The following is a 72,089-nucleotide window of genomic DNA, read 5'->3' on the forward strand; positions in this document are numbered from 1 at the left end:
TACAATTTATTTGAACTTTTCATATTTTTGATGTAGTTTCGAAGGCGGTTGTAAGACTTTTACAACTTTGTGTTTGTCTTTTTTTCTATTAATAAAATTACATGTTGTTTCGAATACTACTAGATTTTCATATTTTATTCCTTTCTTCCCTAGATTACTCAACGCAGGTGTTTTTCTTTTTCTTTAATGAAAAATAGAACATGTTATACTTAAAGTACAAATTTTTATATTGTAGTTTATTTGAGAGATTATTATTTTAAAACACATTTGTTAACGCTCGTGCGACTGTGCCAGGCAATCCCATATAAGCTTAAATTCATTAACACATTTTACTCAGAACCATTTTTTTTACTTTAATAAATAAATAAAAAGTAAGTAGTCTATTTCTAAGCAATTTAGTTTTGTATATGATATATCTTTGTTTGCTTTATTTATCAAATCATTTCGATTCACGCCAATCATTTTGAACTATAATAATATTCATATCAAAGAGATTTAAGTTAGACTTAATTTATGAATAGCCCATCGGGATTAATACATGAATCAAAACAGATTATGTCAATCACTTTATGAATAAGCCAAGCTAAGGCCGTGTCAAGGCCAAAACATTTACCAAGATTGATCATAATTAGGTACTTGAAAATCACTTATGGAAAACTAACATGCAATTAAGAAGCGATTAGGTTCAGACTCAATGGCAACCATAAAATAATAAATATATCACAGGCTATTAATAATAAGTGCTAATGGTCAGGCCTACGATTCTGCATTATATATTGATATGGACTAAGTGCATAAACAGAGATAAAATTGAATTATCCGAAGGTAGATGCTGTTACATCGGTTAGAATACGAACTGAAAACTTCCCTAGGGTATTTGACTAAATCTGATAATGTAAATTTGTTTCGTACGTCAGACAGATTTCCAAAGATATTTAATGCGACTTTTCATTTTATCACCTCATTAAAATTAAGGTAGATTAAAAGTGCTTATCTAGAAAGTGAAATGTCAGCTAGTGGGGGCTAGTAACATCATCAGTGAAAGTTTTAACAATCTAGCTATGATGGTTTAGAAGATACTGTCTGGTGACAGACGGACGAAAAAACAGACAGACATCGGGGTTTTAATAATATGGTTCCCTTTATACATGCCAAATGCAGAATCCTAAGCATTATAGTTTCTAAATAGCTATTCCAATTTAGTAATCTCGTAAAAGCAAATTTTATCGATATCTAACGAAATGACCAGACACAATGTTTACATACATAAGTACATGTGAATAGATTTCGAAAAAGCTGAAATCCGTGCAGGTGGATATTTTGCTCAAAACTTGAAATGTGAAGCATAAGTTACGAGTGTCGTCCTGTTTCGGGAACAATTTATTTCGTCAAATAAAGAAAGTATAACTTTGATGTAATATAGGATAAAATAAAATCAAAGCGCCATCTAGCTTCAAGTTTAGTAAAGCTTGTAGTATGAGTATACAAGTGATAAACATAGTTACACCTGCACTTCTAAACACATAAATATTCATCTTTTTTAATAAATTAATTAAATGACGGACTTCCGTTTCATTGTCGTCCAGTTATCTCCTAGTCGCGTCTAAAGAAGTTTTGCTTCAAAAACCAAAGATAATCCAACGTACATCTTCTACAATATAAAATTCCCGTGTCACGATATTAGTTACCGTACTCCACCGAAACGGCTTTACACAATTTTATATGCGTATTCAGTAGGTCTGAGAATCGGCTACTATCTATTTTTCATACCCCTAAGTGTTAGTCTATGGTAAACTAACACTTGTTTGTCCACTATTAATATTTTCTCTCCACTGTGATCATCGACTGTTAGGCGGTACGTTGTTCGCCGGGACAGCTAGTATACCTATATAAACGCCAAGTTAATATAATTCAATAATAAACTAGATTATCAAGCACATATGAACATGCAACACGGAAATGAAGCCGTTAAGAAAGTAGATCGAAAACACTGATTATACGTGTTAAGAACTTGCCACTTTCCTGATAAGATTACGAAACTGAAGTGGTATGGAGGGCCTTCCGCCACGTCTTAACCTAATGTTACTGCAGGTCCGGAAAAGAGAGAGCACTACGCTTTGTATAGCACTGTCACGCTTACAAAATTGCAATAATGTATTTTTTTTTGTAATGAAATATTTTTTTGTCAGTTGGTAATATTGTAAAGATCATCACTAATGAAATCGGCTTCTTGGGAAATTTGAAAAATGTTTGATTTTGTTGATTATTTTATTTTATTTGTTTGTCTCTACTATTAGTTAGTACGATCTTTCCGGTAGATACCCACTTTTAATTTTAATTGTACTGAAACGTCTAAAAATCATTTGGTATATTAATTTGATGTGGTAGGTCTGTCACCTATGTACGGTGATGGACCTACCACATCAAATGCCCATGGCATTGAAGTCCAATATTTTTGCCAGACCTTTTTTTATTACCTACAGGTTAGGTATATATTGTTTATATTTTCTACCTTCTACTACTACATGTTACGTGCATGTTAGGGGAAAATAAATAGATAGGTATTTCTTTATCAAATTTTAAACATGATCATGGATTTAATTTAACTACCTAAGTTAAAAATGTGTAACAAAAGTATGAGTAACCGTATCACTGATGCAATGTACTTCTGTACTTACGTTTAACCAACGATTTTTAACCTGAGTCACCAGCCATGAATCATCCTGTAATCAGTATCACAGAATTTATGATCTTTGACTTTCCGTTAACTAATCGTCACAACGGGGTTTTTCCAATTTTCTTTAGATACGTATATTCATTGTTTTAACTTGGCGTTTGCAATTACAGCTTTCAAAGCAAAATTATAATAGGAAATGATCGATAGTAACATCCTTCTGTTTTTCGCAGTTTTGCTCAGTTGGTGTACAACCTGCAGTCAGGATTTAAACATGTAACTTGTGTATGTGATTTGTATATTTGTAAAACCTCCCGCGACACAAGGATTCAAATTCCTTACTGCGGGAGCCGCTTTTTTTTATTTTAAAAAAAGAAGTGACTCAACCGCTGACCTTTGTCGTGGCTAAGCATCATCAAGCATCGAAAGGAAACCCACACCAGCACCCTTCAAAAGAACTTCAGGGTGCTGGTTTCCTTTCGATTTTTGCTTTTGCTTGTAACAAATCAAAATCACTAAACAATACGCAAGCGCATATGAAAAAAATTGGTGTAAGTTGTAGGCTGGGATTTAAACTTACGACATTTGACTTAGCAGTCCAAAGGTAATACCACTAGGCTATATTGTTGTGGAAGAGAGACGTAACTCTAGTCTCTCAAGTCCGTTATCTGGCTTGCACGCCAGCTAGTCTTTGAGAGTTCGTGGTAGACTCAATGTACCTACAAATGTAGTGTAACCTGTGTAACATATGACAAATTGCGGTAACAGACCGCGTAATACATCCATATCGAAACTTGTCAGTATGTATTTATAGACGGAACAATAGCAGATTAGAATTAATTAATTTCTGTTTAAGTGTGCCTGTTTTTCCCACCTGCACGACGAAAAGTGGGTTTAGTCTAAGTCTTAGGGTAGTGTTAACGAGTTTTTTTGGAGAGACCTATGCTAGGCAGTGGACTGAATTGATTGGAACTCAAACAGTATGTGAAATAAATCGTGGTTTGAAAATTAAACAACCCGTATTTTTCAATTCTGACGAATTTTGAGTACCTAACAGCAAAAGACCCAAAAGGGTATTTCACAGACCGTCAGACAGGTTCTCCAAGAACATTTAATGCGTAGTCTTAATTTTGTCACATCGTTTAAAAAATAGGAAGATTAAAAAGCAGTTAATAGCGTACCGTTTTGAAAAAATACGCATCCAAAATTTTTAAGTAATCCGTCTGACGGACTAAACATATTTTTTGTCAAATAGCTCATTCATACGTGAATGATTGAGTTTTTTTTTAATTTATCGACAAAATACAAATACCAAATCAAAAACTGATAAACTGGGAACAACCCTAAACAGATGTGTTCAGTAGCAAAGAAATTCCGATGCGCACCATCCTATTTGGCGGAATTGGCTAGCTAAAGCAAGTCTAGATACAAAGTCAAACCTACCTACACAGTACACTGGAAAGATCTTACTGAAATTAAAGAGTTGCTTGAACAGGAAGCTTTCTGTAAAGGGAATGTTAGACGGAAAATATTATCTAGATGTACGTTTTTAGCTTTTAGATTAATACGGATATTAGAGTACATTGCATAAAAGAACATGACGTTATAGTATAGTTCATCTGTTTAGATTTTGGGATAATATTTGAGTCTAGAAATTTGGTCCAAAGTGACTTGAAATACTCGTATCAAAAACGAAATATAGGAGGAGTAAATTAATGTTTTGGTTTAGTTTTTGTTAATAACATTTTCTAATTGAAAAAAAAAAACAAAACGTATCACGATTGATATTCTTACATAATAACGCTGCTGCTATTAGCTAAAATTACGCAGTAAGATCAGTAACTAACATATTTATACAGGTAAAATACCTTTACTTCAACCACAAAAGAAGCATAATACATAAAATAAATATCAACATAATAATACCACACAAATAACATTTCTATAATAGTACTAGAAACTTATCTGATGCTCTCAAACGATGTTTAATCTATTTGATTGAGCCCGTCTCCCACGCGGCCTTAGCGGTACTTTCAATGCGTCGCGAGCGCCTTTAGTTTTATTCATAGCAGAATTTTATTTTTACAACACATAATATTTGCTTTCAGAAACCATTCAATGTGGTATTACGAGTTGATTGAAATAAAATCTTGTATAAATGTGTACTAAAAATTTATTGAAACGTTGTGTCTTTGAGAGGTCACAGCCGCAGGCATTTCTTTGGGAGTAAACAGCTCGTACTTCTCTATTTGATGAATTATTTCAATTATTAATTAGTTTAAAGGAATGTTATCCATCAAAATGCTTTAAATTATAGATTTAGGCATAATATTAGATAAACACTAATAAACAGTCATAAGAGCTTACATGTATATACCTACTCAGTTGGAACTTTTCTAAACTTAATAAAAAACGCAACGTATTCAGAAAAGTTGCTAAACTGTTGTTTTTTTTACAAAACTACATTACGAATTCAAAATAAACACTAATCTTTACTACTTATAAATTATAACCCCTAATATAATTTGTTAGCAAAGCCATGACGCATCAAAACAACAAAAATAAACGATCGTTATTTCAAAAATGTTACACAACTTACGCAATATCACATAACTACCTCTACTAAATATTTAATTATTTGTAGGGCGTGACCCGATAGCTTACTACCCTCTTTGGCGGGGGATCCAGGGGACGTGGTGACGTCATCTCGCAACCCCTGCAGGATGACATCATACGCAGCACGGTGACTGCTTGCTACGCAATATCTGGCAGGCGCAAGCCGGCGTAACTGGATTACTCATATTCGCTATGACAAATAGAATTTCCGCTCCAACGACGCTCTTGATTGTAAATTTTGATTCATTAAGGACATTTTCAAGGTTTGTTTATTGCAATGTTGAGGTTTTTATAGAAATAGTTGTGTAAAGATGATTTAATGCTTATTACGCAGTTAATTTAATAGAAGTGTTTTATTGAGAACATTAGGTACATTATATAAGTAAGCTATGATCCATAGTCCAGGGTGATTTAATAATTCTAATATTTTGCCAAGGTTTCCGAGTAATTTTGATCACATTACAGCATTTAACCACTGAATTATTTAACGTTAAATTTACCATCTATTTACATTAAATAATGTATTGAGTTTAGATATTTTTGATTTTAAATCTTATTTTTTCAATTTTTTTAGAATAAAATTTAAATAAACCGTTTCAGAAAACGAATAACGTTACAACGTAACATTTACTCTAAATTAGACAGCGTAATACATAATATCATAACATTTATGATAGAGCAAACATTATCAAACATACACCGCCGCAGACAAGATTATACGCAGCACATTAATTTCGTGTTTTGATCCTCACGCCTTAAGCGAAATCAAAATGATTATTGCAACTGTAAACGGTTACGACAAGCGATTAAAACTAACCACAAAGCGGTTATGAGTAATATGAGAATTACAAACATTATACAATAAAAGCTTTATAGCTGCATCCTTAAAGTGACGTTGATATTAGAATATAACCCTCCGGTCGTAATTGTAATGCTACCTTAGATTTTAGCAGTGATAAACGCCATTCACATAGTATAAAAGCACCCTTTTGGAATGGCCAATGCTCTTGTGCCTATGTACTTGTAGCAGACGTTAGGGCGTGGACTCATGGGTATTAAGCGCGTAGCAACGTCCAGCGTAACGCAATTTTGTCGTATTACATGTTAAGCTGAGTACACAGTGTGTGCTATGCACTACGCTGTGTTCGCTTTGTAGAGTTTAAATTGCGTCTGCACTTCATATACCTAGGATTCTATGTGTTTGCTATTTCACGGTGGCTTTGCTATAATTGAGTTGCATATTCCGGATCGTTTCTTACGTGCTAGGAATATTGGTTTAGTTTGTTTTGTTGAATACTTTGTTTATTTGTGAGATGCAGGTAATTTAAAATTATAGCTAGAGGTCTTTTCCGTCTTTTGATTTGGTTTTTGGGATTTCTTTTTCTTAAGGGTGGGAAGTCAAGTCATTAAGACTGGCAGTTTTATTATAAACAGTTATATTAAATTTATATAAGTTAGTTGTCCCCTAAGGACTGAAAGACTTCTTCTTAACACGTTCACTGCGCCATCACTTTCAAAAAACTTTCAGCTGGTGCTTAGGAGACCTAAAAGGTCTCCAAACTAACCTACCATTTGGTGCGTTTGAGACCTAATCGGTCTCCTAAAGATACCGTAAAGCAAATATATATATTTATCGATAAAGAGAAGCAAATATGTATATTTGTCCTACTCATACCTAAAGAACTTTACATGTTAGATCCTCCCGCAAGGAGTGAAACAACACGATTATGTTCAACGCACAATACAAAAGTCCTGCAAGAGATCTGATAGATCTCATAATGCAACGAACGTGTTAAATCAAAACCCTATCTTACATAAGAAAAAACAAAAACAAAAATGAGGTATTGTGTCGAATCCCTACGATATAAAATGTGTACTTTTCAAATGGATTTTTGAGTACCCGAAACTTTGATGGGCAAATCTAAGTGTCTATTTACTACTCCGAAAGGGGGCAGCTTTAACATTCTTTTTATAGTTACTGCCAATAAATGCCACATTTGAATTTCGCCTTAAAAAAACCATTTTCGCTTTATAAATGAAAATAACGTCTTACAGTAGTTACCGTTCAGACTTTCGCTAACGCGGAGTAAATTGGTTTTGCAAGTACAAAGATTATTAATATTTGATTCAAAATATTCAAATAAGTGTTATTGCGGGATGAAGATGGAGTTCAATATTGGAATTCATTGCATTTGTTTTCGAACATTTAATGTTATTTTTTTTATACTTTTAGTAGTTTAGTCTTCTGGTGGAGGGTAAAGTAAACGTTACTGAAAGTATAAATGGAAGGACGCAGTTTACTTACTGTAGTAAGTAATAATATAAAACATTAGTAGTTTATTACCTACTTATGTACTTATTAACAACAAAATATTTTGGCATACCGATTGGGAAAATGTAGCAGAATACGTCTTGTTATGTTATGTTATGTTACCATATTTGGAAAATAAATGATCTTGATATTGATCTTTATGGGTTAGGTACCCATGGAGAAGAGTTTAAGAAAATTTCAAAGCTCAAACGAGATATAAAGCATTTAAGCATATAAAAACGCGATTGATGATTCTACGAATATGTTAATGTTTATTGCACTTTTTGGTATTCCCAAATCGAATCAACAAGCACATCTTTGACAAACACAAACATTTTGAAACTATGACGTCAATGAGCTTAAACCCACTCCAATTTAACTACCTATTCGGTAGCATCGAGTATCAGAATTAAAGAAAACAGTCAAGTGACGACTCCCACAAAGAAGGTTCCGTAAAAATAGGCTTAAGATAAGCGAATCGATTATTGACAAATAAATTGTAAATATTTTTTGTCACCCATCAACAAATGTTTGACCGTGAAAACCGTTGCTTTACCTCCATTACCTCTATGGGTGGATTTGGCCGCAGGGGAAATAAATCATTTGTAATAATTACAACTGTCTTGTTACAATTACAATTGTTAAAATGGACATGTAGCGGGTCTTCAGTAATAGAGTTCCGATTTACTCTTAGACTAAAATCCTCTGCTACAAGAAATATTATCTAGAAAACTGATATAAACTCGGATAACAAAAGGTGAGCTTGAGAATCATAAATAAAACACTTGTAAGTGCTTTATCTCAGTTCAGACCTTGCTCAGTCAGACGAGCTTACACAAGCCATTTCAAGCTTTCCGTTTATTTCCCTTTAAGCTTCAAACAATCTTCCACTCAAATATTTAAAAGTCAACTCAAGAAAACTGTTTTATTAACTTTCACAAAAACTAATAACGCGAATACAAGTCAAACGCAACCAAATCGCTATCGATACAAAAACATAAAAAAAAAACATTTCTAAGAGCTGATAAAATAAAACTCCCATTCAATACTGTTTTCAATAAAACTTAAATCGAGTACAGAAAGTGGACTTTTAAAATCGATAACTTTCAATATCTGCTTATATATCTTTGGAGCTTTATTCTGACTATAAGATGGGTATCTGTCTGGTGAATCGCTCTACGAAATGGCCTTATTAATTCCCTTTTATGTCTGGAAGCACACACGCTCGTATCAGCGATTTACTTTGCAGTATAGGGCGTTAACTTTCTTTATGCCGCTATAAAGTACGGTGATCTAGGTGAGGACTTTAACGCGATATTTTGTTTTAATTGCACACGACTTGCCACCTGATGCCTCGGTAATTGGGGTGTCTTTGTTTTTACAGTGTTAATTGTGTTTTCTAAATGCAGATGTGGATTATGTTAAGGGATTTGGAATATGTGTGTTGTGAGGTTTTTATTTATTAGGTTATGCGTTGACATTAGCATAAACCTTATGCAGGTATATTATCAATTTATTATACTCGCATTAGTTTATACACTTAAATTTGAAAATTGTCTGGACTTTAAAAGAGACTGCGACCCCTGAGTTTGTTTCGACATTTCTTCTTAGGGTAGTCAGCTAGGAAATGTCGGCTCCATCGTTCTCAAAAAAGACATGTAAAAGTGATAAAATATCCTATTTGCAGAATAAATAATTTCATTTCATTTCATTTTTTGGGGTTTAACGAGATCGAAACGAAACCCTATTACTTTTACTTATTGTATGTATGTCGTTTTGTCATCAAGCTGTAACTCATGAACCGTTATGGCTAGACAGTTAAAATTTTCACAGATAATGTTCTGTTAATGTTTCTGTTGCCGCTATAGTAAAAAATACTAAAAATAAAGATCGAGGGCGAGAATCGATTGCTGGAAGGTGAATAATAAATAGGAAATACGCTCTTCCAACTACTTATTACATTTCCAAAGAAAACCAAGAAGTATTTCAAACTTTGTACCAAGATTTGATCTTTACAAACATACACAGCAAGTTAAACAGAATCTTTCAAAAACACCAGTCTAACGGCTGCCAATCTACTTAGCTAGCAATAAAAATTCTTACAAAACTTCTCAGAACTTGTACGAATACTCAAATCACTTAGCCATGTCTCGAACGAGCGGAACCAGAGGAAATACGAATCATTATTTAACGTCAATATTTAACTAGATTGCCTCCACCAAATGGTCCGGTAATGATTCTCGCCGAACGCCGCCCGCAATGTAATGCTAACAAGTAAATTAACTTCGAGCTGTTTGCTTTTATGGAGTATTTTATGTTGATTTATTTTGTTTTTTATTTATCGTGTTTTTTTGTTAGAATCTTATAGTTGGAGTCCACACAACACATACAAAGAGTACAACAATTATAAGATTGAAAATACAATAGGCACAAAGGTATTGCTTATTTCTTAAGAAATTTCTGCTTTTTTGTGTCGATTATTTGGGATTTACCTCCACGTTTAGATACAGTACTGTTTTAGTTGTATCACTACTATTTATAATCTGTGGTTATATAGCAGTGATAGTCTATTTTTATAACTATTGTACTGACAAGTCAAAGGTCGGTTTAAATCTCGGGCTCACCAATGACTTTTCCGGCATATTTTGCAGGACAAAGGCTTCGATTAGATTTTTCCGCTCTGTCCGGTCTATTGCTTTTTCCTTCCATTTCTAGTGGTTAAGCATCCAGATCGTCGCCGCGCCGTCTCATAAAATTTACAGTATTAAACAGAACGAACCTTTACCCAGCTATTAGAAGCAGCAAACACAGCCAATCAACACACGAAACTTATTAATCCACCATTAAATAGAGTGGGTACATACCCAGTGTATATTTGGCTAACATCCATCAAATAACGAAAGCGTTGATTACTACCAAATTGCAATCCCAATTCCTAATCACGATTTCAACCGCGGTCGCTGTTCAATATCGGTGTTATACGCTGTTATTAGTCGGCTATGTGTGTTTATGTATGTGTCGGGGAACAGATATCAATTGCGGAATGATGAAAAAAATATATTTGTAAACTTTGTTCCCACTTTAAAAAGATGTTTTTAAAGTAAAAGGTGCTACTAGGAGGTGCTACTCCTCTTTAGGCGCTACTAGGAGGTAACGCGACGAGAATGCAACGGAAGTACGTTTCGGCAATATGGCGTCACATTTCTGTTCGTCGTTCTTAACAGTTTTGATTTTTTATCTTTTCACTATAAAGTTTATTAACAAATAATACAAAAATGCCATCTTACACGCACTTTTTTATTAAAAAAAAATAACGGGTCCCAAATCTTTACTCCTTGTACCGTGGGGGTTTCACAAACATCCAAGTCACATGCGTAAAGGTAAAGACAACCAAACTCAGAACAAGCATTCGTGGATCACACAAAATGGCATTTGGCAATGGTTTGATACATAAAATCGTGTGATATCGGATTCTTGTATTGCATCGCGTACAAATACCCTTACAGATAAATCGCTTACTACACAATAAGGTGCGTTAACTATTTAAGGTATAACCTTTAAACTAAGTTTAATATTAAATTGACTTTAGATTAATTAATCTTGAGCGGCCGACAAAGGAATCTAAATTAAAATCTTTGGTCTGTAATATGTATTTCAGTTAAATTGAGTTATCTAGATGTAATTAATTATTTGTAATTGTAATCTATTATATATACTAATACTAATATATAAAGCTGAAGAGTTTGTTTGTTTCAACGCGTTAATCTCAGAAACTACTGGTCCAAATTGAAAAAATCTTTTTGTGTTGAATAGACCATTCATCGAGGAAGGCTTTAGGCTATAAACCATCACGCTGCGACTAATAGGAGCGAAGATACAATGAAAAATGTGAAAAAACAGGGCAGGTATAAATCATAACTTATATCTTCTACCCACGGGGACAAAGTCGCGGGCAAAAGCTAGTTTAATTATAATTTAGTGTAATGGATTTCTAAAGTAGTAATTTTATTGCAACATAATTGTGGGCTTTTAATCATCCTAACTTTATTTATTATTATATTTATTTTTTTAAACGAGTAATTCTTGGAGATCGTCCGGCTAGTTTCGGACCAAAGTCAATAATGACGCGCTGATTGTAGGGACGGAAGACAAAATGAAGACTCAGAACTATGTCAAAGGACTTCGGTTTGGTCACCGCTAAGTTACCTGTCTGTATATCCACCAATCTATAACAATGAACGTATATATCTCATCAACCGTGATAGCAATGCAGATGAGGTTGAATGCTCAATTTTTTTTTGGACTGTCTTATTTATACACATCCCTCACTGTCACGAATCGGACTCGTACTGACAGGTTTTGATAATATAATCACGAGTCGTTTCTTTCTACCTATTTTTATAGGCTGAGATGCATTATCATTCTTGCATAAACTGGGTATTACCAAAGTATGTTTTCCGTAAACGACCCCCGACCCTCGACTTGTCTTCTTATCAGTCGAAACAATATTTCTGCCAACTAGTATTAATGCTCTGAAAACAATAGATTCAATCAAGATTTTTAAAGGAACTATTAAAAATTACTATTACTTGTAATACACTAAGCCCTTTTATTTCAAATCAAATCAAATATATATTTATTGTTTCAAAATAATTGATACAATGTTTTCCACCTTAAAACTAACTTACTATTTATGTGCAATACAAGAGTACATTTTAATAGTGGAAAAGATCTCCTGTGCTCTGTACTAATTCGAGAACTGTATCACAGAACACAGGGCCTTCCATTTAAATGAACATCAAAAACAATGTATTGACTGACCGAAACTGTATTGGAGGGATAAAGTGAAATATAAAAAGTATAACTAGTTACTAAATAGGTAATAGGATCAATAAAACCAAAACTTTAAAAGTATTAAGTGCAATTTAAAAGTACCTATTGTCAATAAATCAGTAGTGACAGCATTTAAATCCATTCTTATTCCTAAAAGTTACTTTATAGTTTTTAGTTTTGTGATAAAATCCCAAACCGACCCGTAACAGCTAGTCCACCATTAGAGACAATTAGCGATCTATAACAGTCTTTGTTTCGATCGCAGAACATTTATATCGTTGCCCCTCTCGCCCCGTCACACGGACTCCATGAGAATAGCCAACAATCCATCGTTTATTACGCTGGACATCGAACAAACGATGCATCCTATTTCCACTTGATTTATACTCAAACCTCGATGCGTCGACGACTCTCATTTATTTCCATAGAAAAAACCTTTTAACGTAACGTTATACGAAGTTAACGAAATAATAAATGTTTCGATGCAAAACTTCTAATGACAGTTCAGAGTTGAACGCTGATTTAAAAGTTGATGGCGGTTCGAGTTTTGCGGCTTTTCAAGTGTAATGAAATAAAATTGCGATTTTGGTAATTTGAGTTTGGGTTGCAAACTTTTTGGGGGTTTTTTTATCGGTAAATATTGTTAAAAAATGTGTATGACAATATTTTTTCTCGACATATTTTATTAATTTTGGATAGATATGTACTAGGCTTGTAGACGTGTCAGTTGATATAAGACAAATAATGCTAGACATTCAGTTCTGAAATCGGCAAATTAGTCTGAAATAACTTTTCATTTCCATACCAAGCTAAAACAGGGTGCAAGGTAAGCCGACAGTTATACTGATTTGCAAATCCAAAAACTCAAATAAACCCTTCTGAACTTTTGTCTAGCAGACCAAAACTACCAGGGAACTATAAATCACAGGGAGTAAGAGTTTGTTCAAATAACGGAGCGTCAATACTGGCCTCAGACGACTATAAATAATATTTAGGGTGTATCGATAACGTCTCAGTTTGCCCGTTGATTCTGAGGCATGACTACAATCTCTTTGTGTAGGTTTTTTGACATTTTATCAATATTTAAGGAAAACAAAAATGTCTGCCTGGATTTACCAGTGTTTTTAATCATAAGGAAAAAATTACAGTTGGCTAAAGGGTATCTGCATATCTTACTCAAGTAGGTAGTAAGTAGGCACTTAAAAGTGGTCCAGAAAAATGAGTAGTAATGGTGCGAGTTCCATTTTGTAGTTTAATGACTACGTATTTTTATTATATACTGCAAATATAATTTGATCCAATAACATTGAATGAAACTTACGCGTGAAGTCACTCTGTGTATAATTTTATGTACAAAACTTTAAACTGTTTTTTTTTTGTCAATTTTCAAAGTTCAGATCAAGGCAAAATATATGTTCTTTTCATGGAACAAATAACTTTAACGATATTTGTAATGTACTTTATATTGCGCTGCTATATATTGCTTTTTTAAACTTTGCACTGATAATTATTACCACTCAACAGCATGTTAATATCGTAAATTACTAAATCGTCTAACAAAAATACTAACTACAAAATCATTAAATTCCAAACACACACTACCTAAACACACCATTTTGTTTCTCAACAAATATCCCAGCTTACAATTTCAAGTGCGAACCACGATATCGCTAAGTCTGGTCTAGTCTTTGGTATTATTTAGCTAAGCTTTTGAGACACTCGGAGGATCCACTGAATCCACAATCTGCGGACGGCCGATCGACTATTTATCATTGCATCGGCGAACTTCGATTTGTTAATGTTCTTAAAATCTTTACTAATTTATTGACTTTGGAATCTATACTAATATATAAAGCTGATGAGTTTGTTTGTTTGAACGCGCTAATCTCAGGAACTACTGGTTCAAATAGACCATACATCGAGGAAGGTTTTAGGCTATATACCATCACGCTGCGACTAATAGGAGCGAAGATACAATGGCAAATGTGGAAAAAACGGGGCAGATATAAATCATATCTTATATCTTCCACGCGGACGAAGACGCGGGCAACAGCTAGTTTAAACTAAAGTTACTGTGGATGTTGTTTCATCGTTGTAAATGACTATTGTAGTTGGAGTCTAGGAAGAGGCCTAATATGTCAGTAGAAGGAGTAACAGGTCTAGTTTTAATTGCGAAAAATGGTTGAAATGTGTGTTTAGAGGGGAGGTGTTGGAATGGAATGGAAGTTTGGTCAGTTTTCAAGCTTGAAAGATGAACTAAATATGAACGAATATTTTGAAGCACGAGTGTTTTGACTAACTCTGACTAATCCTTCTATTCTATTTCTTTTAGAAGTTGTTTTAGTATGAAATTAAGTCTTAATTGGTGGGATTTGGGAACTTTCCGATAGCAATAAATATAATTAAGTAAAATTGTCTTGAATTTTAAGGCAGACCGGCTTGGTTGTTTTTATAGCAATAAGATGCGGTATTAGAGGATTAACGTCATATAATTTTTATACTTTAATTCTTAGCAGGTGAAGGTTGATGTCAATTTTAACAGGTTTTTACATTTTAGTAACCCAAAGTTGATTAGATTCTCTTAAGACATTGTTGATTGTATTTTGAAGTAGAAATCATTTATCCTGCCTTCAACAAATTTCTGAAATTTAAAAATAAACTACGATTTGTCATTTTGAGTATTATAATGTTATTAAAATATCTTTGTTATACAAATATCACAATTCTCAAAATAAAGAATAAAAATCGCCTAGAAATCTTTGCGAATCTTGAACGAAAAATGATACATTAAACGTATATTTTTTATCGACAGATCAAAAAATATTATAAGTACGTATATTAACTTCCTTATCTATAATCCTTTGAACCTTAAATCATGTTATAAATAAAAGAAAACCTAAGATAAATGCGACCCCTGATTCCCGGATACACTTCGGTCTACCGCGCATCGTTCAATTGAATACGTGCTTTACTTACAATAGTACGACTTGACTCTCAAAGTAGTATTTAAGACATTGTGCAAGCGAGACGGAGCACTACATCTCGTATAGCTGTGTCTCTTTTCCACAATTGCTAAACAATTACTTTGAAGAAGTGGTGATAGGACCTCAGTACTACAACTTGGCTTCTATCTATAATCTACACACATCACATGCATTGCATGTTAATAGATTTTCTCTGTATAAAAGTAGAGTCAGCACCAAAAGTCAAGACATACAACAAGTACAAAATATTTAGTAGGTAAGTATTCGGGTTGGTGAATGAAAGAACTTTAACACCAGATATTGAAAATATGCTGAGCAGATTTTTTTAGAGGTTGCTTAAATCTTATTAAATGGCGGGATGTAAATCTGACTTTGTTAGATGACTTCTGGTGCAGACTGTAGCTTTACTCAGTAAGTGTGATAAACCCTTTTTTGCCAGCCCGGTCAAATCTCATTTCTGGGCAAAGTCCTTTCTCGTCCAGACCTCTCTGTCTTTTACGATTTCGGGCCACGGTCGCCCCGGTGAAATGCTCCTAATAAGAAATTGTGTCCGAGTACAAACATGTACCTATACCTGAATCTGTCTTGTATTAAGTTGCGGGAGGCATGTTCCTATTTTTATACAGTAAATTAATTATAGTAAAAAATACTATAGCCAGTTGTACGTAATTACCATTCATCAAATTCTATATTTATAAGAAACACTTATACTTGTTTTTTAAACAAAACCTCTTTCGTCATTTGTTTTTAAGGCCTACATCATCATTACAACGAAACTGAATAAAAAATGATACAAAAAATGTATCATGAGAGTTCTTTGTACTTGGAAACCAGAAGTCGTAAGGTTTTCCTCACACTTATTATACAAGCAAAATGTTGCGAGTGTGCACCTAATAATAATAATTTTCACACGGGTTAGAAGCGACAGTATTTTTATAGCTTTAACTGAAATTTACGGCCATAAAGCAAGATTAGTCAGGCATTTTGGTTTTCAAATGTTTTGGAATAGAAAAATACTACTTACAAATAATACAATTAAACTCCTCGTTGACCAATACTTGTTATACAAAAACGAAATAGTGACATCTCGAATTTAATTCATCAATTTTCTCATCCATTCATTTCAATTGCAATATCTTAGCAATAGCAACGTATATTTAGTTATAATGAACTATTTCACCGAAGTCAGGCGTATAATCAAATGCCTGCGGAAACAGGGGACCGATACGATTAGCAGACGAGACCAGCAAGTTAATGTTGTTAATCGCTAAGCGAATTGCTAGAAGGAAATTGCGTCCCACTTGCCATGGATTTTGGTTGATTGGGCACTGGGTCTTTGGATGACTTCCGTGTATTTAAACGGATTTTGAAAAAGGGAGCGCTTCCTCATTTAGAAAAAAACTTCTTAAAAGTCACATTAATTTTCGATTTAGAAAACCATTACAGGTCATGGAGCGATTATAAGATTTTTTTACATAATAGTATGTATGCAGATAGTACCGACTAAGGGCAGCGAAGTGTTATTTTTTTTAGTAGCTTTTATTATTGGATTACTGGATTATACGGAAATAACAGTTATGAGTCAGGTGACGAATCGAAACGATATCTATTTTCCTATGTAGGGAAGTATTGACCATTGATCAACACGGGCTAACAACGCGTTTTCGATTTCAGATTCCAATATTAGGAATTGAGGTTTCCTCACGATGTATACACGGTGATTTTTTAGTCGTCTTACAAAAGTAGCCCAGTTCATGTATCCGACATAAAACACACCTAGGCGCGATTATTATTTTTTTATCCTGTTAAAAATTATAAAAACGCCGCCCGCGCCCGCGCCCGCGCCCCTCACCATTGCTACAAGGCTCGGACCGCGCTCGCAACAGAGCTGTGTTTCTAAAACTTCGAATTGCATCATAATATTGAAAAAAAAATGCATTTTAAATTTATTTAAATCTCATAAATACCTATTTTTTTTATCATGAACGTGTTCTAGTCATTGGATACATGAAAAAATCACGGTGTATAAAGGATTGCTACGCATTGCCGTACACCGACACAAAACACGGATGAAAAAGAAAAATAATAATGAAGTAAGTAAAAAATACATTAAATTAAGTTAAATTTAAAAATGGTTAAAGCATAAGGGATCGACCCTGCACCTTCGTGCTTAAAAATTTGTACAGAGTCTCAAGGTCATCATGACTAGATAATTATAATATATGATTAAGCATAAAATAAGGTTATTGACCCGGTGTTGTTAATAGGAACTTCATTTGTAGGAACCACATTGATTAGATATTGGGGTTTGAAGTTGCTTTCAATTCATGGAAATAGACGACTAGGGTCAATCCCTACGTCCAGTAATAATGAGTAATCTGATGAACTATATCCTACGAAGAAACCATCTAATTATTTATTTAAAGTACAGTTGAGGTAGGCGGACTTAATTTATTTTGGCAATAAATAGTCAATTCAATTCAGTATTAATTATAGGATTTTATTCACTTTCACCTATCCCTTTGTCATCTTGCAAGATATATTATGAACTATTTCATTGTTTGCGATTGAGTAGAATTTTTGCTTGAGCATGGCATGGAGCTGATCTGATGCTCATGCTTTAAGGTGGCTTAGAGCTTCACAAGAAAACGACACAGTCTCGACTCATTTAAATTTTTTTATTACTCCTTTTTCTACAAATATGTAAACTACGATGTCTTTTAACTGGGCAAAGGTACAAGATTCAGCCCTTGTGGCAAATATTCAATTTCATTAATTATTTTTCCACTTAATTTAATAATGCGTATGTTCTGGTCATCATGCTAATTAGTATGACTACAGTACGGACTGACCTACAAATACAATATCACAAGGATTTTTCCTTCATCTATTCTTGATAATGACCAATCACAAATTCCGTTGAATGCGTTTGCGCACTGTTTTACGCATGTCTACTAATGATGAACTATAGGAAATAGGAATTGATAGATTTGATATTAAAGGAGTAATTGTGGCTAAGTTATTACTGCATTCGTGGATCGACCGCAGGGTAAGGTAAGCTTGACGCCGTTGGTCCGCAGATGGGTACCGTCTTCATCATAACGAGTCCGTGTTTCGGGAGGCATGTTTTGTTGTGGGTCCCGGCTATTATTCATACATCTTTGACAGTCGCTATAGGTAGTCAGAAGCTTGAAAGTATCGTGTTGCCCAGGTAACTGGGTTGAGGAGGCTCGATAGCTGAATCCGGTTAGACTGGTAGCCGTCCCCAACATACATGGTTGGGAAAAGGCTAGGATGATGATGATGCGATTTAATATTAAATAAACGCTGTATTTCATGTCAGATTGGTAAGATTTCGAGTGCTGTGCATGTAGGCTAAAGATTTTTTTTTATTACTTATTTTTAGAGCGACAGCAATACATTATGTAAAAAAAATCAAACTGACTACGACAGTAATTTTTGCCCTTTGGGTACAAACTCCCATATTTGTTTTTTGTTATAAACATTAAATAATTTAATAGATTTAAAAATACAAAAAAAAAAAAAAACTTTTCATAAGTGTATAATGTACTAAAACATTGTTCTATGGTTCTCCAACTAAAAATCAAATAAGTAAGCGATATGTAAATGATGACGATACATTCGAGACTCGAGTATGGAATTGACATCACGACTTTTCATACATAGGCGCGAAGTAATTGGGTATTTAACAAACAAAATCTGTTTAGTTCGACAGATTGATAAAAAAAAGATTCATAGCGTTGTTTTTTTTCTCGAAAATGAACGGGATAGAGTGAAATAAAAATCTCGTGTGATGTCAATTACTAGTATGCTTTTACTAGCAAGTGATCTTAGTAACATCACGTTACTAGCCCCCACTACCATACATTACATATCTTAACTGCTCGTAAACTTCTATGTGATAAAATGAAAAATACGTATTAAATAATTTCTGGGAAACTTGTCTGACGGGACCACTTCGATTTTTTTAGTCAGATAGGCTGTAGTCATTTTAATATAAAGGCGTTGGGAACAATAACGGACATAGGTATTATTTCAATAACTTCTGGGTAAGAGGTACTTTTATGGCTAATATTGAATGGTTCGGGTAAATCCATGAGTCATGTGATGTTGTCTGACAGACGAACACCAAGATGCCTTCATATGTAACGGCCAAGTAAACAAGTATAGCCAGTTAGCTATATTTATGTACGGCCAGCAAAAAACATGGTAATTACACTAATCACATACTATTTTTGTGTATACAAACTATGTTGTCGGGTTATTTTTGTGTTTTAGGTTTGATGGTCGAAGTATTAAAAAGGACTTTTTTCACTGATTCTCGTTCTCGAAATGATAAGGTTCAAATTAGTTTTCAGTGAAGTTCGGTTTTGGTATATAATTTCTTCCTATGATTATTTTTAAGAAAAAAAAGCCGGTTTTAAAAATATTGTCCATTCTTAACAAATATTAATCAGCTGTGACAGTTGCGTATGGATTTCAAGATATTAAGACTTCAAAAAAGAATGAATGTTTCAATATGGCAGACTTTCTATCGTAATATGTATGTAGTAAGTCCAAATTCGTTTTGTGATAATCGTTCTTAAATCTATTTACATAATTTGCTCTTTATTGTTGTGGTTCTAAGGTTTTAATTGCTTAAGCAAAGATTTTTCTAAGGCGCAATGAAATCGAGAAAATGTACACAGAAATCATAGTCGGTATTTTTCTTACACATTATAATAATATTAGCTATGTTAACAATGTTTTATTAAATTGTGAATGGAATTTTATTTATTTGTGGGTATTTTTTATACCAAGCGTAAAATTATATTTTAACGGAATAAATAACCATAAAATGACTAACCAAACAGTTAAAAATCGGAATCGAAATGACCGGCTTGGTTTGACGGTTTTAAATAATTTTATAGGTCTTTAGAAAAAAAAGCTTTTCTGAAACAACATATTTTTTTTTTATCAGCTCTGAGTATTTAACGCCCTTTGGTCAAAGAAACCCGAAAACCAATACTCACGATGACGTCACAGCTATAATGCAAAAACGTCATCCACTAATAAGGGAATTGACGTCAAGATCGATACGAATATATATAATAAACAATATACTGAGCTGCGAACGCTACAAGGAACAACAAAACTACGTGTTCGCCAGTATTTAATGTACGGAGTTGACCTCCAAGAACCAGTATAGCGAAGCCGACCAATGCGCTCCGGTCGTACATAATATATTAATTCTAAAACAAAAATAATAATATTTATTTAACACATAATTTATTTATACTCACACATAAAGTGATGACAGTGTTTTGTTATCAAAAAGTGATAATCAATTGACAAAATGTGTAAAAGTTTAGTGTTTTTTGTGTCCACTCTTTTTTGGAGTTATGCTCGTAAGTATATGATCATCTGTAATATTTTTCCACGCGATTCTCGACCTTAACGACGTGTTAAGGTTATGACAGAAATTCGGTGAACTGTTACTGGAATTATTGTGCTTGCAACAAGGATCAAAATAACTAATCAAGTCACGTTGCACAGTGATTTTGAAACGTGATCTATTAAAATACGTGGATAGAAAATGGATGAACGAAGATATATTATTGTTAGATGATAATGAAGATTGATTACATTTAATTAAGCATGATTATTAAGTATATAACGGCGGAAAGATTTGATGTTAACAAGCAAGACGCGGGCAGTTTTTAAAATCTCTCAATTCTCGAATGTGATACGTCTTTTGTTTACAAAAACTATTAACTTTAGCTTCGATAACATAGTGCTGGTTATTTTTTACGTTCAACTTGTGTAGCTATTTAAAAATACTAGTTTTCGATCTGGTTTCAGTACTGGTTTTATAGTAATGTTGTTTTGTCTGCTCGCTTGTCAATCTTTGACATTTTAATTAAATATCTTGTTTAGAAAGACGATCCTATATCGTACACATGTCAACTGCTCGTTTATATATAGAATAATTACGAATACCTTAATGTTATTATATGCATACTTTGGCGATATCTGTTGTAAAGTACAAGTTTTCTGTTAATGAATGTTTATATAATTAAAAAAGCGAATTAAAAAAATATCTAGAATAGTCCGAAAAATTTTCTCGTGCAAATGAGCAGATGATATTTTTGAGTGATAAACGCATTTTGGTTTGGTGTGTGTGGTTTTCTCATAACCATGGATTAAATCGGCACTATGAATATAGCCGACTTTTGTTAATACACGTTTTAATATAATCATAACAGCTCAATTATCTTACGAATGTCAAAGCGCCTGGACAATTTCCATTCAATTAAAATAAAAACATCAAAAATTTCGATAAGTGACGTAACTTTGAATATGTATTTGTTAGTCCAAAACATTCGACCGATTCATCAGCGTTAGCGATTCGAAAACAATAACTTACAGGACAAAACGAGCTTCTGTATGAACGGATAGCCAGTCAACACGCCAGACCCATAGTGAACGATGTGTCGCGGATTCTATCCCCAAGCGACACAAAAAATAAATTTCTTAGTTAATAAGTCTTTCTATAATGAGTTCTGTCCTCGTTATAAAAATATATATAGCATTAGAACCTTGTTAGACCCTTCTTTTCGGAGATAGATAACTTTAAACTGATCTAGAAACACGGTAGCGTGTCGAGCCAAGTTCAAGTACCAGCCATGTCAGACTATCAACCTCATTATATCAGCACGTAAAGTGGGTATTATAACAAGACGTAATAACGACAGGAATTAACTTTCCTATTGTTATTTTATTATTTCCCATTTTATCATACAGTTCGGATGAAATAGTTATTAAGCGATACTTTATGTGTATTAGATTTCTAAATTACGTACCTACTTTTTATGTATCAACATGCCCATGATTATGATTACGTCTCGTTAATATAAAAAATGTGTAATTGTGATTAATAAACACATTTTTTTTAAGAATCTTGCAAATCGCCGTCAAAATACATAAAAACATTCATCACAAGAATGACGTCCTGGGCTTCAAGTTTCTATAGTAATATTATTGTAACTATGTGTTAGATCTTCACACCCAAACTACTGGACCGATTTCGAAGAAATTTGGTATGGATGTAGCTGGGGCACCTTGGATTAACGCATATTGCATGGTCTGCTTTTATTCGTCTTCGTTAAAGAAGGGTAGCATTCTTGATTATGAGAAAACATAAAGAACAAATAAGCCAGCTTTTCAACCAACTTAAAAATAGAAGGTCCTCATTTCGTAGGATTATTTGTTATTAATTAGTTTAGAACCTCAGACTGGATGAACCGATTTTAACCGTAAAATATCTGACATTTGGTCGGGAGTAAACATTTAATTATTTGAAGCCGGCTGTACGTTTTTAAGGATCAAAAAATATTATTGTAATACAAAGATTTATTGACAATATCTATCCCTATTAGTATGAAACTCTTTGGTGTAACACGAATACAAATACAATGACCTTAGGGCATACAATACACGTTTTATATTTATTAATAAACAGACTAACGTGTTTAAATTGACGTTGCCCTTAAACAAGCATAAACATACTCATAATCTTATAATTTTGCACCTCTTGGTGAATTTAAAGTCATGAATATTTGAGAAGGAAATATATTAACACAAATCAATCGAATATTTGCTTTCATAATAAACGTTTTTATCCTTGACATTGCTAGAAGGTATTTACTAATGGTGTATTGTGCGGTTCATAGCAGACTGCGAAAGTAACTAACTTTTCTGCCGTCGCAGGGGACCAATGCATAGGGATTGTTGAAATGTTGTATTCTCTCACTGGGGTATTTTTGGCTCAGATTGTCCTGCATTATAACCTTTTAGCCATAAGCTGTCGATTTTCAATCAGTGACCTTAAGATTACTGCAAGTCAAAACTGATTTTTTTTTTACTTCGAGAAATATTCAAGTCTCATCAGTTAATGATAACTGAGATTGGTTTTCAACATGGCCCTGGATCTACCAACACCTCCTTAAGTAAGTCTGTTGTAATTTTGAAAGAGAGATGCCGATATACAGCATGCTGAACTCTGTCTCTCTTTCTCTATAAGCAGTCTCAGAGCTTTCTCTTGAGGATGCAGATCCTGTAGACAAGTTCCATTTTTCCAAATGTTACCGCCAACGAATCACTTCATTGCTTTAAATTTAAAAAACAAAGTAAAGTAAGTGTTTTTATTCTGTGCACCTTATATTGTAATGCGATATTCGATTGGAGATTCACCTGGGTGAATTAACTTTATCTTGTGTCAATTGAGAGTTTGGGACAAACTTTAAAAATAATTCCGATCGAATATTTTTGAAGCAGTCCACCCAACATGTGTATATTAGCTAGCCATTTGGAATAAATAATTATTACTTGAATATGTTATGCATAGTGAAATGAGGAAAATGCATTTAATAATTATTTTGTTATCTATGAACTTAGGTATTCGTTTTATGCCGATATACAACTTGCTTACTTAAATCATTCTAGAAATATTTTAATACTTGCAACCAGTTTCTGTAGCTGAGGTGGAAATGTAAAAAAAAACACTTTTTTATAATATTTTATGTCCGTATCGTTTAGTTTTGCTAAGTCTATTAGTTGGGTTCACGCGGAATTTCCATGATCACACTCGTGTACTGCGGTATCGTAAAACTATACCAATTATAGTAATGTGTAAAATCGATTAACACATCCATGTGTAAGTATATCGAACAAGTAAACATACGATCGTAGATTTTAATAAACATAGCATAACAAACATAGTTGTGAATGGCGGATTTTTTTGTTTCATAGTCCTACTTCTTGGTAAATAGGATCCACTTCTTTTGGCGTTCCCAACTTCATCCAATCGAATTAAGTAACTTAAGTATGGTTTATCTCATGGCCTTTGTTTCCACTTCATTCCATATTTTCCCTAGGTACAACATCCTATCCCCGGGATCTGATTTCAAAATGAAATTATTTTTTACTTTTATTAGCGTAATCTAATTGTTAGGCAATACATCTTTCGGGGAAAACCTTGAAGTATTCAATCAAAATATAAATTCTAATATTTTGATCTTGAACCAATGCATCAATAATAATGTACAAGTTGAACGTGTTTGAATGATAAAACAGTCATAACAAACACATTTCCTCATGTCGTTCTGATCTCAAGGGTTATCGCTTGTTGAACTTGTTATTATAAGTATGACAAATTACAACATTTTGGATGCGAGTCATGGATTTTACTTATTGAAGAAACATTCAAGCGTAGTCTAGTACTTCATTTTCGGAACCTGTCGGTTGAAACTTCACGTGAATGATCAAACCAAAATGTCATTAACATATCATCATCATCGGTGGCCTCTGAAATCTATGAAAGATGATTAAAACAGCAGCCTAGTTAGTTTTTTTGATTTTAGCACTTGCGCTAATGGCTAACTAAGGGGTAAGACATTCTTGCCGGGGCAGTGGGACTGTTCAAAAGGGTTACCGCAGTCCCGGTGCACGAAGGGCAAAGGAAGAAACATGGGTATTAGTCAGTAGGAGTCTGACACTCCCTTCAGCCCAACCCAAAGCGGAAAGAGTCATTGAATGACTTTTTCTGCCATCCGAAGAAAAAGAAAGCGTAAGACATTTAAACTGACAGTGTATCTTATCTACAGTTACAGAAGACTGCACGACCCCTCAAGGCATGCGAAGTAATTGCGTATCTTTATACGATTGCCAGCCATTAGTGAATGCCTTCAACCAGCGCCCTCTACCGTCGAGCGTGGTGAGCTACCTCAGGAAGTCTCAGTGCGGATTCGAGGGCTACGTGCCTAGAGTATGCTGTGGTCCACTACCTTCTAATGATCAGCCACAGCCTAGACCAACGGTAAGGCCTTTGTTTTGTAACATATTCTGTGATTGGGAAGGTCTCCGTTCAGTAGTGGTTGGTGATAGGCTGATATATGATCATGGTGCTGTTCTGTTAATATTCTGAGTACCACTACTGGACATAGATCTTCCCTAGATGTTAAACTTTGAAACAGACCTTAGTATGTTTATTCGTTGTTATTGTTTAATAGATGATGTTTCATTTTGTTGTGTTACATATCAATATATATAATGTTATTAATTAATGCTTACTTTTCATACTAAATTGTTGGAGGTTGTAAACGCTTTTGTTGAAGTTTCTTCTTCTTTATCTGATCGAAAGTAAGGCATCTAATTTCATTAATTTTTATGTCGCCTTATTCTAAAAAGTTTATTAATTTCAAATTAAAAACGAATTCTAAGAAATTACTTAGATATTTAAAAAAAAATCTATTCATTTCCAAATAGACCGTCGCTTTCTTGAAAGGAGTAGTTTGGCTATATTCCTACTTTTATTTTAAGTATATAAAAATTACTATTGAAACACCACTTAAGATCACCTCAGATTCTGCATCTACTTATTCAGTTGCATTAAATACGTAGCTTTACTTGACCCAATAAGAGGAAATATAATGACAAGTAGTATAAGCAACGTGAAGTGACCTTTACCTTATGAGGCAAAGAGAATCATTACCTGGTGCCTGACCATCGGAACTGGAAATACATTTCAATGTATGATAATTATAAAATCGGGAAATAAAGATTTATCAGAAGTGTTTATAGAGCTTATGTTTTTTAAAAGGTTAGCCACGCTCATTCATTCTTTCATGGGAAACGGTTTCTGTCCAACCAGTTCTAGAGTGATACTATAGAAATTAGTACAATACCGACAGGAACAAAAAAAGGTTATCACGAACACCATCGTCCTTGGTAGGCAACTACCATGTTGTGGTCAGCTCCTAGTCTAACCGAATACTTCTGATTGGTGGTGTTTTATTAGAAGGGACCGCCTATCTGATCTCGTCAACCCAGTTATCTTTGCATACCGTAGTAAGACTGGTTATATTATCAGAAAGAATATAAATAACAGCCGGGACCCACCTTTAGTTATGACTTAGATTTGCACCCATCTACAGGGTTTAGGAGTCGATATACCATAAAATAATAGATTTTTGTAATGTCTTGTGTTCTTATTTGTTCCTTGACTGTTGTTTCTGTCTGTACTTTATACTAAACTTGTGACTAATTCTACTTCCTCTATTATGCCATAAAAGCTCTTGTAAATAACAACTTATATGTTTACTAACCTGTGTACTTGTATGTGTACTACTTAACAGCAAAGACCAACTTCTCAACCATCAAACCAGGATGGGGGTGGCAGTGGGTTCTTCCAAGAAGACTCGTCCCCAGCCCCACGCAACCAGTGTGGTGTGGATACCAATGGAGACAGAATCTATGGGGGAACGTTCACGGATTTAGATGAGTTCCCATGGATGGCCTTACTGGGTTACAGAACACGTGAGTATAGATTTTTGGACACCGTATAGCTTGTTTAGGTTTCGTATTATTTGACAACGATAAGGATCTTCTGATGAGGCTTTAAAATACTTAAATATCAGCCTGATAATTTAATTGATAGTTGTTTGGACTAGAATAATATGCTTAGTATAATAACAAACACACACTGGCCCAATCGAAGCACTAATTTTCATTATCTTAAAAAACTTCATAATTTTTGGTTTTTCCCTAATCTGACAGTCTATATCGATAGGATGATCTGCTACTTAAGTATCCAATTATTTAAAATATATAATTTAAAGATTCAAAGAGGAATGAAACGGTAAAGATATGTGCCTTGAAACTTAAATACTTAAAGGTTTCAAGCAACTACTGACAGTCAACCATCAAATATCATACAATAGATTGATTTTAAAAATTCTTGCCTTAATTCTTTTTAAAAGAACAAAGGACAGCACTAAAAGCAATTTCAGACAGCCTGTTCAGACAGACTTTTGAACCTTTGAGTGTAATAGCGAATAAAAAAAAGACACAATTGAAAATAATACATGAATTCACTTTCTTGAGTAAGAGATCTAAATTTTGAATGTCCTTAGATATGTTTCAAGTGCGAGTACATTTAGTATAGACATGTCTCGATAATACCTTTTCCCAAAAGGCTCATTCAAGTAATTGATGTTGTCTACTCAATGACATTAAAAAGCGATACTGGGGACATAATGTCAATACATAAATTGAACAATAAAGTTATAAATGAAATTTTAAGTATTATTTAAATAGATTAGATATGAGTTTGAGACGATTAATAAATTGTGTGATTTGAGGAACCAGTGGGCATTCTCACGGATATGCCTTGCTATTCATCATGAATCGACCGCGGGCTGCCTTGATAGAATAGCTTATAGTTTAAGAAGGGATATTTGGATACACTATAAAAAAACGTTATTAACAAACGTGTATTTTTTTCTGTCGTTGTCTTCTCTTTCTTTATAGAATTCAAAGGAGAGAAGTCAAAATACTAAACTGAAAGCCCTTCAAGTCATTTAAATCAGTCTTTGGTCAAAGGTCTGAAGGTCAAATTTCATTAGACAGAATTCAGTTTCGAGGACTCTTCACCACTTTCTAAGTGCTTTTGCTGCGAGAGGAGAAAGGACACAAAAAATACGTTAAAAGAAGTTCATGTCAATGACTTTTGCCGATGATACTCGTAATGATATCTATCGTACTTATTATTTTTTGTTGGCAGGCAAGGGAACTATAACGTACCAGTGCGGCGGGGTCCTTATAAACCGTCGTTACGTGCTGACCGCGGCTCATTGCGTCACTGGTGCCATCAACACTGAGGTTGGAACTTTGTAAGTAAACCTCCTTTTCCATTTTTAAATAAATTCAACACTTTACTCTCATGTATCCCTTTTGACCCTGTTTAACCAAAACATACGTGAATGTAGTGTATTGTACGTGAGTATTTATAGACTTATGTAAATAGTATAATTATTATCTAATAATAAATTGACCTAAAAAATTGTGAGATTTTCTGTCCTGTCTATTCCAAAGATGCAATATGGCTTTAGGGGAAAAATCGTAAGGAAATTAAACTATACGGTAAAATTTGAATACAATCATTATACCTTAACCGCATCACAAAAAATCCCTATAATATTATGATTCGTATATAAATAAAGCAAAATATGTTGCTATAAGGAAAAATCATCCTCCTTGTTAATATCTAATTTTGTTGTATTAACTACAGTTTGAAAACCACAAGAGGTAAAGTCACAAGGTGATATTTATGTTTGTACGTATAAATAGATTTATCAAAGTACGGCGTATAGTAAAAAATCGTGTTAATTACTTGTTCAAACATATGGATGTGTATACAACCATGATTCATACAAACGAGAGATCTAAAATAATTCGGTAACATCAAGAACATCGTTTTTTTCACTAAAAGTAATTCAGTTTTCATTTAAAGTTTAGACCAAAATTGCGTAACTGATTAGAAAATATGACCTCCCTAGACCCTAAGGCATTGGAAATCGTAATAGTAATTTGGATTTTTTTGATTACCTATATTAGTCATGTCTGATTTACCAAAAAATGATTCACAGATTATAATAATTTTTTTGTTTGAAAATTTGTGACTTTAGTTTTTATTTTTATTGATGTGGTACATTGTACTCTCATTTATTTTTGGCATATATCTAGTAACTTTTAAACAAAAACATCGTAATAAACGAGTTTGTAAAAAAAAGAAGTTTTATCCATTCTTAGGCCAAAATGGAATAATGGCCTCTTACTCCACTTCAACGGGGGCAGATGTGGTTAGAGTCAGTTTCTTACAGATTGAACTTGTACCATCGCGATACATCATCCGAGTTTTGTATACGTTGCAATTCTAATCGGAACCCCTGAACCCGTTTTAACCTGGCACACAGCTAGTCATTAGCTTTCTAAGCATATGACCAGAGTGGTCCAACTTTTGGCTGCTTAAATACTTAATCATATAATTTATCTTCTTCTAGAGCAACAGTACGTCTTGGAGAATACGACACACAACAAGATGTCGACTGCGTGGACTCGCAGTGCGCCGACCCTCCCCAGGAGATTGCTGTAGCTGGGGCATACCCTCATCCAGGGTACGCTGATAAGAACAAGAACAGAGCTGACGATATTGGCATCGTCAGGCTTGCCAAGCGGGCCGCTTACACATGTATGTATATTTTTATTATTTAGGTCTTGTAGAACAACCCTTCCAGCCAAGTGATATTATACAATAGTTAATATCAATAGATAATGGTGGAATTTTCACATGTATGAAGTGGACAGGTCAAAGTAATATGATCATCGAAACACAAAGTAATTTCCTTAAACTTGAACGTTATTTTTTGACGTTAACGCTTGTAGAAATGTCAATTGGCGAAAAAACTGAAGATCTGAACAAGGATAGAAAAGAGAAGCCAAGTTCAAACGCATGAGACATTCCTTTTCAACAAATGACGCGACTTTGACTTGTCAATTCCATACGTTGGAGCGACTCAATCAGTGTTAGTGCTCGGATAATTTTAAATGCGAAATTACATGTGAGTGTGTGTATTTTAGTTACCTCTTCACGAATAAATGTCGGGAATGATTTTTATGAAATATGGTATCGAAGTAGACTGACACCTTGGATTAAAATATAGCCTTTATCCAACTTTGTAAAACGCGAGCGAAATTTCTTGCTAGAATATGACTTTTAGGCCTTGTTGGTCTAGTAATGGCACCTCGTTATCTAGCCAGATGCCTCCGGTTCGAATTCCGGTTTGTGCAAATAGTTACTGGCTGTTTCTGTCCCGAAATACAAAGTTAAGCTGAAGGTTATCAGAACCAATTATTTTTTAAGGTAATTGGATGATATTTATATCTATTTTAAATTTCTTCCGTTTATTTTTCTTCAACATTCCTTCAATTTGTTTTATTAAAGGAAATTGGTCTTTAGAATATTTTTTTATTTCAGTCAGTTCAGTTTTTATATTTCTTGTTTAAATGGTTTTTTTCTTTACAGACTACGTCCAGCCCATATGTTTAGTGGACAGTAGCGAGCGGCTCGCCGCCGGGCACGACGTTTTCGTTGCCGGTTGGGGAAAAACCCTAAACGGTACGTACACAACACAATTACTATTGATTTTGTATGTCCCTGTTCTGACTAACATTCTGCGAATGAACTTCATAATCAATTGAGAACTGTCGGTTTTTACGTATTACATAGCAAGGTCGATAAATGTCAGACGTATTGTAAATGTTTGATTGGTTAAGTGAGAACAAAGATGAATTTCTCGTAACTACTGTCTGCTTTTGTTTTTAGTTATGATGAAACCGGGATTTTTTAGACTTATTTCGTGATAAGCAGTCCATTTAGAAGATCCGTTAACCCGTCTTTGCTTACTTGTGTGTGGACGACTTCAGGTTTATTGTAATAGTTTAGTTTTCCTCATAATCATTTTCCGCAACGATACAATGACCCGAATAGTGGTAACGTCTTTTTTTAATACATTTCGTAAATTACTCACAAATGGCTTGGTTTAAAATCTAATACATTAAATATTGAATCTAGTACAATCCAAGCGTTAACCACGCGTCCCCCACGACACTTTGTCAAGTTTTACAAAATAATCTTTTTTACAAAAAATATGTTTGAAATGTTTCATTTAGAAGCATTTTCATTATTTCTTGCGAATCTAATGATAAAAGTATATTATATATAGAAGTCTATAAATAACATCAATAAACTATTTTTTATATTATTTATTTATAAAGGTTCACTGGTATTTACGATTACTGATACATTATGTTTAAATTAAAATTATGGCTTTGAATTTCTATATTATAAATAAATAATAAGGCAAAAAGATAATGTAAGGTATTTAAGGTAAACAGTTGCTATATTATTATGTACCAATTTAACTCTGAATAGGACAATGGAGGCTTTATTTCTATAAATAGTTGGAAACATAAAATAAATAATTTATTAATGGTATCTGATTATGGCAGATGACATTAAATGAGCCAGTGAGGTCTAATCTAGTATTCAGTACACGGATAACGAACACTTATGATAATAAATGTTTTGATAAGTACCAGAAAAGGAATTATTCTATTAGCTATGTTTTGTTTGAGATATACCTATTATATATTGACTGGCCTTTGGAGTGGTGGTTGTTGGACCTGACTGATATGCCGGAGGTCGTGGGTTCGATTCCCACGGCGGGAAAATGTGTATGTGATGTGCGTGTTCGTTTGTTTTGTGTCTGGTGTAATTTATCTATATTATGTATGTATTTAGAAACAGTAGTTTTATCAATTGTATATCCCGAAATAAGTGGTGGATCATGGATCACCCAAATATTTGTTCTACCTGGGGATCGACCCCGCGATACGACACGCATTGTGGGTTTTTTGAGTGACTTTTACTACTTGGCTATGTTCCGACAATATCAGCAGTAACTTTTTAATTTACTTTTTTTATCATGTTTTTGGTCAATTTAAGATTCAATTTCATCTTTAACTGAAATGCTACAATAATTAATGACTTTTCGGCGTAAATAACAATGTAGCAAAACTCTTAATTAATTCACCTCCATCACAGAAAACTCAATCAATTCTCTTCGACTTTCATGCAACATACCATGTCTCATAACATGAGTTATTGAAGATATATAAAACCTCTTTTTTGTCTTCAGGACGTAACAGCCCCATAAAACTGAAGCTTGGTCTCCCGATCTTCAACAAAAACGAATGCATCGCGAAATACAGAACATTAGGAGCTGCTTTAGTAGAGAACCAGATATGTGCTGGTGGGGTCTTCGCCGAAGACGCGTGCAGAGGAGACTCTGGTGGTCCTCTCATGAAGAGAAAGCCTGAAGGCATTTGGGAGACAGTCGGCATTGTATCCTTTGGCTACGGCTGCGGTAGAGACGGCTGGCCTGGCGTCTACACCTCAGTAGCCAAATACCTAGATTGGATTAAAAATACTCTTGAAACAACGAACGTGTGATACCTAGTCGTAAGTGTGAATTCTTTACAATCTCACTCTAATAAAGAATTTCCGTCAACTGATATACCTTTAGTAAAATGTGATCTATTTTGTTTATAATTTAGTGAAATACATTAAAGATAAGGTTTGTCTTGTTTTCTTTTCATTGGTTTGTTCCCAAAATTTTATGTACAAGAGTTGTTTCTTCTTAAAAAGTCAATGAAAATTAAATTTGTCTTTCCAGAAATCCTAAAAAAATACTATCCTTCCTATCCTTTTTGCGTACCTAATCTTTCCCATTTTTCCTCTATTGTTATACATCGGGGCTGGTTTAAGAGGGACTCGGACCAAACAGATCGTCAGTGCCAACGCCAAAATGTATGCAGCATGTGCACTGAGCTATCAACGCGACTCAAAATATTACCTATGCACACCTTGAATCATCAGCATTGACCGTCAGCATACGGTTAACGTAACCGTGAACTTTAAAGCCACTCACATAATTGTTAAGTGTAAATCAAATATTGAGAACAAGGATTACGATGTTTTTTGGTATATCACTTTCAGTCTAAGTTTAATATTTTTTCTATTCAGTATAGATAAGTAGGTACACATTTCATATTAAAAAATATTCATTAAACTTCTATTCTGTTGTATTGTTTTGACAGTTAACGTAAGTGCTGGAATCAATTAAAACTTTTCTTTCACTAAAAGTTGAATAAAAAATATAAAAGCGATTCAGATCCAGACGTGGAAAATAGTTTTTTTTGAAGCGAGCAATTTGTGATGCATTTCTAGTGTTTCTGTCAACCTTGTCAATTAAGGCGCAGGTACCTGCCCTTAGAAGGGCCTCCGTAGTTCAATGATTCCAGTTCAAATGTGTGATCGATAGTTCAAAGGGATTCTAAGAATCTGAATTATTTGAACTCTTGCTTATATTTATTTAATTTAAGTTAGTTGTCTATTTTATTTATTCCTCGCAACATTTCGGTGGTTATTAAAAGCTATATTGAATTCTGAGAAGAAATGCTGACAAAGATTTTATATTGACGCGAAGATATAACTTGTTTGTTTGTTAATTTTATGGATGATTGATGAAGATGAACGGGTTGTCTGCATGTTTTTTAAGTATCTTACAAATAATTGTATTAATTTTAGTGAAAATATTTAAATCAGTAATGTTTCTCTATTGACATAACTCCTTAGTACACGGAGCGAGCCTTGGCTGTTCAAAGTTGAGTTCTCCTGTATAAATTCGGAGTACTTTTATGGTTGTATGGCGATTCGTTGGTTTTTAATGAAAGCTTTCGTTACTATGTGTATGACATCTTTAGCGAAATTGTCCGAAAGGGTTACCGTGGCCCCGGTACACGAAGGGCAAAGGAAGGAACATTATTGGGTTTTAGTCAGTAGGAGTCTGACACTCCCTTCTATCAACCCAAAGTGGATGGAGACATTTGATTATTTCCCATCGGAAAAAAATCGCAGCTCCCTCTACCTTCTGTACGTCTTTCTCGAGGCTTTTAATCATCGACAGATATTTTTTTAACGGCATTCCTACGGCAGAATACTGACTAATATTTTTCCTATTACAGAGCATAGATAGGCGTTTCACTAAAATACTGGCTCTTCATACACGAGAAACAGAAAAAAAGACTACAAAAGAAATAAAAACCAGATTATGAACATTGAACGTGCGAAAATAAAATAATGAGATATCGCAAGTTCAATGGTGTTCATTCATGGTTGCATGCAATACAACAGTAACTATTGAATACTTTTTATGACTGGTCTTTCCATGCCACAGAATCATTATTAAGTTTGCGTTGAAATTAATACTTTAAATGTATGTAGATTGAGCTGATTATCTCTTGACTTAGGTGCTCCATTCTGAATTAAAACCGATTTCTTTGATAACTTCTATGGAAATTGTTATAGTCCTACCGTCACCGTTACGTTATCAAGTGGCACATGTTAATGTTTTTTTATTTAGAAGCGTTTTTTTTTGTTTTAACGCTTAGAGATGTCTAAGTGTTGCTTTTAAGGTTCAACTAAAATTATAATATACGAGTAAGTCTCAACTTATTCGTATATTATATAATAATCGTAAGTTGGTCACTGCAATCGGAACATGGACTACACAGATGGATTGTAATTTCAAAAATACAGCAGAAATGGCCTTTAAGTCTCTACTGTCATACATTGTAATTGTTGCAATTGTTAAAACCTCTTAAATATGAAGAGGTTGTTTGGAAAATAGGTTGTAATAGAAAGTCAATCAATAAACTGAACTTGACGTTTTGGAAGTAACTGAATGAAAATTACAAAATTCAGCTGATACGATAAGTGCCGATCAGTTTGAGGAAATTCAGAAGAAATAAAATACACACCACAAATACAAGTAAAAAATCGATGATATCGTCAACAAAAATTAGCATATTACCCTTACTGGGTACCAGGAGCGCATAACTTTGAAAAGGGTAAATGATTTAATTATGCGCGCCGAAGTGTTAGCGCGCCACTTAATTTGATAGCAGTGACACCTATATGCAAATGATACGTGACGACTAATTGAATATCTTTGTTCGAAAGTGTTTGGGGACCATGAGTCTATGACTTTTGGACCCCTTCCCGCTGGTTAAAACATTTAAATGTAATCTAATCAAACTTACTTTATGCCAGTAGGTTGGTGAGCAAATTGTTTAGGATGGATGTCATCTGACATTATGACTCCTAAAATGAGTTCGGAATAAGAAGACCACATACCTTCTTTAGAAAAGTTTTTATATAGAAAAGTGAACAACGTTGGGTAATCAGACTCATATAAGAACTGGAATGGAACAGAGAAAACAAATTCCAAGAAGAAAAAGAGTCTACCATTAAACTTTTGTCTATTCAAATGTTGCTTACTTAATTTGAATTCCATAAAGACAACATCCGTACAAATGCCTTGCTATTTCGACACATGAGATACTTATTTTAAACTACCAGCAAAATATAGCACAAGAACATTTTGCAATATAAGTCGTCATTTCTGAGAAAAAATAATTGAAAATGAAATATTGAAAGGCTTACTCCAGAGTCAGCATCTCAAAAATTAATAAATCAATTTAATGTAATTTAGCTTGGATGTTTCTAAGAAGACTCACTCCAGAGTTTAACTACAAGTTAAACTGAAGTTATCAGATATTATGAAATTAAATTCTATACGTAGAATATTCATCACTTTTGTTTACATGAAATTTATTTTGAGCTTGCTTATTCGAAATTTCCTATTTGACTACCCTAGAAAGATTTTGAAAAACAGCTGAGGTGTCGCTCTATTCTAAATTGCGGAAAATAGAGGCCTTGGTATTCTAAAAACGCCAAAGGCCACCTTCAGCGTCACTACTGTACGTTGCGTCACACCATACGATACATTGCCTTGCTACCAAAGCTGCTAAAATGGCACGTTCGCTTTTAAAAACCTACGATTCGTAGAGACCGAACAATACATTTCTATTAGTTATTTGACTGAAAATATAAGTAGTCCGTCAGACGTACTGGTACCTATTCCAAAAATATTCAGGAACATTAATTATTTTAACACATAAAAAAATAAGAAAATTAAAAGCAGTCGTAGCGGCTTGTAACATCACTTGCTAGTGAAGGCGTACTGGTAAGTGACGTCACACGAGATTTTATTTCACTGCCCCTTTCATTTTTGTTAACGAAATTAAAGAAAAACTACGTTTTCGAAATCTTTCTGACGGATTAACATACTTAACTATATTTTTTTCAAAAATCCTGTTTTTTTGATCAAGTATCCTATTAACAGTAATGCATCGGGACGCGACGTACGCCAAGACACTGTATGCAACCTACTTCGTTTATAGGAGTCAGTACAACAGTGAACATTTTTATGCTCAGCTAAATGCATGCAATATGAATATCTACAAAACATTCGGTTTTCACCGAGATATCTTGACTGCCCGCTGGGATCGTTTCGAGCGTATATGAATCATTTCTTCCTGCTACATGTGAAGATACGTGCAAATAACGCCAGACGTTCATATATTTTGTGCAGTATTTTGTAAGATGGAAATTTTGTTTGTCTGAATATTGCTTAATGTTTTCAGTTGAATACTGCGTTATTGCTTATAATATAAAAGATTAAGCATATCTTGCATAAAATAGATTGAGAATTATCTAATTTTATTTTTTAGCATTAAATGTAAGTTGTATGACGATTCGAAGAGAAGGTATCATATTTTGCACATAGAATGTAACAATTGATAATGCTTGAGAATAATTTGATTTGTCTAAATGAGCTAGAATATTTTAATTTCGATAGGAGGTGAATAAGGTTATTCTGCTTTTGCTCCAGAAGACATAAAAAAAACACACTTCGAATCAATATTACAAAAAAAAAACTAATAACAATGATAACAAAAAAAAATCCACAAAGTTTTATGAAAATACGCAGTAAATCAAAACTGTGAATACATTCATTCATTTCCCCGTTAGATAACAAACACTCTAGGGGGAAACTCCAATCGGAATATAAAAATTACGACAGTTTAAAAGTAGGCATCATTTACATAAAACTACTATATTGGAAATGATATACAATGTGTAGGACGCCCCATTTGTTGTTCGTCTCATGAAATATTGATGCTATGGATTTTGTAGGCACAGTTTAATATTATAACATTGTTTTACCGACATATTTTTGTTGAACATTGTTGTTTTAGACTGCAGGGATAGCCCCGATAGCCCCCGGAGGGGATGATTGCGTTATGTAAGTATATAGATAGTTATAGTTCGCAGTTTCAGGTGAATAGTAGATACCTATAAACGTATATCAAACGCTATTTTTTAAATGTCAGTTTCATAATTTTCCATTATTCAGTACGACGTTTTACTATCATCACATCACTTCCATCAGTATGTTTTGAAAACGGGCCAGATTAAGACAAGAAAAATAAATATTGATTCAACTTTGATTGTAAACAATTTAAACAGATATTTTGCATCCGTCCACGAAGCTAAAATGACTGTTAGGTGCAGTCTTTTGGAGTTAAAGGGTCCTGCCGTCCTTGGCAACTGTTAATAGATTATTCAGTAAATAGCGTGAAAATATTTCAATATTTTGTTTACACCGCATGCAATCTTTCTACAATTGATTGAATATCATTGCCATCAAATATGCAGCAAACAACAGCGATTGCTATCCAGCTTAATATAAAACTAGAACTAATGTTACGACCCTTGTTTATTTTAACTGTGTCGCTTTTACTTTTGACCATGAGTTATGGGATTTTGGCAGCTTTATTATTTCTCGTCTGTTTTACCATTTTGGAAACATTTGGCGAAGTAAGTAGTCCTTTAACAATTGCAAAATAATTATAACTGTTTTGATAATTTTACTCTTAATAATTATAGGTTTTGAAAGCACTGTGGTGAGACCACTAGACCACTAAGTCGATGGTTTCAAATTCAAAGCCAAAGCGAGTGTCTACTTATCAAACGCTGTGCGCGTTTAAGAAAAAAATCACAGTATCTTCTATCACGTGTACAGCACACGTACAAGCTTATACTGTAGAGTATAAGTTGTCTATATACTGGCCGCGGCTCGACATAGCCTGGTGAAACGTGAATTGGTGGAGATGTTATTTAGTTAAAATTATATTCTTTTCTTTGCCAGATATATTACGTACCAAAAATAACTGATAACATGCTCAGTTGCAAAGGCTTTAAAAACGAATTAATCGACTGTGATGAGCTGGTACTCGGTGCAGCCAAAACTGAAGACGGTTACGATGCCGCCACGCTGAGCGGTAAAGTTAAAATGCTTCAAGAGATTTCTCCTGACTATGACGTAAGTATGATCATCCAGTCAAGGTACTGGATGAGCATAGGACTTTAGATATTGGAAAGCCTTTTACTAGCGCTTGGAGAATTGTAACATGGACGTGTAACGTCCTGTAACCCTACCAACGCCGCTAAAGTAGTATTGTCTGTAGATAGCTACGCTATGAAAAAGTTAAACGAATGCTTATTGAATCGACGGAGACTAAAATTTGTCAAAAAAAATCTTCAATTCAGATGTTTTGGATATTCAGATATTTAGTTTTTTTTTCATTTGTGACTAATGTAATATTGCAATATTGTCGCAGGCTATTGTTGTTTTGTAATTAATAATAAAATTTCATATTTCGTGTGCAGATTGATGTAGACATTTGGAAACAACTGGACCTAGCTAACGCTGACGAGTACATGTATAACACTAGAATAAACTTTTGTGACACCTTGGAGAACACTGACGCCCCTTGGTATCCCGTCCTTAAGAAACTGAACATCAGTGGATGTCCAGTACCCGTTGTAAGTATTGGTGTATTTCATTTCATCTTTCACTTTTTTGGGAAAATATACCTAATTAGCTACATTTTCTGATGCGGTGCTTGAAATAATAAATCTTTATTTAAAGTTACCAGACTCTAGGTCAGTATGTACTGTAGTGTTACTAGTGCACAATGTATACAAATATAATAATAATATACTGAACCATTACTTCATAATACCCGTAGAAATTCTGGAGCAACGATTCAATACATGGCTATTCAACCTATCTGCCATCATACTGGGTCTTTTATTCACTATATTAATACGAACGTTTCCCAAAACAAGGTGATGAAATTTCTGTTTTTGTTTCAGAGTGAGTTTATAGTCGAAGGTCTGACGATATCTTTGGATTCCGTTAAAGATGTCTTGTGCCACGAATTTTGTGGTAATTACAGAGCAGAGATATCGTTCATGCATCTTACAGACAAGCTGTCTTGTCATGTCATGGAGCTCAGTATTGAAGAGTGTGATGATGAATATGACTAAGAAGATTTTGAGATCAATTATAAATGTTTATTTTGCTGATCTTGTTTTCTTTCTATTTCTACTGATCCCTTGATTAAAGTTTAGGGCTGTTTGCACACACTATAGCTACCTTCACAATCTACCAAACCCTGATATAAATACGAACGATAATACTTTAGAACAAAAGTTTTTCTTTTAATTAGATGAATAAATGGTGTGTAGGTTAGAGTGTGTTAGTTTTCTAGCGCTTTGAAAGACGTAGGTTAATACAATGCTTGTATAGTGTACAAATACGTACGTAGATACCATCACACTAGTTATTATCATTCTCATTTCACTGTCATAACTGGCGACAGATAAAGTGAAGAACTAAGTTTGGTGAAAAAACTGTTAAAAGACCATTCGAAATTTAGCACAGCCACTTCGCCAAGTGTCATGCGTTGATATAAAACTCTTGAATATTTCAAAATAACAGATGGTAGTCATGTGACATAACAAAACATGATGTCTGTCCCATACATTTGAGGGATTTATATAATTGCTAGCAAACGTAAAACTCTATTCGGTTACAAGTACTAAATTATATTTAGTTTTTCTTTAAAATTGTTCTGGTACGACTCGGATTGAAATGCCAAATTTCTGGAAAGTAGTCGTACTTGCGATCAGAACATTGCGCCAACAATAGGTGAGATTTCTACCTAACTAATTTGTAAAAACATAGTACCTGTACAACATAGTATACCGCTAGGATCAAATCAAAGTGTAATAAACACCTCTTTATATCGAAAGTGACCATCCGTCCTTGACAATGGCTAACAAGTCAATAGCGTGTAAAACTCCTGTTTACACCACATGCAATCATTAAACAATTGATAGAATATCATTGCCATCAACTATGCGACTAACAACTGCGATTGCTATCAAACTCTATATAAAAGTAAAACAACACGTAATAACGCTTATTTTTTTTAAACCGTGTCGCTTTTTCTCTTGACCATGAGTAATGGGACGTTGGCAATGGAAATTGCTTTATTATTCCTCGCCTGTATTCATATTTTTGGAACTTTTGGCGAAGTAAGTATCACATTGGAAGAATAAAAATAAAATTACTTTGTAGAATAAATTAAAGTCGGTCGAATTGATTTTTAGTCACACTAGTATTGGTCAAGAATAAAATTTGATTTTAATAGCACTTTTAAAATAAAAAATCTTTATTTTCCTCCAGATTTATTACGTCCCAAAAATAACTGATAATATGCTCAGTTGCGAAGGTTTTGATAACGATGTAGTTAATTGCGATGGACTTGTCCTCGGTTCAGCCAAAACTGACGAAGGTGACGATGCAGCCAAGCTGAGCGGTATAATAAAAACTCTTAAAACAATCGATTCAGACTATGAGGTGAGTATATTCATCCATAAGATGATGGTGGGGATATGCTAGAACATTCAGCCGTCCGTTTCCGTCACAAGAACCTTCTTCTAAACATTAAAGCAGTTTATCTTTGTCAATGTTAGTTTTTCAGAAAAAGGAAAAAATACATGTCTAATATCTTTCAATTATCCTCTTTATAAGATTTTTTCTTTAGAAGATATTTAATATTTTAGCTTCTAGCTTCGCAAATGCCGTGTGACATTGTGTTAACAATTAATTATTATCTATTGCAATTTAAAAAATGACTTTTCGATTGTTATTATCGTGAACTATTATAATAATGAATAACTTACATTTATAGCTTGATCTACAAATTTGGAAGCAATTGGACATAGCTGACGAGTTCATGTACCGTTGTACGATCAATTTCTGTGAAAGCTTGGAAGACAGCGACGCCCCTTGGTATCCAATACTTCAGGAATTGAACATCAGCTCATGTCCAGTTGAAGTTGTAAGTATTTGGATTTAGTTTTTAATAGTTAACCCCCCTTTATCATTAAAGGTGTTCAGCCGTTTTCAACGTTCAAATTAGTTCAATAAATATGGTTGATGAAACCTTAGTGCTGTTGCTTTTTAAAACTAAAAAGGTTTTATATGTATGTGAATTTACAAATTAAATTTTCTATAGCCTAGTTTTCGCGAGTCCGACTCCCTTGACTGTTCCTGTTTCTCATCAATGTTTCATCTATTTCAGAAAGACTACAAAGTCAGCGGTATACAGATATCTTTGGATTCTGTGAAAGATGTCTTGTGTCACGATTTTTGTGGTAATTATAGAGTTGAAATGTCTTTCACACAATTAACAGAGCAGGTGTCTTGTCACGTGATGGAGCTTAGTATTGAAGAGTGTGATGATGAATATGATTAACAAAAAGTTTAAATAAATAAAAAATGATTCTTTTGGCTTTTCTTTTATTCCGGTGTTTAGCATGAGGTTTTGGGGTTGACGTTATAAGTACCACGTAACAGCTACTTACCAAGTGGTTAAAAAAGCCATGTATGAAAAAACACAATTGATACCCTAAATAGTCAACGCTTATCTGAAAATAAGAACTTGCTAATTTTTCTCCAAAAGGACAAAATCTGCCATATAATTATGCTATTTCTATATAACTTACTGAAATGGTTACATGTTTGATGTTTGCTGGTTTGGTGTTATCTATCTGTGACAGGACATGACAATAGGTATAATGAATGGGAATTAAATGTATAACATTTATTTTTTTGTTAAAATGTCATCCCTGTTCGGTCAACAGGCTGTAACCTCATGAATGGTGATAGTTGAAATTTTCACAAACGATGTATTTTGGTCGCTGTTATAACAAAAAAACTAAAATAAAGATCGGTTAAGTAAAGTTTGTTACGGTCATAAGTTTTTTGGTGGGTCTCGAAAAAGTCTATTTTCTTAGCTTATTTGTACGGAACCGCATTTGACCGGTCTTTGAAGAACGATTTTTTACATTTCCACGGAACACATTTCCATTTAAAACACTGTTAAGTATTAATATAACAATAGTCATTTTCTAATTAATTAACACTCGCTTTAAAGGAATAAAATTAAATCCAGACGACAACCTAGTATTAATTCACAAAGCGATTGTGTTGTACCCAATAATTAGAAAAATAAAGTTGGGGCGAAGCAGACGAATAAATTTATAATTGCCGGGGCGACTGGGCAACTTCAGGCGTTATTAACTTTTTCCTGGGGACCTACCAACACTTCGTACTGTTATATTATAACAGCTGTGGAAGCATGACGGCACTATACAGCGTATATCGTTGTCTCTTTCCCACGCGCTTCAAGGTAGGTTCTCCTAGCCAAAATGGCGTATTTGTGATACCGACTACGGTCAGTCCAAAAGTGAGTGTGAGCCCTCATTAATTTTATAAACCACCATAAAATTCAGTATAATTTTAAGCGTGTTTCGAAATAAACAAGGCAATTAACAATTTGTTATTTTAATTCAATTTATTTTTGATTGATTTGATTGTCGTTATGATTTAGGTTAATTAATTTTGATGTTTGATTTGTAATCATTGTGTTGTATTTATGTTGATTAAATATGATGGTTAGTCAGATTGTTTTTTAGAATTGACATGATTATAAGGTTTGAATTGCCTTTGGATGGAGTAATAGCAATATGTTAGTAATGCTGATTTTTATCATTGAAGTGATAAATTCAAGTGGTTCTATTCGTGTTGATATAAAGCAATGATAACTTCGTATTTCTAGTGAATCAATGTTTTTGTTCTACGCAAGATACGACACTTAATTTCAAGCTACTTAAAACAATGTGAAATTTATAGCATCATAGCATATACTTCATATTTATTTCAAAATAAATAAAAGCTATTTTAAACCATTGTACCATTTGATTTAATGCAAAGATACCAATATAAGTCTCGAAGCGCAATATACATAATGCTAATCTTACAAAAACGAACATTATTCAAAACTAAAAGATTTAGCTTGAGTATTCGCTGTAAATTTCCCTTCTAACGTTCATAAACTTAGAAAAACATACGTGAAAACTGCATTATGAAGAGTTTTCGTGGGTCACTTGCTGTTCGACAGGTGGCCATGAGAACAGCGGAATGTCAACCAAGAAACACAAAGGAAATTATTTATGAGTAATTGTTTTTATCGGTGTTTAATATAAAGATGTAAAAGAAAATACAAAATGCTAGTTGAATCTGTTTCATCAAAGGCTCATTTTCTTTAATGATAACGATTAGCTTAAAAAACATTGCTTAATTTGCTTCATATTTTTAAGCAGACGTTTTATTCTAGCAAATGATTTGTCGATACGGGCGCCTAATGAACTGGTCATAATAATTTTTGTACCACTATCTTTAGAATGCTGAAAGAAAAAGTCTTTCATTCGTAAGTCATCGCTGGTTTCGGAGCTCCAATCTATCCATATGCAAATTTGGGCCCCGCCTCAGTCGACGTTTCAGCGATTCCAAATTGTAATATTATTCAAATAACACATTTATACATCATACGGATTTATGTACAGACGGTATTAAGAATTTAATTATGAGTCAAACTTATGATATTACTTATTACATATTTTCATGAAAAGAATTCAAGTATTTCAACAATTTATACAAAATTGAGTCGTCATTAGCCGTGTAATTGAAGTTGACTTTAATTTTGTTTGCAATTTGTTTAAACAGACTGTTTACAATATTTTCTTTGTTCCAGTAATTTGAAGAGTTTTCGAGAGCTAACTAGGTATTTTATAGTGTTTTTTAAGTTAGAATCAGCGAGCAAACACGAGTTAAATTAGTTTCCAGCGCTGCTGAGATCAAAGGATGCGCCAATCAAGCGATCCTGTCGTTTGAGTGAATACCTATGAGCTTGTACATGACTCGACTAATATTAAGTTCGAAGGGATTTTTCTGATTTAAAGTTTAGAAATTCTTAGGAGACATAAATCTTGTAAATTGAACTGACTTGAGTTATTTTTCGAGTGGTTTTTCTTTAAGTTTCTATTAAATTCTAGAACATTATATAGCCAGAAGTAGTTAAAAATCTATTTATATTTTGATACCAAAAATATTTTCGAATTCTAAAAATGGTGTAATTCAATTCGATGAAAATACTCTCTTGCCATTTTCCACATCAATTATTGTTACCGGGATACTATAGAGCATTTGTAAACTGTCATTCGGAAAGGAAATGCTTTAATTTAAAAGAAAGGAGGACTTATTTCTGTTCTCGAGCCTTTGCATGAGAAACGTGTCAGATTAAGAGGTTCCGGAAAAGTTTCGTGTTGATATTAATTGGAAAAGTCGTGTTCAACAAGTAAATGACTTTTCTATATTGTGTCATTGATAATGTATTACGAATAAACGAATAAACCTTACAACCACCGCAGACAAGTTATGTTTCAATAAACGTTATAGTTTTTAAATCGCTTATAACTACGAAAATGATATTTGTTTCTTTAGTAATATAAGGCATATGATGTCTCATGTCATCCATTGAGATAGGCCTAAGATAAATATTACCAAAATTATACATATTATTAATATTTTATTTTATACTTATGGAATAGTAAAATATCATTAATAGCATTAATTAAAATCTTCAAAATTATCTAGCTTCAATTAAATTAATCAAACTTTAAACCAAAAATACGCATAAAAAGTAGAAAATATCCCTTTTACGAAAAAGACCCGAAAAAAATCTTGATACTTTAATTCTTTAACAAGTACAGTAAAGTTTATTCTCCTTAATGCGTTGTCAGAGACCGTTTGTGAACTATTTACTAAATTGAAAAAGCGTGTCCATCGGCCCTTCAGTTACACGAGAAAAGGAAAATCAGAGTACACTTGAGATCAGTTAGATCTATGGCCGGCCAAAAAGTGAAAGCACTTAGGGTAAGTCCAGGATAGATGCCACACTTTTTGAAAAAGCTTAATAATTCCGAAATTTATAATCTTAGAGCATTGTGTTCTTTGAGAAATATTTAATATATTTCTTAATGCATTATTTTATCTGAATCGATTTGATATAGACTGTGTAGATTTTGTATAAATTGTAATTTGCTGGACCTCTAAAAAATAGGATAGACGCCTACTGTGGCGGATAGAAGACTTATCATGAAAAATGATGTGAGGATAGGTGCCCTTAGTGGGGATTGACGACTTAGTCAAACATTGTAACTGATTTGTTATGAAATGAAACAACTACCTATATTATAATAATCAGTCTTTATTGTGTTTTAACATACATAAACATTATCATCTATTAACGATCACATATTTTTTTAATAATAATCAACATCTTTTACTAACTACTAGGTAGTAATTAACTTGCATGAACTTTAATACTTCTCCAGTCTTCTTGATATTAGTAATAATCATCTTAAAAAATAAAAATCAACTTTGGTATCAGACTAAATTATTCTTAAGATAGGGGGAGATTTTCGTTATCAAACCCTAGCACAGGGTGTTTACCTAAAACAAATAAAAATAAATGCTGAGTAGGTATATAGAATTAATTACAGTACCAATAAGACAGTAACTAAAATGATAAGATACAAGGTATAGTAGATCAAATTTAAATTAAAAGATAGTAAATATAGTAATTCTTAAAATAAACTAGAACATACCTAATGTCAATTTTTGTTGGTCATTTTTAAGAAATCTTCGTCTTAATGTTCTAGATGGTATGCCATAAATTTTAGAAATCTGATTTACACCCTTGTCTCCCTTTTTCATCTCTTCAAACGCTGCTAGCATACTTTCTTCGGTCCAGGTAACAGCGCGAGGGATAACACCCGGTTTTCTTTTATATTTACGAGGCATTTTGCTCTCCTGCAACAAAACAGCTCTTATAAAAACAGTTGAGGATAGTTGCCCTTAGGGGCATCTATCCTAATAAAAAACGAGGCAACTATACTTTTTGTAGGGGATAGAAGCCCTTCTCAATAAAAACAAAAAATGAGCTTTAATGACTATAAAATTTATCAATTTACATAGGTTAATCTTCAATGCAAGCAGACTAATAGAAAAAAAATAGACATTATAGGCGAGAGAAAAGATACACTGTTAAAATTACTTACGAATCTTATTTTGGCGCCTTTTGTCGTCTCGCCGCGGAAGATTTTTACTCACACGGACGAAACGCGTGCGCTCCTGTCCACAGTCTGCCTGGCACTGAGGTTGGTGGGGGGAGGACTCGTTACTTATAGAGAAATTTAACTCTCACAGTGCTCCTAACATAGTGAAATAAAAATCAAGTCATCTATCCCACTGAGGCATGTATCCTGGACTTACCCTATGACAAAATATCGCGTGCAGATAAAATATCGATAAGGTTGACTTTAGAAGCTGTTTGTATACTATTGTATCGGAAAATCAACTCTATTGTTATTTGACGTGCACATTATTTTCAACCTTATTGTGGAAATCGTACCTTCGGCTACAACACTCAAGACGTGTCGAGTGTGTGTTAGGGTTTCTGAGGCTGATTTCTTAAAATTGGTGAACAATTTATTTTGATTGAAAGATTATTTGGTTTGTTGAGAGCTTAATGCTTTTTGGTGCTAAGTTGTTTTACACGAATTGTTGGTATGATGGCTCTATAACTATACAAACTTCAGTTAAATGTTGGTGGCTTTGCGGTTCTTTGCACGATTAGTACGTTTGATACCAATGCGGGCCAAATTTCAATAAGTATACTTTTTTTATTAAGGCCCTATTGACCAATGATGAAGGAAAACAGTAAAGAAAAACTGGATTCCAAATATTGGAATCTGAATTTGTCAGCCAGCAGTTTGCTAGCGCGGTGATCAATGATCAAACATTCCCTATACGGGAAGAGGCCTATACCCGGCTGTGGGATGTGTATAGACTGGTATTATTGTATAGTGTCTATATCGTAATTACTATTCCAAAATATCTGAACTTGGAATTGCTCATCCGCATGTGTGCATGTGTCTGGATCAATGCTTATTGGTTCCCTTTTTGAAAAGCGGCCTCGGGCGAAGTTAATTTGGTAGTACTAGGTACAGGTACGAATTCAGAAATTATGACGAAACTTTCCTTTAAAATTTGGTTGTATGTTACCATAGCATAACGTGAACCATTTTTGTATGTATGTCTTCAATGACAGCTAGTGAAAAATTATCGACCAGTAACAAATGAAAAGACAAAAAACAACTCAGATATAACTTTATCTCTCATCTGAAAATTCAAACCACTTGGACAGAAAAAAATAGCGAAATAACTGCCAAAAATCTCCCAATAAAAGCAATGCAATTTGAATTACGAAAAAATATAGCTAGCTACAATACGCTAGCACTTTAAATGGAAATAAATAGTAGTAGGTATCCTTAGTTCATTGTTAAGTGTATTAAGTTACATATAGGTTTTTCCAATGTTAAACGGCTGCCACTCGAAATAAATATCACCAACAATTAATCAACAGTTTCTATTAAAAAGTAAAAATTGGAAAAGCATCAAAAAAACTTTTATTTAACAAAATACAAAAGCGTACTCTATCAAAGAGGAACTCCATTATGTACAACAAAAACTAATTTGAATTTGGACAATAAAACCAATTTCATTTATATACGGAACCCCCATACGACACAGACATTAAGGAAAAAAGTTAATGGTGCTTAAAGCATGGACGCTGTCCTGTAATTACAAATTAAAAAGTTCGTCCGCCGGACCCCAGTTTTTTCTCATTTATTTGGATGTGTAGAAGATAATATTGCACCCCAAATCCACCAACACCACAATCGATTTACACACTTGTTTTCAAAGCTTTAAAGTTCAATATTGCCTGTCGTCTCACCTAATTACTTTTAATGTTATCTTCTCATACGAGACATTTGTATGTATGCATCTATTTATAAAGAGACAGAAAATTAACTTTTACGGGAGTAAAGAATTCAGGGTTTTTCATAATGTGAATGTTATTGGTTTGCTTTTAGACATTCCTTTTGATAGCACTCGTAAAAGGATCATATAATTAATTATTATTACAAATTACGTAAGGATGATTCATAACTACTAAAATTTTATTTCGGTTTATCAGGGATTCCCGACTAATTTTGGATCCAAGTGGAGTCCTTAATCGGAGGAGCAAGTCGGGAAATCCCGATAAATAAACATGAAGAAACCGTTGTATCATTCAAGTATAGAATTAATTACATTAAAAATAAAATGTATTTTACGATCTCCTATGAAATCATGTTAATGTTGACATTGATATGAAATACGTTTCATTTTATTATCCCAACACCCCACAGACGGATCAACAATGTATGAAGGAACTAAATAAAAAACGTAACATAACATCCGTCATTTCATTTTCATTTAGCAATAAAAGGACCGCATATAAAAATGATCCACAATGTTTCTATAATAAAACTGTGGCTGAGAATTCGTCGCGTTGAGATTACGTACAGGGGGATTACCGATAACTTTCAAAGTGGCACTCGCATATGTGAAAACAAGAAAGCACTACATGACGTATCGGCTTGTCTCTCTCGCACAATATAAAGAATAATATTTTAGCTACTTGTGTGGTGGTAGGTCCCTATTATAGTAACAGAACATTATTTCGTTGTTTTACGACTAGAAAATAATAAGCGCCCGCCATTTATGACAGAGCAATAAAATTCGTATTAGAAAGGGACGATTGTTTATGCTCCTGTATTTTTTTATGTTGTGAGAATTGTTTTATCAATTAGTGATGATCGTCTTATATTAATGTGGTGCTTATTAAATTGTTTGTAAATTTTTTTGGAGGATTAAATATAACGGATCAACGGACTTCTTTGTAGATGGTTGTCAGAGAATATCTTTGTTACTATGTATATTTATATAGATGGCTTGTAAAAAGCTTTCTAAAAAGGGTGCAAAATAAGTGTTTATTATTTTTATATTGTCTAATGGTCAGACTCTTAACACGTTTTAACTAAATCACCTCCGTTCATGAAAATAATGTCCATAAAGTATTAACCGGCAGTTTGACTAATCTAGCGTAAACCCATTTAATGTCTTAACATACGGTTATCACTTAAAATACACTAAGTATATTTACAATATTCATTAAGTTACAGTGCACAAGTTACAATTTTGAACAAAATTCCTCAGTTATTCGATACTTTCAATAATATGATGAATTTTGAAGTTCTAAGCAAGCGTTGAAACCAAACCCATGATAGGAAACTATTTATTTACTTTGTATTCTACATATCGAATATTAATTCTATACATCGAATAAATAATTATTTACTTTGTAGAATACAAACTAAATAAATAGTTTCCTATCATGGGTATCTCAATATACAAATGTTTTAAAGGATACCGTTTGACTTTAAATAGTGCACGCAACCTCTCGCCGTTTAACATATAAAAGAAATGTCCTGTTTCTTTTAAATATAGCATTATATTATATGATATTCCTTAGATTAGTGCGCCCAAACAAACGTATACTCTTCAGACTTCATACTTTTATTACAGACTAGCTGTTGCCCGCGACTTCGTCCGCGTGGTTAGAAGATATAAGTTATGATTTGTACCTGCCCTGTTTTTTTCACATTTTCCATTGTATCTTTGCTCCTATTAGTCGCAGCGTGATGGTTTATAGCCTAAAGCCTTCTTCGATGAATAGTCTATTCAACACAAAAGTATTTTTCAATATGGACTAGTAGTTCCTGAGATTAGCGCGTTCAAACAAACAAACTCTTCAGCTTTATATATTAGTATAGATTTGCGATATGATTTTGTTTAACTAAGTTTTAAAAAAGAAGTGACTCCTGAAATCGTGTTTAAAGATGTTATATTTTCCAAATACTGCATTAATGCCGTCGGTAATGAAGTAAAGATTCAATTCTTTTCAGTATTCAGTATACTCTTATAATCTTATAAACACAAAAAGTAAGCAATTTAACCTTAATAGAGTATTCAATCAAATTAGAGAAAAAAACTAAGAACGATACAAAAATATTTCAAATTCAACCGGTGACATACAATTTGTTGAAGTTGATAAAGTTTTCTGACTCCTTTAGCATTGATTGATGCCCGGTCTGGCTGCAATTTATTTTGCTTTAAAAATTACCTAGATGACATTTACTGATGACAAAACATATTTTCTTCATTTAAAAATGAATACAGTGACCTCGGCGGATTGATAACATTGATTTGTATGCTTTAGACGCTCTTATCAATTGTGTTCTTGTTGAATTTTATGTGAAGTATTGTTTTAGTAGATATTGTTTTGCTTTCAATATTATCGTTCTATATAATCAGAGAGATTCTGAAGGAGGCTTTTTCTCAGTTATGGAGTAACCAAATTCAGCAATAAAATAAGGCTATTTCTGTAGCACTTACCTAAAGTTTATTCATAAGTATAAACTTTTTCACTTATTGTTTTAAGAGAGACCTTTAGACGACCTCCGTGGTCGAGTGGCGTACGCACCGGTTTCAAGGTGTCGCTAGCTCTGAGGTCCCGGGTTCGATCCCCGGTCGGGTCAATGTAAAAATTCACATTTCTACATTGCCTCGGGTCTGGGTGTTTGTGGTACCTTCGTTGTATCTGAATTCCATAACACAAGTGCTTGAGCAACTTACTTTGGGTTCAGAACAATTGTATGTGATGTTGTCCGCATTTATTATTTATTATTGTTTATTAACAAAATTTGTATCCTATTATTGTTGGCGGTTTGTCTATCCGTTTGACACCAAGCAAAATCTCATGAAAAAAAAAGTTATTTTCTGTAGCTGTAGAACAAATTATGAAAATTAACGTCCAGTTTTATCAAATGTCGTGTGGTAAAATAAAGGCAATCGCGAAAATTGATTTTTTAGCATATTTTTGCGGAAACCCCAGTGTGTAGGTACTTCGAGAGGTAGGCAGTAATTATGAGTCCAATCGACAAAGATCAGACGAAATACGATCGATGATCAAACTTAGCTATTACCAAGTATTTGAGATGCAATCTTGTAACACCTTTAAAAGTATTGAAGTTTTTAATATTTTAGGAGGATAAGACTGACGTTGCAGCCTTTAACTTCAAACTTTACCTGCCTAAGTGCTTTGTCTGATGTACTAGCTTAAAACTTAGGAAATACTTAATGGAGTTTGCTATCTACAGTCACTTTTAGATCAATAATTATGTTCTTGTTAGTCGTAAGTTTTGCATCAGTATTAATTTACATATCTTAGAATGTATTAAAATGTACAAAATACAGACAAAATTAAAAACATTATGAAAAAATATTTTACGAACGACACATATACAAGGTATATACACGGATACAAGGTATACATACAAGGTATACTGTACTATTAATCCTTCAAATATAAGAACTTACAAGTTAAAATTACGTCACTCGTCAAAGAGGAATTTCTTGGGCATACATTTGAAATCTTCTAGAAACAGGTACGCTAGGCAATCAACACATATGTGAATATCGGGACTCTAAACAGAAAAAAGTTGACTCTTTCAACTGTATGCGGCTGATATGAAAACCACTTCACAAAAAAAAAATAGTCAATCAAAAACAACACGATGCTTCAATAAAAATCGAACGCAAACAAAAACGCATCGAAACAAAAATTATCAGAACTTCCAGTTGAATCAGTAATTGTGGTAAACAAAGGGGTTGCCATGGAGATCAATGGTGGCCGATGGCTCCCAATGTATTTACTGGCTGGTGTAAATCTAGCGTATCTTTAGCCTGAGGCCCTCATAACGTGTAGCCGGTACAGTGCTATGGAGAAGTCATTTGGAGGTATGAAGACCTAATGTTTGTGTTGTAGACATTAAGTTGAGTATTAGTTGGTGTGTAAATTTGCGTTTACGAATGTGATGTTATTGCTACATCAAAGAGAATGGACTTTTCATTTGTTTTGTTTTTTTTTAATGAGTTTTGTTGGCTTAAATCGTTCTTATGATTGAAAAACTGTAATATTTACAGCTGTTACCATTTTTGTTGAAACGGCAGATGCAATAAAAAGATTTGTAACGATTTATACACTTACGATTTTTTTATTATGGTTGATTTAACAGCTACATTTTATTAAAAGTATTTTAGTGGCTCGACTGATGACTTACATAACATGAATATCAAACATTTTTTCAGCTCTAGAGAAACTACTTCTAAATCAACCTGAAAGAAAATACACCCACTTACCTCTTAACAAAACATTCCCCTACCAAGATTAAACAGTAAAAACCAATTAATTCCAAAACAGAAAGTAACAAAACGAAACGAATTGCAACTCTCGACTCTCGAAATTCTAAGAAACACCAATCCAGCAATGCACTGGTTGTCGGGATTGCGCCAATGTCTCACTAATTGTGAATAAGAACACTCTCAACCATTCCCTTTTGTTAACTAAATTAAATTAATTGCGAGGAAATATTTAAATAGAGGAGTCGTTGAGTTTCTCCCAATTGCCAGCAAACCTTATAACTCCCTTTGTCTAGACTCCAACTAGTCGAGACCGTTGTTTTCAATGTACTTTAGTTACGTAATATCATATTTCTGTCGACGGTTTCTGATTTTGGTTGAATTTCTGGTTGTGTTAAGTAAGAAGGATTTATTTAGGTACTAGCAGCCGAATAAGACGGTGAAGCATAATGAAATTGAATGAAAGTTTTATGATTTTCTGTTAAGCGGTTTTCTCGTGAAAGGGTTACAAACTTACAATAACATTCGTAATATTTGTAGGGTTTTAAGTGAATTTTGTGTGACGCCAGTTCAGAGTCATAAGTTTTATGGACGACCAAAGTTTTTCTCTTTAGTCTATTAAAAAAAAAAACCGTGAGTGTCGCGATTCCGACTCGCGCTTGACCGGGACCTTATTTCAATAAAGATAAAAAAAAAGAAAAATCATAACATTTGTTGCTGTATCTGATTTATACCTCGACCAAATATTAAATCACAATAGTACCAAACTCCTCTCAAAGGCAGTGCCGTCACAATAATACTACACAATTCTCAAAGACTGAGACCATCAAAATCTCTAAGACAAGACCGCTTGTATCTCCGTCCAAGTTCCCATGTTCGAACATAACTTGATTTGCCCCTCGCATGTGCTACAAACCAATCACTAATGTAGTTTCTGCACACCTCTAGCTGGTACCATTCAAGTTGCATACAGGCCAATTATAAGTCTGCTAAGTTAGACCAGCAGACCCACCACCACGAACTAAAGTAACATTATTGTAGTTGTGGGAAAGAGGTGCCGATATACGCCGGCTAGCGTTGTCACGCTCCCACTTAAGCTATGATGTTACGTTATGATATGGTAGTACACAGTCTACCTAGTTTGTGTCTAGTCCAGTTTGAATAGATTAAAGTGGCAAAGGAAAGCAAATCGCGTTATTTCTGCTTCATTTGAACATCTCTGATTTAACTTTGTGATAATTTGATTTTAATTTCGGAACATCAGACATTTTGAATTTGTGGAATTTGAAATGTTCCAAATTTAAATTGGGTGGATTTTATTGTTATTCGAACTATTTTAATCATGAGGCTTGACTTTTAATGTTGAAAAATATGTTTATTGCTATTTTTCTAATGTTATAAGCGTATTAATTTTCAAAAGTACTATAAAATTACAAGAAAATTAATTCTGTTTTATTTTTGAATAAAATTTCATAACTATCATTTTATTTTGTAAACGAAATATACAATCTAGGTATCCAATATAAAGCTTTATTAAGCGGTATACAACATTTACAAAGTAATCAGCTATTCTATGAATACTTGATACTTGTCCATAATTGAACATTTTTTTCTTATTGAAATATAATTTCAATAGCAGCCAAAGAAATAGAAAATAATTTATAAATTCTATTTGTAGTACTGGTTAGTTGATAAATGGCCAAGCAAATAGCCAATTTATTATTTGTAATTAATAGAGTATTAGTATTACTTGTAAATATAAATGTCGTATTAGTTTTATTTGGCGTTCTTTTGTATCATGATTTAGATTCTCTTACTTTTTTTCCTGAAGCGACCGGTATTTTTAAAGTTGGCGTTGGTTGCTGGTGATTTAATAATAAATAATTACGAATCCGCTTCACGAAAGTTATTATTGCTGCCTAAGAATTAATTCTATATTTATAGTACAAAAATAACTATAAAACTCAGAAAAATATTACCTTAAACAATACGGATTTTCTTCTATTTTAAGAAATAATATTATTCATTTCTCTTTAAGTTTCATTGCATTCACAAGTTGTCAACTTGTCTGTCCAGTGAAAGTTCCTTTACAATACAAATACATGTTCTCACAAATCGTATGTTTGTTTGTTTGCACAAGCAAATCCCTCGTAAATAAATACAGACTAGCAAATATCTGTTTATTTATCTTTATATTCATATTTTATTTAGTATAGTTACCTTAACCCATGTTAGTAAACACGGTTATCATTACTTGCAAAATGAGGTTTTAATACTGAACGAGACAGCGCTATATATTATAGTAGCTTCTCGCTTCCACGTTGAAAACCGTTCTCTTATGTAATTCTTACCAAATAGTTGAGAAGTAAAGTTTAGTGTTGTAATTGAAAATGGTAATATAAAGGTCATACTGATGTTAAATTATAAAGTAAAGGAATAATTTTACATAGATTATTCAAATTCTTCAAATTACAATTTTCCCATCTTATTCTACCTAAACACACAAAAAATGTAAATAAAGATTACAATGAACGACGCTTTTTTCATATTTGTTTTAAACAAAAATAAATCACCGAAATTCCACAATATTCTATTGAAATAGTTAAAATTCCAAATTCCAATTTAAAAACATGATTACGAATAAATTATCTATAACCAGTTATTTTTCTTTTCAATTATCTTGGCGGCGTAATTTACCTTAAATTCGAAATAAGAAATCCGAAATGGCAATAAATATTAAACCGAAACAACAGACAATCGATTCTATGATACAGAAAAAAAAAAACTAAAACGTCGAATAAAAATCTAACGCCAGGTCGTTGACTAGAAACTTTTTAAAACGACCTCGGACAAAGAAATTCTGTGATAAGGCTGTCTGCTTATCTGATTGCACCTGGACAAATTTTCTCTACAGATGTAGCAAAGTTTTACAACCAGTGCTGGACGCGAATACAAATTGTTTGGCTGGAATCGTAAAATGCTAACACGGTACACGGCCATTTGTTCACCGTAAATAAATATTGCTATACTTTAGTTTTGTGCTTACACGACTTGAAGGTATATAACTTGATTTACAGACAAATGTGAAGAGTTTTATTAAGATTTTAGGAGTACTCTTTGATATACCTAAAATTATCGAAATCAGAATCAAAGGAGTAAGTAAATACACGTAAGTACCTGTATACAGGGCCACTACAATTTCAAAAATAAATAACAAACAGTAGCAAAAAAGAAACAAAATTCATATATATATGCTTTCAATATAATATAAGTAACGTTCTCAATAATAATTGTGATGTTAAAATATTTTTATTTCTTCCAAATTGATCAGCTTCTGCCCAATATTCTTTTTCATTGATGAACTATAGTTTAAAAATTCTAGAAACAAATTTATTTACCTAAATAAATGAAATCACCAGTATCTTTAAATACCGATCTGAATTACAAAGATTTCAATTCATTTAAATCAAAAAACAAATTACAACTAAGAAAAATCAGACACACAAATTTTGTTCAAAAGGAATGAACCAAAGTAAAGAACTTTATAAAAAACTTTTAAAATAACTTCAAAGAAAAAGATTTATGTTTCACAAGTATAAACTATGTACTAAAGTAAACAACTGTAAATAAACACGAGCTAAATATATTAAACCCACCTTCTAAAGTAAAACTTACCGTCGTGGGACAGTGATGGCGCTCTACATTATGTATAGTGCTGTCTCGCTTCCTCATCAACAAAATTCTTACTTGAAGAGATTGTACGACTCTAGGATTTATACTGCGAGTGTTAAGACAACGCCTCTGAAGTTTTTAAGTGTCTGTATTTATGTGTGGGAGTCGTGAGGATTTTTTTGTTTTTAATAGTTTAGTAAAACAAGATATACCGGGTGGGTGTTCTGTTTGAGGTTTTAATGGTAGGTTTTATAGAAATAGATGAAAAAATACATTATGATATTATAATACCAGCCTGTATATATCTTATTGCTTTTAAAGTTTTCATTTATAAAATAATTTAACGTTACCACGTTTGCTTATTCATAAGTTACATTTTAATCTTTTTAAATGTATGGAAGTAAATGATGGATTGAGTATTCTTTATGCAGACCACATGACTAAATAGTAGAATGGTGCCAAACAGGGGTGATCTCATTGCTAAAATAGATCTTTTAAGATCACAATTTTCCCTCTTTCCATATTTGTAAACAACCTTTTTTTCAGTTTGAAATCCCAAATAGTTTTTGATGTTTTCCTTACAATGTTTCCTTCGCTGTTTTAAACAAATGAAAATTACTTTATACTACGATAAAGGCCTATCCTGGTCATCACATACTAACATAGGTACGCATGATGCTAAAACGCAAATCGTATAATTACTCAGCCAGCCGTCAGTGACGCACCATACCTCGTACCACGTAACTTATACCCTGTACCAGGTAACGTTGATGCATCGGCCGCGTATCGCCGCAACCGCGACTCTTGATTAATTAATCATTTTCCCAGCTAGATAAAATAAACGGGGTATTTACGGCTACCATCACGGTTTTGTGAGCGAATGGGGTAAGCAGATTATGTGTTGTAAATGTACTTGTACTTTTAAGTTTATTTCTAGCGAATATAACTTTAAATCAGTGAGATATTGATGTATTTTTAGAATTTGGAAGCCTATTGGTGTTATAAAATTCTACAGTTTATATATTTATAGTCCGAACAGCTTAGCAGTTTTTGTTGTCAAACGCCGTTTCTACCTATTTTTAAACGTATTCTAATTTAACCCTTTTTTAAATTGCAAGTTATGAATAAAGTAACTATACAATAACGAACGGTAAATATAAACTCCATTTGAATACCCGAACTATTCTAAATTCTCGCAACATTCAAAGGCAAAGATCAATATCGATATCACATACGTACGAGTCGGTACATATTAATCAAACCCCAGTAAGGTGGACTTCCATCCATCAAAGAGTTCAAAGGTTTCTGATTGCCGCCCCGCGTGCGAACTGAAAGTAATCCGGTCCTATCCAGTACGAGAGCGGAGGAAAAAAATCACCCCGTACTATAAACTCTTTTGAAAGCGTTCCGCTGTATTCGCGTTGAGCTGAAAACTTTCGCAATACCGTGAACGGCTCAAGTTTAAACTCGAAAGGGGATCCAACGATCATCTCGCTTCGTCTAATAAAAAGCCCCGACGTCCCTAAAATATGTTGTCACTGCATAAACTTTATGACTGTAGTTTCGTTACTCCTTAAACCGTCTGCGATCACCATTGTCTATGACAGAATTCTAATAAACTTAAAATATGTGATAATAAACACGGGCGCTGTAATCAGAAATAAAAACTACAGAATGAAGTGAATGCCACATTAAGCGAGCAATTATATGAATTTATATCCGTTTCGGTGATGTTAGGCAAATTTTATCGAAACCAATTTCGATAGTGCACAGTAATGTGACTTAAGCGAGATAAAATACGAACAAAAGCTATAATTTCTCGATTCTTGAATGGAATTTCCATAATTCGGCTTATATTTGCCGAGCCGTTTGTCAATGGCAGTCGGCTACGCCCCCGCACACGAACCGATATATTATTTCAAGTTATTTAATGTCGAGCCTTTTCAATTTATTTACATATTTGTGATTTAGCGTGTAGCTATAACATTGCATGCAAATACGAAATCACATTGTGTATAACGGCTTAAATCACTTTTATTGTTTGCAAATATTTAGTAAATTATTTTTGAGTTTAATTTCTATTGTTCGATAAAATATAAATAATGTATAGATAGATTTATATGAATGTTATATTTAGTCGAAAATATTCAAGTGCCACTGTAGCCAACCACTCTAAAATGTGTAGCTAGCTCATTAGCGTAGCAGATCGTAGCGTAGCGGCCTACGAGACGGCCGCGGTTGTAGCTACACGGTCATCGTAACCACTAGTGTACAGATTAAATGGCAATTCCTGAAATATCAATTGAATAAGAACTTTATACCCTGTTTATAAATGTTCTATTACTTTACCGTACTACAAAGAGGAGTGAGTTACTGACAACCGCACTATAGTCAAAATAAAAATGTAATTAAACTTTCCGATTACGTCGCAATGTCATTATAGATTTCCTATTCAACACAATAATTTAACAAAATAAAATATCCCTTAAATCAACCATAATACGGTTACGAACGGAACAGTCCCATTTCCATTTCGAATAACGAATGCGTAATTCACCATTCCCAATTTCGCATCAATAGCTGTGATTTAAGTATTTCCCGTATCATTTGTTTCTTTCTGAAATTCTAATATAGAATTTTTTATTTTGTTAAATTGCTTTCCTTTGTATGAGCCCCTCCGGTATAAACACGTGCGTGGATGCTTCCAACACAGATTTGTTTTTAAGGATCGACGTTTATTTGTTCTTAGCTCTCGGCGAAATTGATCGTTTTTTGTTTATTTCATGTCTCCTAGACGGGAATGAAGAATATGATTTATTGGGAATGGATATGTAGAGATATGAAATGAAGGTAAATAAAGTTTTGCCGTTTCGAAATAGGTTGTTAGATGAAAGTTTTTAGTTCATATTTGATTTTGTTTAAATCTGGAGTTACTTTTTCGCGGTGTTTGGAAATGAGATATAACAAGTTTCATCCTACTAAGACCCTAAAATACCAACTTTAAGTAGTACATCAAAATTAAATAGAATTGTATCAAACAAACCACATACACTCACAAATAAAACAAAAACAGCCTACCTTATCTAAGTCAATAAATTAAAAAATCTCGTTCATGATTGCTTACTCACATGAAAGCGATGTCATATCCGGGGTGGCTCTTAACAAGCGCAAAACACTCGCGTGGCAACCCTGCCAAACATCATTCATTACATGCTGACAATAAATAGATTATGTGACGTCAAAAAGTGCACAACTCAACGTTTCTCTTGCCCTCATTTTTTGTAATACAATAATCAAAGGAATATGAGGGGATCAGCGGAATCAAACGTCTACATATGGAGCGATAAAAGAAGTAGATTTGCAAATCGTGGTGTAGGGTTGACTCTTCATATTTTGTTATTATTTGTTCCGTTATCATCTTTCCGCGACGTATTTTTTTTAATGTGTACAATAACCTACATGACATAACATACACTATTTTAATACTACACCTACACAACAGACATTTTTTGGTGAATAAAGAATAAATTTGCATTTATAATTAGCATGTAGCATACTCTATTTTAATTAAGCAAGTTCAAGCTCTTGTACTTGATAACTATCAGGTTCATGATTTACATAATTTACGAAATAGCCGTAATAAAAAAAGCAACAAAAGTATATACGTTTGAACAGATAATATCAAAAATAATAAACACTCAATACCCTACCTGTTCCGTCGTTAAGTACCAGGGCCGCAGAGAGTGAAACAGCTGTCACGCATGAGATAATCCAGCAAGAAGCGGAAAGCGCGCCCTCAGCGAATTGCGTCCCGCCATGTGATCCCCCGGCGCCTACCAGGCACACATGATAATGCGAAAAGTAATTTTTATATTAAACCTTTGCCAAAACATAAAAGAGAGATTTCCTCGAGCATCTTACTTGAGCCCCAACGAATGCGCCGCATAAATTAGTTTTGCCGGAGATTGTTTGCTCAGTCGATGCTTTTTTATTTATTTTACGTTAGCATTTATGAGTTTTTCATCGTTGGTCTCGCTGCTTACATTTTGTGTTGTTACATTTTAATAGTAGAAAAACTAATAACCCCCACGTACGTACGAGAGTTCTTTCACCCAGGAATTGTTTAATTTGCACGTACGTATCGCATGTTTATATTTTTTCGTCTGGCATGTTCTATGCAAATTGAATAAAAAAGACGATGAGAGTTTGTTCATATGCCGTCGAAACTTCCCGGTATCTGGTCAGTAATTAATTAAAAGCTTAGGTGGTGCCATTATGGGTTTTATGCTAATAGGCGGCGGCTAATATGGGAGCCTTCAAAGGGTCTGGTACACGGGTGAAACATTAAATTTCAGCGAAGCGTGCGGCACAAAGCAGCGTCGGCCGGCCGCGCTGCGTTGTGCACCTAGATTAGATTAGCGAGTGAGTTTTGTTTTGGCATATTATATCAAACCTCCAATAGACTCTGATAGCCTGGTATTCTGTATAGACATGTAAATGCACTTTACAAAGCAAATTACTCCTAACTCATATTTAATTGGTGTAACCCTTCTAAATAACTATTGTTATTAAAATGATGACAATTAAAAGAATTCAAAATTAGCTTAAATTTTGTTAATTTAGTTTACAACTTTAAATTGCTTAGTAATTGAAGTTAAACAGTTTCCATCAAATTAGTTACGGCTCATATTTTCTCTCAATTAGTATTTTGGTTAGGGTAATGTAATGAAGTGTCACGTCTTTAGCGTGATTGTTCACTGCGTGCAGTACAATATGCAGGCGGGACGGGACGCGGGGCGCGGGGTGGAGGGGCGAGGGGCGCGGGGAGCTGGCGGCGGGCGGGCGGCAGAGCGGTACCAGTTAAATTGAGCACCGCTACGCCCAGACTCTCATTTCCTCCATCCACCATTGTGTGCCACTCACAATACAAAACATTTTTTTACGAATTTCGACAAAAAGTGCTTTGAATTTTTTCCAATCTTCGCCTCTATTCAGCTCGTAAAAACTTATTGTCTCGCCGCAAAAGAGAGTAGGCGTGGCCTTCGCGAACGTTAGCCTGAATCGCATTAAACTGCAATAATAACATTTTACACAAGTATAATTTAGTGTTGCAACATTAAACTCGAAGTTTCTTAATTTTATTGCTGCGATAATATGAAGGATGATAACTCTTTAAGAACAAACATAATTCATTAAGAACTTCACGGAGATTTGCGTTTGAAATTGCCGCTTTATACTAATTAATTGTTCTAAGAAGGCTTAATGGCCGTTATATGTCTAGAGATTTGTTAAATCTGTCATTTAAAATGAGAGTTAAAGCATTTGTCATTTTACGTGCTATGAACATTTTTAAGTAGGGACATTTATAAGCTTCGTTGAAGCCATCTGTTTTATTCTTAAATAAATGTTATCGATGATATAGACTGCCCTATGGAATGCTTACACGAGTACCTAACATATTATCTATTATAATAATATACTAAAGGCATATTCGATTTACAAAAGACATCGTTTTAATAGGTATTTAGTCACAGATTATTTCATTCATAATTGTTGGCCCTTTATCAGTGCATTATGTGCACTCAATGGCAAAATTAGAAGATCAAAATTATGCATTTAGTATCAATAAACGGAGTTGTGACTCAAAAGTATGTGTACCGTAGTACCAGCCAGCTAATACAACAGAAAAACCAGTTCTAACGCAAACTCCGTTTATTAGTATTGAATTCCTTTTTCATTATATACTATTGACAGTATCAACTATTATACTATCTGACTCGAAACTTAACTTAACAAAACAAATGAAATACGATACAATACATCTCTCACTTTACATCACATTTCAAAAACTAAAATTCACGACAATTTTAAAGTGAAGTGCAAACATGATACTTATACATTTAACGCTTTTAAAATTTGCATAAGTCTCAGAATACTGAATTATTATCAGACAGATTCGCTAAGAAAAACCGCGTTCTTTTCAAAGTTCCAAGTTTTACGTCAAATGCAGGATTTAAGTTTATAACACTCGGACTGGACTGAAATGTCTTTGTTGTTTTAATATTGTAATAGTTTTGTTGAATGATTTATGTTTAAAAGTTTAGCGGAGGATACCGTCTGAATTAACTGAGTGTACATTTTTTTTCTTTATATTTTTTTTGAAGTATAACCTATTGATGGTTTTATTTCTTACACTCAAACCTTTCCCGCACACATCAATTTAAAGATAAGGTTCGATGCCTCGTTCAAGCAAAACAATAACTTCTTAAGAGTTATTAAAAATAAGTAAGAGTTTAATTATCTTGCATCTAAAAAATACCATACGTTTATTTACTATGAAGTTGAATATCATCAACTTTACTTTCAGAAGGACATTTACAACAAGGACCTCCAAAGTCACAGCTAAAAATCGAGCACTAAGTTACAGTAAGGCGTGGCTCATAACTCACAAATTTATAGTGATTGCACTGGCGGCCAAAAATGGCGCACTTTTTGATAAACGGCCTCAACCAGCGAGATTAATTGGGGGGTACAACAGAACTATAAATTTCTTCTGACTTTGTCACCTCGTAATAGAGTTGATCATGTTGTATTGTCTCTTTCGATCGTAAATAGGTAGTACCGACGTTAAACGAGTTGCGCCCCAGGAGACTGAGAAAACGGGTAGAACAGTAGTTCTACAAGAGATTTACATACAAAGTATTTATCGAAAGCTATGTTGCATGTAATTAGAATTTAGTTTTAGATCTCAGACGAACTCTATTTAGATACAAGGGTAGTTAAGACGTTAAAACGTATACAAGGTTCAAAGGGATGTTGCATATTTTAAGACTTGATGGCATGAGATTCTTAATTCGAACGGAATTTCAAGTATTTGTTGGTTACAAATACTATTTTTTTTATCTAAAGAAGGTTTAATGGCAAACGTTGAAAAACAGTTCAACACAGGTCGACTCACAATATAAGAGAAGTTGTGAACTTGGAGAATACAATTTTTAAGTAAAATGTTTGCGTATATACCTAAGATTTTACCATCGCCACGAAAGTTAAGAGTATGAACCCTCACATTTAACATTAAATTTCGCAGTATGTAGGTATGTATATGAAGGTACCATATAAATATAACATTAAATCACAATACAAAAAAATCCAACAGAATACAGGTAATCAAATCGAAACTTCTTGCTCGATCCTGTGGTTTCAATCAAATGTTCTTCGTAAATAACCTTCCTAAGGAAGAACAGGCAGCCTTAAAGGTGCAGGTGTGTGGTTCAAATAAATCAGACTTGTCGACAGGTTATCGACACTTCAAGGTTTTAAGACTTCAATATATGTATGAAATCAAACAATTCTGAATAGATAAGTACAGTCAGAAATAGAAATCGGTGATCGTAATCTGATTTACAAAGAGTGACAATATATCTGAACATCATCATCATCATCATCTTCTCAGCCTATAGCAGTCCACTGCTGGACATAGGCCTCTCCATAATTTCTCCAATATATCTGAACGTCTTTATAAATTTGGGAAATATTTGATAGTGGAGTTACCTTGTAGTATAAACGATGGAATTCCAACTGCCAAGCCAAAGGTTGTCAGTTCGTAGTTTTAAATTCCGGAACGATCCGATTTTTCTGATTCATGTGCGTTTGAAAAATTATCGTATTAAAAATACGATATTGCAAAGCGGTGAAAGGTGTCTTTGACTTGCGAAGGGGCTATTTAGTAGCTTAAATTAACTAGTATTTTGACTTAGGTGCCGAGGATTTTGGGACCATGCTTATTTGTTTGTAGCATGTTTTAAAAATAGGTTTTTGTTATCAGCCTTCTTTTGTTGACGGTACGACATGCCGTAAAAAGATCATATTTCATTGAAGTGTGATATTAAGTTGTAGTGAGATGGAAAGGTATGTGTTGTAAATTAAAATGAAGTTATTTATAGTAATGTTGTCTGTATATTTTCCTGGTCTCAATTTTTCTGTTTAGGAATACGTGATTATTGACGTGGACCTATAATTTTTATGCTCTGTTACCTGCAAGTAGTACATTCGGTTTGTGTATGTGTGTGTGTGAGTATGTTGTGTGCCTTTTTAACTTGGATTATACATAAGCTACGATTATCCTACTTCATTAAAGGAGAGTATTGTTTTATAATCGACATCTAGGCGAGCAAAGCCGCGAGAAATAACTTGTAATGTAATAAAATATGATTTATTATTATTCGCTTAGAATTGCTGGCAGTAACTATTAAATTAAATAAACAATTCCACTTTACTGCTTAATTACTCGATGTCTTGCAAAAAAACCGGGCAAGCCCTAGCGGGCTCGCGATCATGAGGGTTCCGCAATTAACGGAGAGGTTACCCGGAACAAACCGAGAGACAGACAGACAAAAATGCTATGCATAATAAGACGAGCCATTTATTTCAATATTACAAAAGGACACTCCAATTTTATATATGTCATCATTGGCTAAGTTTACCTACTTACTTTTCCCAACTATGTTGAGATCGGCTACCAGCCTAACCGGTTTCAGCTAAGTACCAGTGTTTTACAAGGAGCGACTGCCTATCTGACCTTTTCAACCCAGTTACCTGGGCAACACGATACCCCTTGGTTAGACTGGTTGTCAGACTTTTTTCAAGCTTCTGACTACCTGTAACGACTGACAAAGATGTAGGAATAACAGCCGGGACCCACAATTTAACGTGCCTTCCGAAACACGGAGGAACTCGTTATGACAAAGATGGTCACCCATCTACAGACCAACCGCGTCAAGCATAGCTTAACCTGTGATTGATTCACTTATGCGGTTTTAGCTTAGCCACGATTATTATGTATGTATAGATATTGGATTTTACACCTTGAGTTGACCGTGTTCTCTTACATATGATAGCCGATGTTATATTAAAGCTCTATGTACCACCTGCTTCAAACAAATGACTCTATATGCCTCTGTGTCCAGAATATTAACGGACTGTTTAAACATTCATAAATACTGTATGCCCAATGATGGACGTCGATTTTCATAAAGTAGGGTTTAGGCTTTTAGCTTTCCAAAAAGGCAAATTTTAATGTGTATACATATTAAATGTTGCGCTACAGTTGAAGTTGTTTTCTGCGTGAATTTACCAATATTTGTATTGAAGAAGTTATATACTTGTTTTTAAGCAAGTCGTAGTAACATTTCGAAACTCTAAAATTCGAGAAGATATTGGCGCCTGCTGGTGCTGGATTCGAACCTGCTATCTGAGATTTAGTAATCTAACGGTCGGTCTATCTGAGCGTCGCTGGTCACAGATCTTATCCCGTATATATAGAATTTAAATTTTGATCTCCATGCTTACTGCGGGCTAGCAAATAATAATTGCCTTAAAAGAAAAATGCAAATATAAAAATAATAGCGCCATTTAACTGTATTCAAATTAATTTGTATATTTCTGCTAATGTATGTAAGTAAGCAGCAGACTTTAGTTTTATTTCAAGTCAAGTTTAATATGATTAGAGTCGAAAAATATGTTCAAATTTAATCCACTTCATTATAAACGAAACTCATAAAAATTTCAAACTTATTACATATCTCTTTATATTAGATTTCATTTATACATTCTAGTATCATTTCATTCATTCCCGAAGTTTTTTAGGACAAGTCTCGCAATAAATTTTTTGTGAAGAAAATGTTACGAAGCGAAAACAGCTACTTTACTGACAAAAAATCAAAGTTAACTTGATAAAAGTTTGAATGTAACTCATGTTTATTCGCGAAATTATTGAAGAATATAAAACACTGTCTGAAAAGAAAACTGTCAAGTGCGACCTAGACTCCCTTACTAGGTGTGCCGGACCAGCGAAATATACTGAAGTATGTAATTGTTTTTTTGTACATGTAATACAAGCATGTTTAGCTATAAAGATTGTTATTAAATTTTAAGGTTCTCAGTCAATGGGAAGTACATACACTTTCGGCTAAAATTACATAGAACATAGAAAAATTGTCTTGACTCACAAAAAGACCAACCAATCTTATAAGGACTTTTTCAGGTACAAAACACTAAAAAAAAAAACATAAAATTCTCTCCAGTATCTCGATTAACAGTCCATAAATGTTGACGAAAAAACTGTTTAAATCACCGTAATTAAAGGTTTCTTATCTCAAGCATTAGAGCAATTTGCTTAATTACTAAGGCGATAGGTAGCAATTTCAACTCTTTACGGCATCGCCAGCCATGATAACGTCACTAATAGTCGAATAAAAAAGGATTACGGCTAATCCTTGTTTAATAAAAATGTTAATCATGAGATTTTCCGTCGGAATATGCAAATGTTATAGTACCACCCCGTTCTTGATTGGTCGTTATATGTTAATATAGGATATTGGTCTACTTATGCAGGGCAGTGCATCAAGTGTTTAGCGTTTCGCTTTTAAATGTTGATTCTTTGTAGAAAAGAGATGTTCTTAGCTGATATTGAGGGTAAGGTTGCATTGTGTAGTGAGTGGGAGATTTTTTATTAAATTTTCTTGTGGGTTTTTATTCCAGTATTTTGCTTCACGTAGGCGTATTTGAATTGAAGGTCTAAGGAGCTTTTATTTTGTATAAGAGTATTAATCCTAAATCCTATTAATAATTGTATTTAAGCAATAGAAAGTACGGAAAATAAAAGAATCTCTTACATTTCTTCAAGGATATCAACTTGCAATACAACATTGAAACTGAATAAGAAATAAGATACGAATAAATGTTAAATAGCACAAGAAACATAAATGTATCTATTTCGCCTTTTTTTAAAAAACAATATCCATATCAAGTTTCGATTTAGTTCAATGTGTGGTGAATATTTACTATAGAACGCAAAATTTAAACCATGCCACGTTTGTCTGCTGAAACAAACCTGGAAACATACAAAAATACCGACGGAAACCCATATTTTCCTACTAATTATAAGTTACCCCAATCCGAAACTGAAGGTAAAGATAAAGTAAATATCCCTACAAACGGACGTATCATTACTGAGGAAATTCTTGGGGATTATAAGGGCGTCGTACAATGAACACGTATCTAATTTTTAAAGCGCGGTTTTACGATCTGCATACGTAGGTAATATGGTAGTGACGTGTCTGTGTTTCGTGTAGTCGATAAAAAAATATTCGTACAAATTCTAAATTGCCAAAAAGATGTTTAGAATCTCTCGAAGTCTGTCTCGAAGTCTGTAAGAGATGTGTGTATTGCAATTGGTTTAATCAGACAGTCAACTTTAAGTTGTATTATTTATATGGCTTTAGAAACTTACAAAAAATAAGCTATTCTGTTTTTAATAATACACAACAATGCAAAATAAAAAAGGAAAGTTGTATACAAAATAAGTATTAAAAAAGTTTATTGTAAGTCATACTACAACTTATAACTATACAACGTATAACTTACAACCAAAGTTTAAATTCTATTTAAAAATAAATGTCGATAAATCGCAATACCGTAATCCAGCCCTAGAAGAGAACACGTCTGAAAACAAAATTTATTCTAACAATTCATGCGCAGTTCTCCCACAAGTCGGATTATTGTAAATAAGTATTACGACCGACGCCATTATTAATCCTCGCCGCTTTTTAACGAAACGCGAAAAAGTTAGCTAACTAACTTTTCTATCGCGTTGACTTAACAAAAACCGCCGGTGAAATATAGTCCCTCCCTCTCGAGAATTATTTGTATCAATACAATGTTTGTAGGAAATCTCCCTATCCAAATACACGAGGCTACACCCTACTTTAAAAAGGTGTATTTGACTTCACTAATAAGCGCGGTGGATACCCCGAATTTCTTAACTTTTTCACATGCATGAAGTACATTTACCTATCAAATCAACTCTAAATTGGAAATTGTTTCACTTAGTTTAGTCGGCCGCAAACTCGCTGTTAATAACGTTGCGAATTTCGGTCCACAAATTCAGCGCTTTATTAGATCCCGATGAACACATCGCGACCTATATTATACCGAAAGCTATCTTGTTAATTGACTGCTGGAATAATTTAAATATATTGCGGCCAACGGCTATATTTCAACGGAGTATTATAAATCAAAGGATTAGCAGCGAACGAGATCGGGTAAATGGATGCTGGCGATATAGATAATACATGTTTTATTCTGCATACGTTATAGGGCGATAACGACAATATAATCGCGTTGGGCCGGGGACGAGGGGAGGTAGGGCGCGGCGGGGGGTAGCGGACAAAAAGTACTAAGTACGAGTTAAATACCCTTTGTGTCGCCATGCCCTCCTGGACGCCATTCATCGACGTACGCCGAGGGTCCTCTCATTATTCAGTCGAAATTCGATTATTTTCCCATTTCGTAAAATATCCATATCGTCCCCAGCTTTTACTCTAATTGAAAATGGAGCGATGGCCGTCATCGCGCTGATCGCTCTTAATTTATTTACACTCGTATTTCGGCTACTTTCCGTGTTCAACTTCATTACGGGTACAATATGATTTAGGTGCGCTTTTATTTGCAGTACGCGGGTGGACCGCTCTCAACACGAATCCTTTTAATAAAGCGCAGCAGTTGTCGTATATCAGGAGAACAGACGGAAGTAAATATCCTGTCCGAAAATGATTACTCTGCACGCGCAGTTAACCGACGTTATGACCGGCTTATTCCCCATTCCGGGGGTATTAGTCTTGTGGCCACCAATTTCTGTAATTTATTAAGAGTTTCGCTTATATTTTGACCGGTCTTTGGTGGCTTCTCGTTTCTCGCTTGAGGCCGGAAAGAAATATAAGCAGTTAGCAACGTGTGATCAAAGGCTTTCATAGGGTGGACTGATCCCTAATATTTCACTCATAATTGGTTTATTCTAAGCTCGCAGCGTTTCCGTATGTGGGTCCTTTGATCCGACCAGTGTATTAAGTTGTAGCCAGAGATGTATGGCCGACATTATTCGTTCAGATCTGAAGATTTACTCAATGACGTCATTTGCTATTTCAAAACGAAGGTAGAACCGGCGATTTAGGGGTTTCTTGTTCCTTTAATAATATTTTTAATGTAAACATCTGGGGCCCAATTTCTCTTTAAATTAGGAGATAAGGATGTGTTGGTTTAGGTGCGGGGAGAAATCAGGGTCAGACAAACTCAGTCACATGTTATTTTTTAGAATCACATTTATTCAAATCTTTACCGTGTGTAATTAGAAACGCTCATCACTACACCAACAGTATTTTTCCATTATCGATGCTAGCTACTTTTAAATTAAATCCTATACATCTAGACAGGCATAATACTTGAAACTCAACAAATCAATCTAAACCAATAACATATCACATCCACCATTAAAAACTCATAAGATCACAAATGGCAGAGTTCATCAACATTTGTCACTGGCCGTAGTACTTACTTCGCTTTTCACAAACATGTTTTTCCACTAGCATGATTAACGTACGTTAATTTCCTCGGTATGGCGATAGCGATTGTTTTTGCTTAGTTGTCACAGGACGGAGACCCGGACCGGATGCAGCCTGCCCTTGTCCCTTCCATTTCCTGTCGCAAGCCGTCAAAGCCTCGACAAAGTTATGTTATCATACAATATGTTTGCCCTTTTGTTACTTTTGAATGTTATTTGTAGCGGATGTTTTTTTTGGAGGTTATTTTGTGCATTTATTTATTGGGAGTTAGTTAAGTGCAAATAAATTTCCTTTGCAAAGGAATAGTCCATAGTATTTTTCAAACAAAAAGCAATAATAATAATTAATAGTGGTTTCTTAGGTTTACGCAAATGTTAGACATTGAAATGAAACTACTTTTACGGATTTTATCGCGGTTTTATGTTTGATTTTAGTTCCCGACGTTTCGACACCTTTGCAGGTATCATGGTCACGGGCAGACCATGTTTCGATACCTGCAAAGGTCGGGAACTAAAATTAAACCGCGATAAAATCCGTAACAGAAGTTTCATTTCAATAATAATTAATGACGAAAACACTAGTTCAGTGATATAAAATATTATTAAGAACTCTTACGCATGTTAAATGTCGGGTTGCTAACTCAGCTCTACATTTTCAAATTGCGTAATTCCAATATTTGGGATATTATCAAAATCATCGCAAAAATTTCTTCATTTACTACCAAAATCAAGACAAATATAAAACAGAACAATCCACGATTAATCTAAAAAGTAATTACACCAGCGTTACCAGAATCCCAGAAGACTAAAAGTGCTTCGGTAAAATTATATAATTAAATCCTTAATGGCGTCTGCAGCCGATTTAACGATAATAGATTAACAGCGGGTTTAGCAGACGATAGTTTTCATTAAGGATCTTATTTCGCATTTTATCCCGAGTCCATTGTTGTAGATGAAAGGCCACAGGCTGATTGGAAGCATTTGTGAAAAGCACGAGTTTTCCGCGAATAAGGTTCTATTTGTTGCACTGATTAATGTTTAGTAGTGTTCAGAATGGAAAGTTGTAAAGGCTGTTTTAAGTTTTGGAGTTAATTACTTGAAATATTAGAGGAGGTTTTTTAAGGGTGGCTTTTAGCACGAGATCCTTAACATTTGTGTTGTATTTTGGGCGTGATGGAAATTTTACGTTACGAAAGATCGTGATTTTAAAGAAATATAGCACTTTTATGAGTTATCTTTTAAATTTTTTTCAGAGTAGGTACATCATATTAGCATATGGAACTTGTAACTACGCGTAGAATTTTTCGATATGATTAAATTGGAAAAACTATTCTGATTTTACCGTCCACGAACGCACAGAAAAACAGACAACTCGATAAAGAGTAAAAAAAGAGATAAAGAAGAATACTTTTGTCATCCGTGACGTTTTTAAACAGCAAATAACCTTATAAAAACAGATTATACAGTTTTCACTTAAACATGATTTATTACATGTATTTTCAAACGTACCTGATTTCTATCATGCATTAAATACTTCTTGCTTTTCTTCCCCACAACTATTACACAACGAATTTATATCTACTCAAACTATCCTTGGTGGAAATAATTACGCATCAAGTAATTGGGGCAAAAACCCTTGTTTAAATCGTCCCCGAAATCTGCTGGGGACAGTATTGTTCCGCCCCACGGTCCCGCTCACCAACTGACCGCGAACATTTCAAATTGTTCGTAATAATCGCCTAGTTGATTTGTCCTATTGTCGTTTATACTTAAGATGCGGATGGAGTTTCCAGAAAATTGGTGGTCTGCCTTAAATATATTATGAGCTTGATAAGGGTATTGAGTCTTGTCGGTACGTAAAAGCGTCGAATAATATGGTGAACTCGGAAACTGATAATATAAAATTGATGAGGATGAGGAGATGAGGAGTTTCTTCGCCAATGCCGTTGAAAAGATCATCTTATATGATGAGCATAAATCAATGAGGTTTGGAAGGGAATAGAATCCTATAATGACTAGCTTCATAAAGCGTTTATCGCATTAAGTTGATTTTAAACTAAATTTAAAAAAAAAGAACATTTTTAGGCTACGTTCTTCCCCTTGCCTACGTCGAGGCCATCTTTTTTACCGAATCGAAAAAGGAGGAAAATTTTCAATTCGTCTGTTTTTTTTATGTTTCTTAACTCAGAACTTTGGAATAAACGAACCGATTTTATTGATTACTTTTCATTTAATGTGCAATACCTGTAATTCGGTTCTATAAAGATTTGACCATTACTTTTATATGAAACCGGTTGTATAAATTTGTTTTTAAAAATATTCTTCAGACTTACGAATTGACTTCAGCTACTATCAGAAGTATCCACTTATCAACCTGCCTATATTAACGTACTCAAAAGCCAATGCCGTACAATAATTAGGTTACTGATTCGCTTTATATTTTGAATAATTACCAATAGTTACCTATGGGGGCCAATTTACAACCCCTACTCAAATTACTCGCAAATTGTTTGGAAGTTGCTTGGAGTCAAATCGAAAGCGTCTATCGGAGGGCAGAGGGGCAGCGTCCTCCTGTTTCTAATTCACTTAATTTGTGCTTTAAATCTCATATTGCAAAATGGACGCGGACAGTAATTGTGTTTGGTAAACACCCATACCTATTTATGAAGGCCGTATTTGGGAACTCCCTAGTCGCGCAACTTTCAAGCAACTGACGGCAACTGAAACAGGTTTTGTTAAATTATGTTGATGCAAATTTCTCAGT

General features: G+C 33.8%; 2 protein-coding genes and 1 long non-coding RNA gene across 6 annotated transcripts; 2 read left to right on the forward strand and 1 right to left on the reverse strand.

Moving 5' to 3' along the window:
* Positions 1–20,480: 20,480 nt before the first annotated feature.
* LOC113497498 (serine protease 7-like) lies at positions 20,481–32,457 on the forward strand. 4 transcript variants are annotated; one of them, XM_026877066.1, is made up of 7 exons: positions 20,481–20,826; positions 25,084–25,295; positions 26,644–26,794; positions 28,038–28,149; positions 29,320–29,507; positions 30,342–30,434; positions 32,017–32,457. In XM_026877066.1, exons 1-7 carry the CDS (start codon positions 20,775–20,777, stop codon positions 32,328–32,330), a joined length of 1,122 nt encoding a protein of 373 aa, XP_026732867.1. In that variant the 5' UTR covers positions 20,481–20,774; the 3' UTR covers positions 32,331–32,457. The 4 variants fall into 4 exon arrangements, with proteins under 4 accessions (XP_026732867.1, XP_026732865.1, XP_026732868.1 ...); XM_026877064.1 differs by having other exon boundaries at positions 20,487–20,826; positions 26,614–26,794; XM_026877067.1 differs by having other exon boundaries at positions 20,490–20,826; positions 28,041–28,149.
* A 5,404-nt stretch (positions 32,458–37,861) lies between these two features.
* LOC113497500 lies at positions 37,862–39,687 on the forward strand. Its single transcript, XM_026877068.1, has 3 exons — positions 37,862–38,169; positions 38,517–38,672; positions 39,006–39,687. Exons 1-3 carry the CDS (start codon positions 38,026–38,028, stop codon positions 39,177–39,179), a joined length of 474 nt encoding a protein of 157 aa, XP_026732869.1. The 5' UTR covers positions 37,862–38,025; the 3' UTR covers positions 39,180–39,687.
* A 5,798-nt stretch (positions 39,688–45,485) lies between these two features.
* LOC113497585 lies at positions 45,486–46,400 on the reverse strand. Its single transcript, XR_003400906.1, has 3 exons — positions 46,167–46,400; positions 45,714–45,918; positions 45,486–45,558 (listed from the first exon to the last, which is right to left on the reverse strand). It is a non-coding gene; the product is annotated as an uncharacterized LOC113497585 (long non-coding RNA).
* Positions 46,401–72,089: the final 25,689 nt, after the last annotated feature.

This window comes from Trichoplusia ni, chromosome 9 (assembly GCF_003590095.1).
Source record: "Trichoplusia ni isolate ovarian cell line Hi5 chromosome 9, tn1, whole genome shotgun sequence".
Taxonomy (NCBI): Eukaryota; Metazoa; Arthropoda; class Insecta; order Lepidoptera; family Noctuidae; genus Trichoplusia; species Trichoplusia ni.

Coding starts and splice junctions, on each gene's coding strand:
- LOC113497498 (XM_026877064.1), top strand. CDS start 20,775: ATGTGTAAAAGTTTAGTGTTTTTTGTGTCCACTCTTTTTTGGAGTTAT. Junction 20,827..25,083: donor TCTTTTTTGGAGTTATGCTC/GTAAGTATATGA, acceptor TCTTATCTACAG/TTACAGAAGACTGCACGACC. Junction 26,795..28,037: donor CTTACTGGGTTACAGAACAC/GTGAGTATAGAT, acceptor ATTTTTTGTTGG/CAGGCAAGGGAACTATAACG.
- LOC113497500 (XM_026877068.1), top strand. CDS start 38,026: ATGCTCAGTTGCAAAGGCTTTAAAAACGAATTAATCGACTGTGATGAG. Junction 38,170..38,516: donor AGATTTCTCCTGACTATGAC/GTAAGTATGATC, acceptor TTTCGTGTGCAG/ATTGATGTAGACATTTGGAA. Junction 38,673..39,005: donor GTGGATGTCCAGTACCCGTT/GTAAGTATTGGT, acceptor TTTTTGTTTCAG/AGTGAGTTTATAGTCGAAGG.